At 40.0% G+C, this 72,089-nt stretch overlaps 1 pseudogene; it reads left to right on the top strand.

Annotated features, from left to right (window-relative positions):
- Positions 1 to 22,288: 22,288 nt before the first annotated feature.
- LOC132206017 (Ig heavy chain C region, membrane-bound form-like) lies at positions 22,289 to 44,738 on the top strand (annotated as a pseudogene).
- The last annotated feature ends 27,351 nt before the right edge of the window (positions 44,739 to 72,089 follow it).

Raw genomic sequence — 72,089 nt, 5'->3', positions numbered from 1 at the left:
GTTCTCTGATGGTGTAGAGTGAAAACATGGTGTCACATATTTTAAAAAAATACACACACGTACATGAAAGCGAGGGACTCGGAGGGGAAGAGAGGACGAGAGAAACAGACAGAAAAAGAAATATTGGCTGTATCAATGTATCTGACAATTATGGATGCATTTGTTGGCTGTACGTCAGAGTTTGCATCACGCTGATTCTATAAACTTTTAAATTAAAGTTTACGAAGTCCTCACATCAATTACTGTTGGAATTTGTTGAATTATTTGCATTTTAGCCAACAATTTTGTGCTGTGTTTATGGGGAAAGATAAAGCACTTTTGTTGATCTATGATCTATTCTGACAGTTCTATTTCTGCTTATTTACGTACATGCTTCATTGATTTCAAAGAAGAGTTGATGGTGACAAACCAGATGATCAGCGTTATTTATTGACTTGCTTTAAATGAAAACAAACCTATTTTAAGCTTGTTGGCAGTTAGCAGAAATGAATACAATTGTTCTGAAAATCAATTGTAACAGATTTTATTTATTTCCAAATGATAAGCACAAATTTAAAATTTAATTTCTGTCATGAATTAAGTCATGGAAATTTTACAGTCACTTTAAATGACAAATTTCTCTATGACAAGATTAAGTCTAAACGTTCAATTGTTTATTACATTAATCCATTTTGATGGGAACATCTCGAAGAGCTCAATATAGCTCAAGTCGTGTTTTAGAATTTTCAAAAACATTGTAAATTACTTGAAAGAGACATCAGGAAGTGCCACAAAATTGAAATTAATTGATATAGTTTAGTGAGTTTTAGTCACACTTTTATTTTATTCATTCATTCATTGAATACCGATGTTGCTGCTTCAGCCAGCAATGAGTCATTATCCCAAATCGCACATTCAGTCGGTTCCCACAGCCACTCCATGAGGCACTCAATCATATTTCTGTGTGTCTGGAGTCACATGAAGCCCAGGCCAAGTCAAACCTGAAGATTTCTATCAAATAGGTATGAATGAACAATTGCTTTTGTATTTTCGACTGATTCTGGTTATACTTTTGCCATTGGACTTTTTTTTTCATTCCAGGTTTTCTTTGAGTTCAAATTTCAAAAACAGAAAAACGTGCGATTTCACATCCTGTCAGCTAAACATCCAACTGGAGTTCAGAAATCCTGGACCAGTGATATTACCACAGCAATCTTGATTCTCGAAATGTAGTCGGTATGTACAGAAAGCTGTAACAAACAGAAGAGCAATAAATCTCACATTTCACGTCAGAAATAAATGTTGGAGTGGAATATGGTGAGAATTATTTCGCATTTGTAACAAATTCATAGGAGACTTTGCATCGAATAATCGATCTCAAAACTGGAACAGATTGTCCCTCTGCTGAACCTGAATCACCTACTGCCTGTTACCAGTATTCCTCATCTGAATTTGTTTCAGCCTTCTATTCTCCAGCACCCTTCGCACTTTCGAAACGCTTGGTTGAAATTTGAACAAGTTAGTTATGTATCCCAAGAAAGTGATCATCGCTGACCATTTGTAACGACACTGTCTTACTGGATTCATTTGGCTTTTTTTTCAGAAGTAGCTTTAAAACGCATTGCTGGCTTCATATTCAGATTCAGGACTGTGCAGGAACAGGTGCCTTATCGTGGAACAAGTTGGACAGACCAGGCAGAAAGAACAGACCGCTTCCACCGAGGAACAATACTGAGCCATGTGGTCTCATCAAAAAAATTAGGAAGTGCGTGATTATCGCTGATTCAGCTGGCCTTTTCGTTTCAATTCCTTTAATTAATTGTAGCTACCATAACAGAAATTGAAATCGTCCCCCTGCAAAGTGACTGCAAGCTTTTAAAAGTTTTTCAAATACTCACAATGCTTCGTTAAACGCCTTATCAATCTATCGAGTTTGCTTCAAGGATCTTTTGTTAGGTTGATTGGTGGAATACAGGTGGACTTTATTTCCTGTCATTCGTTCTCTGAATTAAATGGTGTTGAGCTGCCTTTCTGAAATGTAGGGTCGAAAATCCCTTCAGGAAAGGAATTCCAGGATTTTGAGTCAGTTACTCTGATGAATGGCTGATGTACTTCTAAGTCATAATGGTAAGTATCAAGGAGGGGAGCTTACTGGTGCTGCAGTTCCTGTGTATCTGATCCTCTTATCCTTTGAGATAAAAGTGGTCATGGGTTAGGAAGATGCTGTCTAAGGATATTGTTATATTTCAGCAGTATATCCTGTCTATACTACATACTCAAGCAGCTCATTGTCAGATTTGGAGACACTGGTTGCACTTGGATGTGCTGCAATTCAAATGGGCTGCTTTGTTTCTGATTATGTCAAGCTTCTTGAGTGAAATTGACGCGACACCCATGCAGGCAGACGGGGAGGCATGCCATTACACATTCTTAGATAATGGGTGGCTATGGCGACTCAGCAGGATGGGCTACTTGTCACAGTATTTCTGGCTATTGAGCTGCTCTTATCACTGTTGTGTGGACATGTTGCTTCCATTTCGGTTTCAATTCAATATGAAATCACAGACTTTTGAGATTGGAGGATTCAGTGAATGTCAGGTGGCTGTGGTTAGAATGTCTCTAATTATAATATTTATTATCTCGCAGTTCTGTGGTGTGAATGCTACTTGCCTGTTGTCTGCGCACATCTGGATATTAGACAGCACTTGAATTTCAAAATATATTGCCCCTATATCTGAGCAGTTACCGAAGATGCTGAGCATTGTGACATAATCAGTGCCTATTTCACATCTGTGATAGACTGGAGATCACCAATGAAATAACTGAAGATAACAGGACCAGTGAAGATTCTCTCCATAATTGGGCCAAGGGCACGAGCCACGAACTCTTACAGAGACGTCCTGGAGCTGAGACGAATGAACTCAAAAAGCCAGAACTGTCTTCATGTTTACAAACGATATCTCCAGGCAGTGAAGAGTTTATCATCTGATGTGCATTGATTGCAGTGTTGGAAAAGCTCACTCGATGCCACACTCAGTCGAATGAGCCCTTCATGTCAAGTTTTATCACTCTCCCCTCACCTGTGGAACTCAGTTTTTGTTCATCTTTGAACCAAACTGACATTCATCTGGGAGCTAAGTGGCCCTTGTATAAAATTCACAATGTGTCACTGAACAGGCGATTACTGAGCTAGTACTGCTTGGTCACACTGTTAATGACAGCTTTGCTAACCTTACTTATCAGTGAGGGAAATATACTGAGGCAGTAATTCGCTGGACTGGATTATTGTAGTGCCTGAACAATTTTCAAAATTATCTGGTTTGAGCCAATGTTGTAGGTGTTTTGGAAGTGCTTGGCTCATGGAGTGGCATGTCAGAGCACATTTCGTCAGTCCTGTTGATAGAATCTTGTCAGGTCCAATAAAATTTGCACATCCACCACCCCCAACCAAATGTTAATATCCTTGGAGAGAACCGAATTTGTTGAAGACTGGTATCTGTAAAACTAGCGACACTTGGAGGAGGCCAAGATGGATCATCGACTTGGCACGTCTGGTTGATGATTGCTGTTAATTCTTCAACCTTAACGTTTGTGCTGATCTTTCGGCACCGTCTTTGAAGATGGCAATATCTATGGAGTTTCCTCTTCGAATGAGTTGTTGAATTGTTCACCTCAATTCATGACTTGATGTGAAAGCACAGAATTGTTTATATATGATCCGTTAATTGCAAGTTCATTGAGCTCTGTCCATCACGTGCTGTTTCTGCTGTTTCGAATGATAGTAGTCCCTGTGTTGTAGCTTCACAAGGTTGAAATCTCTCCTCTGGTACTTTTCCTGGGCTGGCATCCTTCACTTTCCATAAAACCAGGGCTGATTACCTCTCTTGGTCAAAATGTGCGAGTGGGGAATATGCAGAACCATCAGGTTACATATTCTGGTGGCGTTATGCCAATGGCCAAATCACCTCATTAATGCCAGGTGTTGAGAGTGCCAAACAACAGAACGAAAGGTATTCTCAATGTGAAGTTGATACTTCATCTCCACCATGGCGATCTGGTGATTGGCCTTATTAATATTGTCATGGACAGATGCATCTGCAGCCAGACTTTTGAGAAGAATGAGTTCAATCATACATTTTCCCTCTTGTCGGATTCCTCCTCAGCTGCTGCAGACCCACACTAACACTAAGTCCTTCAAGGCCCGAGAAACTCGGTCAGTAGTTTTGCCGTGTCCCCTCACAGAATATAAATCTATCCTTACCACCTTTAGTGCTTTCCCCAGATGTTGTTAACATTGAGGAATGCATTTTCGTAAGCTGAGGGAAGACAACACATAGGAATCAGAAGGTGTTTTCTCTTTGCCCATGTTTAACCTGAATCCATGAGAATTACTGGGTCCAGAAGGAACGTTGACGGCTATGAAAGAAACTCCTTTCCGTCTGTATATAACTGTGTTGCCACCTGTGATGGTGATGCCCTGCTGAAGGACCATGGAATATACAGGGGTAGTGATGTATGGATTATTGCAGTTAAACTATGAATGCATGATCAGGCTGTTGCTTTACCAGTCTTCCATAGCTTTCTGACCTAATTCATAATTCTATATCGCTCTTTGTTGGAAATAGATATGTAAAATACAATTTCAAATATATCAAAGTCATCCAGCACTACAAGAGTTCTGCAGTTAGTTTCTGCATCAGTTCTAATCTCTTTCTCATTATGATCTTCCTCCCTGTGTACTCCTAAAATTTGGCACGAGTCACCAGATGTTTGACACACAAAGCCATTGGTGCCAATATCTCTTCCAATGCCTAGGTCAATGTCGGGACGCCCATTTACTTTCATTACATTGTTGCAATTCTGCAGCAACTGGTAAAATTGAGTGGCTTGCTGAACCATTTGACAGCGAACCACTTTGCTTTGTGGCTGGAGTTGCATGTACAACAGACCACGTGAGTATGACAATTTTCCTTTCCTGATTGGCATTACTGATTTTTTTTCTGACAATTAGTAATGATTTCATGACCTTCACTAGAATCTTACCTCCAAATATGTTCTTAAATTTAAATTCCAGCATTTAATGATGTTCAAAATTGGACCAACGAATGTTAGTTGAATTTGCTGTATTAGTAACAATATAACTAACAACAATAGCTCCAAACCATCTCCTTGACGGCAAAATGGATATGTACAGCAAGTGACCGCTTAAGATTTGTATTTTGTCGGGAACAAACACGCATCATTGTTTCTCTTCAATTGATAGTCCTGGAACATGCATTCATTCACATGTTTCGGCGCAATATTTTTTCTTTCTTTGTTCTGCAATCTAGAGCATACCTTGGCCTGAGGGTTTCCGCCTGGCTAATTGCAATACCGCACGCTTTTCACCTCACCTGTAAACTTTGTCATCAAAATTCCTACATTCATGAATCGATCATTGATGAACACTACAAACAGCACAGGATGCGGCACCAAAAAACTTGCAATGCATCACTGAACACAGGGTTTCGTCTCAAAGACTACCTTCGGCCATGACCTTCTGCTTTTGACTGATGACGCAAAGTAAATTTTGGAAACAACTTCCCAAATTGCATTTGGTTCTGGTATTTCTTAAATAATTTAGGATGCAAGATCTTGTCAAAAACCTTGTTAATGTCAAAGCAGATTGCATTTTTTCACCCTGGATCATGCATCTGATTGCCTCCTTGGAAGGTAGTATCAACTGTGCAAGGTGTGACATCACTGCCATCAAAGCCAGGCCGAATTTTCCTACTTAAATGTTACATTTATAGCTTTGAATCAAGGTTATCTCTCCGATTTCTTTTCCAAATTCTTTTCCTGGCACTGATACTAGACTCGATCACCGGTATAAAGAAACCTGAATATTTATTGATTCATCATACTCTATGAGCATTCTTGCTCTGGCATTTTCTGATTGTGCAAAGACGATTTTAATATTCCGACCTGGGTCCTTACAATCCAATCCCTTGCCCAGGATACTGGGACACACAGCTGAGTCAATTGTATTCCCGCTAAAATGCCAAATACTTATTCCAGTTCAATAGAAATTTCTGAAAATTCCACAGCTTTCTGACCTAATTCATTACTCGATATCGTCCTTCGTCAGAAATGGAGATGTAAAATACAATAGCAAAATGTATCAAAGCCATCGAGTACGACAAGATTTCTCCAGTTAGTTTCTGCATCGGCCCTAATCTCGTTCGCATTATTCTCTTCCTCCGTGTATTCCTAAAATGCCTTTTGGTATTCATCTTTTTTAAATTAAAATTACCTCTCTTTAGAATTAAAAAAAATGGAAAAAAAAAACTTCCGACAGGTTCTAAAGTCTTCTCGAGCTTCTGATATGCTGAGCTTTGCTGGAGACTTCTTTTGTCTACTCCTTTACGTTTCGCCACCTATAGTAATGTTTTGAATTCTTACTTCCAGTCTTCACCTTTCAGGAATATTTTTGGCCTGCAAATTCGTTATTTTTCACTGCAAACCCCCCCCACTGCTCTGGTGTAAGTTTTTCTGTAGGTCATTGCTCTCATGACCACATTGGCGAGATTGAGTTTGATCAGAACAAAATCGACCTTGATCCAATTCAAAACCTTTACTTCTCGCTGATCATTGTCACTTTCCGCCGATATGTAATATCCAACAGAGTTGCATTCACTATCACCAAAATTCTCTCCAAATGACTGCCCAACATTTTGCCTAGCCTCTTCCCGTAAAATGAGGCACTGCATGGCAGGACTTTGTGGCAATTTGTTGTTTCAAGTCTGATTTCTTTTTTTTAAAAAAGCCTCTCATGGACACGTTTTAAGAATTCAGACCCCTCTGCGCAATTCACATTGGTGTTATCCCATTTAATATTTGGGAAGTTCAAATCCATTATTCATGTTGGATTGTAGTGTGTACACTTCCTGAAATGTGCCAGAGAGACTCCCTTCCATCTCTCCATGCATGTTTGATAGACTAGTGAACACTCCTAGAAATAATATGTCACGTTATTTACTCTCAGTTACCTTCTGGAATTACACAGCTGGCCACTCAACTGATTGAGAGTTTGAGATGGTTCACAAATTCTAGCTGTGTCAGCGATATTCATTTGGGAGGAAATTCAAATACACAGGCTATTCCACTGGTAATTGGAGAAGTGGGAATTTTTGTTTTGTTGATTTGCTGCAGAAGTATTACATGGAGCTTCATCTAAGGATTTGCTGCATTACTTCAGACTCATTCATGAGTTAACTTATCTGTATCTGACCTGAAATCATAATTTAACTTGAAGATTCTTTTTCAGTTATTAATGGAATTAACATTAATACAGTTCACTGCAATGTAGAATACATAGACAGATATAGATAACGGAAGTGTGAGATGTACAACTGAGTAATAATGCAAACAATTCCGTATAAATACAAGAAAGCCCAACTAGTAGACCCCGTTCAGCCATTTAGTTTGCATACCCGTCTACGTCTAATAATCGTTCATTCCCTTGTTAAGCAAGAATGCATCTGCTACTGCCTTACAAAAAGGTATGAACATATTATGCTTCAAAGGTTTTTCATCAAGAGAGCTTCAAAGACTACAATCGAGCAGATATTCTTAACGTATTTTAGTGCTCAATGAAAAAGTCCTGATTTATCAACTTTTACCAGCAGTTGCAAAAGAGGAAAAAAGGTTTTCCCCATTTACCATATCCAGATGATTTATGTTTTCGTAGGTTTGAACGAAGCACTCGGCACTTGTTCAAACTTAAGTAGTTCTGAACCTATCCCGCCCAAACGTTGCCCATTAATAGTCTCATAATTTTTCACTGAACTTCTACCATAGTAATTTCATGTGGCCTCATTCAATGTATCATTTTCATGCATCATGATCTTTATGTTTTTGTTTTCAACTCCACTTGGAATAAACCGTCATAGTCTGTTAGTTTTCGGACGGAATTGCATTTCCTGTATTCTCACCTTTTATGATTCATGCACAAGGAAATTCTGCTGCCTCTGCATCACAGTTTCCACTTTGCAATTCCTGAAATCATAGACATACTGTGTTTGGACATGATTCTCCAATTGGTTCAACTTTTCCATTCACTTAATCGGTATCTATCTGTTTGTAACTTCCTCATGTCCTGCTCGCAGTGAACAATCCTGTTTATCAATGTGTTTTCAGCATATTATCAACCACTCTTTTCGCCAATTCAGCCAAGTCATTTAAAGCTGTACAGCCTTGAAGCTGCATTACTGATCACTTCCCATCTGGCTCATTAAAATCTTGCCAATCAGAAAAACACCAAGTTATGTTTGTTCTTTAGAGGGGGTAAGCTAGCCATAGTCAATCCGTTCCAATGTAGAACCACTTGACTCTGACCTTTTGTGTTCTGCAACAAAATTTCATGTGACACTTTATTCATGGACTTTTGGAATACCGATGGAACATTAGCCATGTTTGCATGGTGTTTCTAATACAGGCGGAGTGAGCCTTCTGAAAAAATAAATTGTACAAGGTCTTGCTGATAATGTAACTGACATACGGATTGCAGTCACGGTCACATTATCTCAGTAAAGCCATGCCTACTGAGCTGAGGGATTACCTCAAAAGTTTTCCAGATTATGATCTGCTATGATCATATTGAATCACACAACAAACTCAGTATTATGAATATAAACATCTGTTTTTCTCTCTTTTCCTGGTTATCCATATTTTCTGGTTGTCTGAATGCTGATGCTGCTTTATCAACTGTATAGGTTTACTTGTCAAAATTCTACGATGAACTCTAGGCATGCTTTTCCCTTTACAAAGTACTATGGATTCCACCTGATAGTTTTGAAGTTCTCTGTTAGTAGTTCCTTAATAATAGGTCCTGGCATATTCCTTGTGCCAGAAGTCAAGTTCACTGACAAGCAGTTTTCTGCTTTCTGTATCGTCCCCTTGTAATAAATAACTTCAATTCACAACTGTACAATCCACTGGAACATTTCCAGAATCTCGGGAAATCGAGAGAGTAAAAACTAGTACATGAAATATTTCTCGACTCATTTCTATTAATATCTCAGCAGAGACCTCACACAACAAAGAACTCCAGCTATTTTGTCAGTAACATGTCACTATCAGTTGTAATTTTATTGCTGGCTTAACCATATTTTCGTTTTCTTGATTTACCAGTTACTTCTGGTGTCTTACTGATATCGTCTATTGAAAGAGTTGTCGTAAAGTACCTTCAATTAATTGCCCATTTTCTCATAGTTGCCAGTTTCAATCACTATAGCTTTGAAGTAAATTAATATTATCTCTGTCTGTTTAATCTTCTTAGATAAGTTTCTTTTTCGCTCTGATATGTTCTTCATTGTTTAACTTTTAAACTATACATTTCCCGTATTCTGTCCTGTCAACGCGACAATAGTGAGTTCGGTGTTGTTGCATTATTTCTAATCATCGATTGTGACACTTTCTGTTGTTTTTTTTTGTTTTCTCACTTTACAGAATTTATCTGTGCGTTATATTCTGAAATATCTCCTTAAATTTCTGTTTTTGTACAAATGTTCATTATTCCCTTAAATGTTTTGCAGGCTCAATATAATTCATTTTGCTTTTGTATGTTCACAGTTGTCTTTATTCATTTGATAACACTCGACTTCAGCTCATTTTTTTCGACCTGAGAACACATGCAGATATCTTGAGGTCTTTGCTGCTAACTTAGGTGGCAAGTAGATGCTTCGGTCGCAATTGATTATAATTTAGTAGCATGGAACCAGATCCAGGAAAAGCTTCCTTCTTGTCTCAATCATTTGCTAATTCTCTTGTTCAAATAAACACGGTCTATTGCTGACAACCCAAAAGAGAAAAAGTGCCTTGCTTCTTCGTGAAAACTTATATGAATTAAAAGAGGCAAACGCCAAAATATTATCAGACGAAATTTCAATGGCAGAAAGACCTGTTCACTGTTGCAAACTCGCCATTCTTTTTGTCCCTGAGATAGCGCTGAATTTCCCGTAAATGTCTATTTTTTAATCAGAAGGTTGAAAACGAATCGATTTATTGTCTTTTAGCCCCCTATTTCCGTGATTACACTCAGCATTTTTTTCTTTCACAGTTAACATAGAGTAGTTAAAATACTCTTCTGTGTTATATGTTGTATTCGAAAAACAAAAAGGGAATGGAGTTGAACACAGTGTTAAGACCAAAAGCAATCTGCAAACTTGTTCCGGAGGCTGTTAGTGTGTTTTCACCCTCACACGCAGGAAGTTTGTTTGTGCTGATAACATGAAACGGACTCGTGTTGTATCATTCTCATCTGATACACAGCTTCCTGTTTCTCTGTGCTGCTTGCAAGGCACACGTGTCACTTTTGATCAGAAAATAAATCTCTTGAACAATCTGGAGGAAACATCTGCCAATGTGGCCTATATTTGGACAGAGAGTACGTGAGCAGTGATCGATCACATTGAACTGACATGTATTAGTCACTTATTGTGGTCTGATTAAAGGCTGGTTCCAGGACGTTGTTGGACAAGTCTCTGGACATTGTAATAAACTTATACGTTTCTCTCAATACTGGAACAATTAGATTGCACCTTTAATGTTTTGATCCTTTTTATATTTTGTCACTTACTTTTCTTTCGATTTAATGTCTCTTTGATCAGTTTTAGATTCTGTATCCATCATGTCCCCATCCCGATACTTCTAGTTGATTTAATTATTATTTTATTACACTAGACAAGGGCAAAAAAAAATATTTTGCACAGAAAGTTGTGTCGTTGCAGAAGACAACAGAAATAATATATAGAGGGAACCCCTTTTCTGCCGTGACTCTGAAGATTATCAGCTTCATCAGAAGCCACAGGTGAGGTACAGTGGCTCAGTGATTAGCACAGCCAGTCGCGTCAAGGCCCTGCTTTTGATTCCATCTTCAAGCCACTGACTGTGTGCAGTCTGCACCTTCTTGTATTTCTGCCAGCTGCTCCAGTTTCATCCAGAACCCAAAAATATGCAAGTTGGGTCGATCAGCAATTCTAACTTACCCAGAGTACCTCGGGATGTGTAGGTTTTCTGTCTGAGCTACGGGAAGAGTGAGGATGGGGCGCCCTTTGGAGAGTCGCTGAGGACTCGGTGGGACAAAATGCCCGATTCCACTCTCTAAGGATTCCACTGTATTCTAATTTCATAATTTGGAAATTCTCTCTCTTTGAAAGAGCTTGTTGAAAAGGTTGATTACAGTCTGCTATCTGTCAGAAACCATGACTACTTAAAAAGCCCACCTTGGCCAAAGTTTCAAACGTTATTACAATTATGATACTGACATTTCCTTCTGTCAGCGTCTCGTGTTTAATGTTTTTACTTATAATTTGCTTCTAGCAGAATATTCAAACACTGATTTTTCCAAACTTCCTGCTGTGGCTCTTGCTTGTTGAGAAAAATTGGCAATCTGTTGATAAGAATCAGAATACATAGAATGTTTTTGGATCCTGTAACTTATGTTCATTGTTTTAAAATTCATTTTATATGTGTGTATATATGTATATATATATATATATACGGGCTTCTCTGTCTAGCCAGCATTACTGCCAGTCCTGAGTTTCACTTGAGAAACTGATGGTGATATGCCTTTTTATGAACCATTGCAGTCCAATATACCATTAACGGGAGTATTCCAGGATTTTGACCCATTTGTCGCAAAGGAACGGTGATATATTTCCAACTCAAGATTGTGAGTGGGTTGGAGAGGAAATTGACCATGATGGCATTCCTGTATGTTTGTTGGCCTTCTCCTTTTTGATGGAATTGGTCGAGCATTTGGGAGATAGTGTCTGAGGATCTTTGATGAATTTCTGCAGATTACCTTGTCGTTCGTACAGACTGCTGCTACTGAGCATCAGTGGTGAAAGGACTGTATGTTTGTGAATGTAATGCCAATCAAGTGGGCTGCCTTGTCCTGGATTGTGTCGAGCTTCTTGAGTGTTGTTGAGGCTGCACTCATCCATACAATGTGGAGTAATCCATCACACATCTCACTTGTGCCTTGCAGATGTTGGACAAACTTTGAGGAGTATGGAAGTGAGTTATTCGCCGCAGTATTCCGAGCTTCTCACTTGCTTCTGCCGCCACTGTGTTTCTATTGTAAGTTCAGTTGGAATTTCTTGCCAATGAATAGCCCCAGGATGTTGATAGTAAGTTTTGCAATGATGATAACACTGTTGAATGCCGGGGTTGCTGGTTATATTGCTTCTTTTTGCATGATAGTTACAACTTGATATTCCTGTGGCGCAAATGTTACCTGCTGCTTGTCAACACACAACTGGATATCGTCCAAATCTTGTTGCATTTGAATATGGTGTGCTTCAGCCACTGAAGAGTCGTGAATAGTGCTGAATATTGTGCATTCATCGTTAAACATCCCCACTTCTGACCTTATGATGGAGGGAAGTCATTGATGAAACAGTTGCAGATGTTTGGGCTTCGGATAGTAGCCTGGTGAATTCCTGCAGAGATGTCATGGAGTTGAGATGACAGTCCTCCAACAACCACGACTATCTTCCGTATGTCAGGTGAGAATCCAAACACCAGAAATTTAGCCTATTCATATACATTGACTCCAATTTTATGCGGGGTCTTTGATGCCACATTCATTCGAATGCAGCCTTGATGATAAGAGCGGCCATTAAAACCTCACTTTTGGAATTCAGTTCTTTTGCCCATGTTTGGTCCAAGGCTGCCATGATATCAGAAGCTGAGTGGCCTGGCGGACTCCAAACTGGGCATCACTAATCAGTTTATTGCCGAAAAGGTTCTGCTTGATAGCATCATTGACGTCACCTCACACCAATGTACTGATGATCGACTTCAGACTGATTGGGCAGTAATTGCTAAATAGTCAACGTTAAAACAAAACGTGGAATAAGTTTAGAGTTAATGTGAACGGCAGATGCTGAAGAATCTAAAATAACAAAGTGTGAAGCTGGATGAACACAGCAGGCCAAGCAGCATCTCAGGAGCACAAAATTTCCGTAAGTTTAGTTGACATTCCGAATGCTTAGATCATAATAATATAAATCGTATACAATAAAAGTTGCTGATAACGGGCTTTCAGAACAGCAACAGAAGTGAAGGCTTTTGTAACAGTACGTGCTGGATGTTGCATAGAAAAAGCACAGTGCGATTTTGATTTACATCTCAGAAAGTCATAGTTTAATATTATCCATGACATGATTGAGCATAGTCTTACATAAGAATACCAAATCAAATTTAAAGAGGATTTTGGTTCAATGATGTATGTACTAATTATGAGCTTATCACAGAAACAACGAAGAAATGATTTGCTTTGACATGGTCAACGACAAGATTAATTGAAATGCATTGTTGTGTCAACGCTGTGGAAAAAAAAAACATCTATTCCAGTTGTGCCTTGTGGCATTTGCACTGGATGAACAGAATTATGGAGTTTCTGCGATTCTTGTCTGCTTTCAACCTCAGAAAAGTCAATCACTTTGATTGTTTCTATTTTAGATAATGAGACAATGCCTTCTCGAAGTATGCAATTCCTGCTGCCTGCACTATATTCTGAAGAAGTGCTTTCCACAACCTAGCTACGTATTGTGTCATGAAATTTAGTTTCTTCAAGTCACCGTTGGTCCACTTGTTTATCCGGTCAAGCCCCTTATTATTTTTAACATATCTATCAATCACCTCTCATACATTTATGTAACAAAAAAGCTGCTCAACTTCTACAACATGCCTCCAAACTGACTGCATTCTGTGCACTCAAATCTTACCCTAACTTTGTCATCAACCCTGCCAATAAGGGGCGTGCTGTTGTTGTCTAGCATACTGAACTCTACGTTACAGAGGATGACGACCAGCTCGCAGATACCACCTCCTACCTTCCCCTTGACCATGACTCCACCATAGCACATCCAGCCATTGTATCCACGATGCATATTGATCTCATTTCATCCAGTGATCTCCCCTCATCCGCTTCCAAGTTAGTAGCCCCTCAACCCACACAAGTCGTTTCTACCTCCTTCAAAAAATCCAAAAACGGGGCTGTCCGGGCAGGCACATTGTTTCAGCCTTTTCATGCCCCACAGATCTCATCTCTTCCTACCTTGACTCAAGCTTGTCCACCCATTCCATCCCTACCCACATACATCCATGATTCATCTGATGTCTTATGATGGATTCAAAAATTTCTCTTTCAACTCCTCTCATTTTTTTTTCAGATAAGAGGGATTGCCATGGGCACCCACATGGGCACGAGGTAAGCCTGTCTCTTTGTCGGGTACGTGGTACATTATTTGTCCCAGTTCGATTCCAGCCGCCACCCACGGCTCTTTCACAGACATATCGATGATATCATCAGTGCTGCTTCCCTTTCTCGTCAAGAAATGGAAAACTTCATCACTTTCACCCGCAATTTCCACCCTGTCCTGACTTTCACCTGGCCTATCTCTGACTCCTTCCTTCTCTTCCTCGACATTTCTCTTTCCATTTCTGGGGATAGACTGGCCACTAATATCCTCCATAAACCCACCGACTCCCACAGCTAACTGGACTATACATCCTCACACCCCACTTCCAGTAAAGATTCCATCCTTCTCTCAGTTTCTCCGCCTCCATAGCATATGTTAGGCTGAAGCCAACTTCGACCAAGGAGCCACTGTAATGTCCACATTCTTCCTCAACTGAGGATTCCCCAGCTCTGTCCCCAATCATGTCCAACCTACCTCATGCACCTAACCCAACCCTAACCCTAACCATAACCTTATCGCCCTCATGCCTTCTCATCCATCCCACAACAGCAATAGCCTTCCCCTCCTCCTCACCTACCATCCCACCAGCATCCACATCCAGAAAATCACCGGACGCCATTTCTACCACCTCCAGCAGGATGCCACCACCAGGGACATATTCGTTTCCATTCCCTTGTCTGAATTCCGCAGGGACTGTTCCCTCTGGGAAAAATTGGTCCATACTTCCTTCACCCGCAGCACCCCTCCACAGCCCTAGGGCACATGCCCCTGTAACTGGCAAAGATGCAACACTTGCACATTTACCTCCTCCCTCCCCGGTGTCCAAGGGCCCAAATATACCTTCCAGGTGAAGCAACACATCACTTGCACTTCCAGGAATCTAGTCTACTGCATTCCCTGCTCACACTGTGGTCCCTTTTACATTGGGGAAGCGAAGAATAGACTTGGTGACTGCTTTGCAGAACATCTACGTTCTGCTCACAAAATGGACACTGAACTATCTGTTCCCTGCCACTTCAATGCACCACCTTGCTCCCTGGCCAATATCTCTGTCTCCGTCTTTCTGCAGACTACCAGTGAAGCCCAGCGCAAGCTGGCTGAAATCAACATTTCATTTTCCACTTGGGGACCCTCCAGCCCTCTGGACTCAATATTGAGTTCAATAATTTGATGGCTGAAACTCTCCCATGTCCCAGCTCACCAGCCCACACACCATGACTTGTTAACAAAAGCCTGCTACTCCACACCCCACGTTTGTTAGTCACTAACAGTTCCCATTCACAACTCTTCACCCTCCCAGCCTGATCATTCGCAAATCGTTTTTCTGTCCAACTGTCTTTCTCTCTCTTTGGGCTCTCTCCTATCCATAAGTCCCGACCCCAGCCACATCACAATTTGTGCACGTAAACTGACGTTTTGTCCAGCCGGCATCAGTTCTGAGGAAGGGTCCCAGATGTTAACTCTGTTTTCTCCTCCACAGATGCTGCCAGGCCTGCTGAACTTTTCCAGCAACTTTGTTTTTGTTCTACAACATACCATATAATGAAAGCCCCTTGACTGGATGCACATTCTTGAATCTTGAAGACATGTTTTATGTCAGGCCTTGAATTGCGACCCAAAGATGAAGATGCACTCCAACTGAGGTCTAACCTGTAGGTTTCAAATATCCTTCTTGTTTTTATGCGATATTACATATTGTACTCAATCTTCTGTGTTCTCGCTCCACACTTTCCCGCCCTTAGTAAATCATGCCAAAAGCTTCTGTACTAAATTTCATGGATCTCTCTGAGACCCAATCCACAACCCTCACGAGATCCTTCTGAAATTCTGAACCACGTTCCTCCGGTTCAGAATAGTTGCCAGTTTCTTGTTGTAGCAAATTGTGAAATACGTCAATGTCTTTGTCAAAAGCATAAAAGCAAACAATCAGAAGTCGAAGCATTGACACCTACAGAATACCGCAGTGGACTTTCCTTGAGTCCAAAGAACAACTGCCGATTTTGGTCCATGATTTCTTGAATTCGCTCTACTCTCTGTTATGAAGGATATGTCCAATTAATCGGATTGGAGCAACATTCAGTGTGTTAAACCACAAGGAGGACCAAACAAATTTGTTCACACTCGTTGCTGCAAGGAATCCACCTAAAATGATTCGAACAAAACCATTGCTTATGCCATGAGGGCTCATCTATCTGCGGTGCAATGTTTTGAAACTTAAGTTATGTCTACTGCAGATGGACCTGGCTTATTTGTATCAAAGTAAGTTTAATATCTTTAACTTAGTTCATTCATTTTGCTGACCCTAGCTGAATCAAGGGACGTTGACCTGGGCATCGTCTGGGGAACATTAGATCGTTAATTCCCTAAACAGGCAGAGTTTAAGTTTAATAAAATTTGATATGATCGAAGTGGAAGTTTGGGACATTCCTTTTATAAAGCAATTGAATTAGAGCCTCTGAATTGCACATGCATGGATTTCGAGTTATTGAAGATTTTCACCACAGAAACAATGAATTCTCCTATTGGAACTGTGCCAAAAGAAAACAGAACCTTCCAGCCTATGCCTACTGTCCGGCGTATTAACTGTAAGACTGAAGGTTATAGCACTTCAAGTATATCACCAAACACATTTTAAATGTTTTGACTGTTCCTACCTTCACCATCTTTTTTCTGAACTGAGCTTCCTGAACCTTCCCTGTCGATCACTTATATCTCAGCATTTTATTGACAGAGCATGCTCCGACGTTAAAGAGGTTTTTCTCTCGTCTTTTGTACAGCATGACATTTGTGTAAATCTCAAGAAAAAAAAGTCCTCTCAAATTCCAATGTTCCAACATGAATAAATCCACCCAATCTAAAATTTCCTGACTGGTGCTTTTGTTTCCCAATCTGAACTGATCCTACTAAACATACTACAACATGTTTACGTTCTGTCTATAATGAGTTGTGTGTGTGTTTGAGTGTGTGTGCATATGATTTTTTTTGTATTCAATGTGTTTGTGTGTACGTGTGTGCGCGTGTTCACAAGTATGTCTGTGTTGGTATGTTAATTTGTTTCAATTGCCATGGTTTTCCTTGTTCTGGTGAAAACTGATTGGTAGCTCATTGACGAATGCTTCATCAGGAACTGTGGAAATCATTCGTTGTTCTCGAGAATTTGCAACAAAATTTGATTAAAACAGGGTGCAGATAATGAGCAAACATTGCAGTCAGAAAACGTGTGTAAGATATACTCCAGTTTTGAAGACAGATATGATCTCCCATGCTGTAAATACTAGCTTCTGGACGAAATGTGAGTGCTACCTTTGCTTGTGATGAACTCAACAGTTGTTGTAAACAGTTGGCTCAGATCTGAGAAGCTGAATGCCCCGGTTCTATCTTTTTATTTCTAGAGTCATTCGAACTATTCTAGGCTTACTGATCAAAGTGAGCTGACATGGCAATAAAAACTTACATATTCCATGTACATTTCACAGTCAACTTGCCTTTAATCAGACAAGAGCAGCAACATAAATTAGCGAAAGTAAAGACACATGCCTTTCATTGATTTACGCAACTTAGTTTTCACGAAGACCAAAGCAAATTGGTTATTTGAGGGTTGGTTCACTATTCCCTCGAGTCGCCTTGCGCTTATGAGCAAGAGATGCATCTGCAAATTATACTCAGGATGGTATTGTAGACATTTCAGCAGGCAATGTGTTCACAAGGACAACCAAAAAAAAATGTTGTCATGATGTAGTCATCTATTTTTGTGACTGTGGCTGAAACAATATAAAATTGACCAATAACACAGGGACAATTCCCTTTCAGTTCTTTGAAATAGCACTGCGCAATCCTGTGTGTGAAACTGGGATGGCAGAAGAATCTTAGTTTTAACACTGTCGGGGAACTTCAGGGAATGGAGCCACAATTGGCATTTCAGATAATTACTGCCAGTGCAGAAGACATTAATAAAATGAAACCCACACATTCAATGGCTGAACAGCAACTTGTGGATGCATTTGTAACTCAGACTGACTGTGCACCTCCCAATGACGACCCTTGTGCAACTTTCCTGATACTACTAGGAGGAGTTCCCGATGTTGAATGTTTCAAGAACCAGGGGTCACAAACCAATAATTCGGGTGGAACATCGAGGACTGAGATTAGAAGTCTTTTTGTGCTCTCGAAGAGTGGTGAGCCCTTGGAATTCATTACAACACGAAGGATTTGATTGCAAAACATTGGATGCATTCAGGAGGTGATTACATATAGCAATGGGGCGACTGGGATCAAAGGTAATTGGCGAAAGCATGGTTGGACGACAAACCATGATTGTGATGAATAAAAAGGCAGGCTCAATTAGTAGAATGGTTTTCTCTTGCCCCATTCTTCTGTTTTACTCTGTTTCTCCAGGCACTGACTGTGATTGTGGCCTTGAAGCCAAATCCACATTTGCTCAATTATTCTGGGAATTCCACTACAAGAAGCAAAACATATCATAGACCCGACCTCGAACTATAAAGTAATTCAACGGAATTGTGCACAACCTGGCTTATCTTCTTTGAATCAAAAATGCATTTTATCAGTCTGCTGATTGGAGATCAAAAATAGATTGCATTCAACAATTAATTTAAAGTGATTGCAATGTTCGTAATCATTAATAAAATGGGAGACATCAATCAGTTACCAGGAACCAATGGTTTTAGAAAATAAAAATTATGGAACTCTGAATGTATTGAAATGGTACATGATGAAGGAAAAACTAATTTCGTATTGATACTTCTGAATTGTGAAAATTTTAAGGAACGTCAATTGCTTTCTAATATGGTGGCCTGTGAAATAATCATGGACTGGAATTGTGATTTTACTCATATTTCCCTGCTTCTGTTCGTTGAAGCTGAAACAGTTATTGCTATTCGTTGCTTTTTGAAGGCAAATTGAAACTGCACACAAATTGATTTGACAATCTTAGTTTATGGGAGAAAGCCTCTGAAAGTGAGGAGGACCGCATAGTATTGATCAATTTTTCAGCTATTTCTGAAATCACTTCAGAAATTACCGATCAATAATAATTGTTTATTTTTCTTTACTATGAAACACTTTAAAAAGATCTTCTGTTTTCAATGAAAACAAAACAGAAGCCTGCCCAGCAGATTATTCGCCAATATTCTCATGTTGATGCATTGTTGGAGGCTTTCCCCATCAAAAAATCAGTTTCAAAACAGAGGGGCAACTGTATGAAAAGGGGCAATTGAATTGCTCGCATATCACAGTAACAAAACACAAGTGTAATAAGCATCTACTTTTGATGTGATTGAAGTAAATTTGGTGAAGATATGTTGATTGTACTGTAACAGAGCCACATATTTGAAATAGTGATAGGATTCCTCTGAATCTCGGCGGGTGCCCTTTTTGTATCTTTGAGATGGAGATTTACAATCAGCAGAGAACAATCATGATCACTGTAGGTGGATATTCAAGCTGCTATTGCTGAAATTCATTTTGTCATTTCAGGACACTTGTGGTATTTTAATTTTAATGGGACTGGGGAAGGACAGAAGGTAATAGGCTGACACTTTTTAAAAGTAATTGTCCTCTCTCGAGTAAAGAAGCAGGCAAACAAAATTTAGAATTTCGAAGGCCATGTCATTTTCAGATAAAACAAGAAATTCATAAGTCATTCCATCTAGCCGTTCATGCGTCCATTCATTTTTTTGTCTGTCTCTATTTCTATTCTTCCATCTAGATCACATGGTATTCATGGTGAACTTACCATTTGGATGCACAATTGGCTAAACGGCAAGTGACAGAGAGTGATGGTGGAGGGTTCCTTTTGGACTGGTCAAAATTGCTGATTTCATGGACCATGAAATACGTTATTTAAGATTTCAAAGAGACCTTGATCAATAAGACCAATGAGCCGAAGAGTGCAGATGGAGTTCAATCAAACAGAGAGAATAGTGGTTAAGGATCATAGTTCATTGACGTTTGTATCAGAGAATGATTAATAAGCCGTGTAGCAGGCTTGCGTTCATTGTTCAGTCGTTTTGAGCATAGGAGCTGGGAAGTCATGTGGAGGTTGTACAGGACATTCTCGAGGCCTCTTCTGGGCTAATGTCTCCAGTTATAGTCTCCTTGTTATAGAAAATATATCATTTAGTGGAGAGTGTTGAGAAAATAATTTCCAGGAATTTGCTTGGATTCGAGGGCTTTAGTTGTAAAGAGAGTCTGGATGAACTGAGACTTCTTCTGTGAAAGCTTAGGAGGTGAAATGGTGTCTTTATAAATGTTCGTAAAATCGTGAGGGGTATAGATAAGATTAATGACAGGTGTCCTTCCCCTGGGATAGGCAAATTACATAGTTAAGGATTATTTTAAAGGTTGGAGGAAAAGGTATTTTTTTCAAAATTCTTCCGATCCAGGAGCCTATCTTAAAATCATGATGCACTGAAGCGATCCTCCACGGGATAGTGCATCTTGCCATAGTGTCTGAAAATGTGCAAATATTTCCTGACACAAGAAAGTGACACAATTGAAAAATAAACTTTTCTCCTGCGCTGGTGCTTGGTTTGTTTGTTTATGCCGAGTTGCTGGGCGTGTTTTGAAACTGGTTTTTAACCAAGCAGTCAACAGTAACGAAAAGAAAAATCTCAGATTTTCTCCAGAAACTGCAGATTCTTCTATTAAATGATGCTTTGAAATCCAGGATCTTTTTCTGCAGTCGGCCCAATTTCTGCCAGATATTGTGCTTTGCAAATTAAAGCCATATGAATCAACTCAGATAAAACATCACTAAACACGTTATAATTTGCCATTTGCACAAAACGATCTTTGTCACTCAGCATGTCTTCTTTGAAAAAGGTCATTGAATACAACATTCACTGGGTGGCTATGAGAAAACTGGAAATTTACTGTACGCCAGTAATTTTTTTTATTCCATCCAAACAAAGGTAGTTCGAGGTTCTTAAGCTGTTTATTAACTATTTGAAAGCTCTCTAATGTGAAGTCAATGGATCTAAACTTGATTTGCAGTGATATTCGTTATCATCTCAAAGTACATTTTGAAAATATGGTTGGTTTTAGCTCGGATGCCTTGTTGTACCATTCTCTGAACTTTTCAGTTGAGTGGGCCCTTTACAAATGTCTGAAGCTGGTATAATGTAATACTTACTTTTTACTGATGACTATTATTTAACAGGACCCCTCATAGCTTCCAATGACCTGTTTGTGGCCTGCATCAGTTTCAATGATTGTATACTCTCTCACTGACTATACGGTCCAGATGTGCACACATGGTTGCCAGCAGTTATTTGGATGCTGCAGCGATTTTTTCTTAATTTATCGACTGGTCTGTTTTGATTCATTGGATTACCTTTCAAAAATCAATCTGAGTGTAATGTTTGACTGAAAACTCACTGTTTATTTATCAGTAATGCAGCTTTCCTTGACTGTGCATTTTCAAATGATTATGTTCGACTGGACCAATTTGAAGAAGATTAAAGGAGGGATGTTCTGCAAGAAAAGGAAATTTATCTCATCTCTGAGTGTAAACTTTTTCATGACATACAAAATATTCTAAACATAATCATTGTGGACATGATCCACATTAAGTTGTCAAACTTGAATTTAGAAACACCTCTTCTGAATTATATGGTGTTTTGTTGTGTGACAGTGATCTGGAGTGTATACGAAAAGAGTCAGCAATTTTATTAGCTGGTAATATTTTTAATATTTATAACAGAATTATCTGCTTGTCAATGAATTTCAAGATATAAAGGGTTTTATTTTCCAATTGGAAATTTTACTGCCTGAAATAAAATAAGAAAAGATGTCATCTGAACCAGAACTGTAGCTGTTTAATATTACTTTCATCGCCAGAAATATGTCCAAACAAGATGTCCAGCAAAACAAATATCCCAAGATGGAAAGATGTCCATGCTTAACAATAAACTCATGTAAATATATCAGCACCATCTGTGAGGGCTGTGATCGGTAGTACGAAGATCTGGTCACAGCCTCCAGCCAACAGGCGGAGCCTCAAAACCTGCCACCTCTGATAAGCATATAAATTCTGGTCACTGCACCTTCATTCAACACTCCTTGATTTGGGGTGTGGTTAAAAAATTCTTGACAGAACCTTTTCTCCCAAGTTACCAGAATGACAACGTCGACGATTTTTCTCAGTTTGTTTCTGACTTTCTTATCCTGTGAGTATTTTTTTTTCTCCAAGTTTCTGTGTGTTATCTTTCACGTGTTCACCTAGTCCTGGAATGTAAAAGATGTAGGAATCATTTCATCAGTAAAACTGGTCATATTTTATTTTCTTTTTGAAGGTGTCCAGTCGGAGGTTACTTTGACTCAGCCAGAGGCAGGGAACAGCCAACCTGGAGGCTCCCTGACACTGACCTGTAAAACCAGCGGGTTCAATCTTGGCAACAACTATATGGCTTGGGTCCGGCAGGTTCCTGGACAGGGTCTGGAGTGGTTGGTTAGCTACTATAGTTCATCGTACAGTTACTATGCGCCAGCGATTAAAGATCGATTTAGTGCGTCCAAAGACACTTCAAACAACATCTTCGCGTTGGACATGAAGAGCCTGAAGTTCGAAGACACCGCCGTCTACTACTGTGCAAGAGACCACAGAGCGAGGAACAACGGCTGGACATGTACACAAACAGCACGAGGAGACACTTTGCAGATACAACTGTAAACTAATCGTGAGTACTTGTCTTCAATGTGACATTCACAACTATAATGCGACGTAGACCTCAAAATCCTTCTGACAAAACTATTACAGCGGAAATGAACAATTAAAACTTACAAAACAAGCAATAAAATAAAGTATGAAGTATTAGGCATGGCGTACGTACTGCTAATAGTTCCATAAATGAAAGACTTGAACATTATGCTGATTTGATTTCATCTGTATCCTCATGAAATCTCTGCTATTTGCATTATGCAAGTTATGGCATTCATTCCACAATGATCAGTACTAAATCTCTATTCCACATTAAAATTGAGGCAGAATATGGAACAAACAATGAGGGCAGCTTCTGTGCAGGTTTACATCACTGTGATACTACAGTGGGTCACAGTGATGTGAACAATGGCATCGTCATTCAGAAACCACTGGCAAGTGTTTCATTCAAATTGGCGACTACGACCATAGCAGGAGGGACAAATAATATCAGACTTAATTAAAATGCAGACCAGTAAAGCTCATTTGTATGAATGAACAGAATTATTCTACTTTCTTCCGATAGACCAACACGTTAAACGTACACCAAACATGAAATTATATTGCAAGCACCTTTAAAAATACAATGGGAAGTAAAATCTAAACTTTTGCACTGCATCATTTTTAGAGGAGCCTGAACCAGTTCTTTTTATTTAGGATTCAGTGAACATGGGTATCTGCATTTTATGGTATACAGCCCACCATAGTATTTGATATCATGCATCTCACAGTGACCTACTGGGGTAGCACAGCCAATACGATCAATACATAAACACGTTCATCTCTCATTGTTATGGAACTGGGTCAGTAATTACTTTTTACAAACTATCTGAATGTTAAGTTCAGTATCAGTTCTGTTGGGATATTACCGAATACCACGGTTGAATTTGTAAAAACGGCGATAATTATTGATAATTAGTTGGTGATATTGACAATCACTTCATGTGTTATTCTTAGGAGTGTACAATATTAGAATCTGTTATCAAAAATGAGCAGACTCCATTTGCACAATTATAACGTAATGAAGATTTGTTGTTATTTTATTTTGCCTCTAGTTATGATGATTTAAAATAATGACAGTTTTTGCTTGTTTTGTGCAGAGACAGTTACTGTGTGACCCAGTCCATGGAATGTAACATTGTGACTACTTCGATTACTGGGGACAAGGAACCATGCTGACTGTGACTTCAGGTAAGAAACCTGAATGTTCCAATCAACCGTTATGTTTGTTAACTGTCTATTCATTTGATTAATTCATGATTCAAATGATACACGGATTCTGTCCTGAGTTTAGTTTTGTTCCAATTGTATTTTCTCCATAGTAATTATAAAATTCATTTAAGTCCAGGCAAATAAACAAAGTGCTGGTGAGTGATTCAGTTCTTCGGCGGTTCTCTCATTTTTATCTGATGGCAATAGTGTTTAGCTGGGGTAATTGAAAAAAAAGTGCCTTAAACAATACAACGTTTAAACAATGATTAATGCCAGTGAGAACAAGCTTTACGAATTTAAAAATGTTCAAAAACAAACATTGACAAGATATGCTGAAACATTCTTGTCAATTTCTTCAATATATTTCTCCTACATGTGATATTTGTGTTGTGCTTGTACTTTGTGGTTTAGAATGTTAATTTTCTTGATGATAAACACGTTAGATTCTCTCTTGACATTTCATTCTGTTGATTTGAGTTGATAGGTTTGAACAACTAAAATGATTGTCAATAATTTCAGTCAGTTGATTTCAGCTGATTGTATTCTGAGTTTGTTTTACTTTATTCAGTTGACTTGAGTTGTTCAGATTCTGAATTTGTTTTATTCGATTTTGTTGAATTAATTTGATTGCATTCTGTTTCTCTTTCAGTTGAATTTGTTGTTTTGAGTATGTTGAATTCTGATTCTGTTTTACTTGACTCTGTTGAATTGTTTAGTTGGGATTTTCATTAACTTTGTGGAATAGAGCTGGGTTTTTAATGGGTTTCATGATTTTCTGTAATTGGTGCTTTCTTTATTTCCCTGTTGATAATGTTGTCCACTTGGATTACATTTAATTACTAATATTTGCGAAGTTCTTTGCTTTTCCTGCATCTTTTCTGCTTTTGTTGAACTTATTTGGCGCCATTGGTTGATTGAAATCATTATATCCATTTGCAACTGTCTGAAAACAGACTTAACATAGACAAACGGAAGGTTCAAGGCATTAAAAAACAACATTTAGTGCAGTCAGAGATAGTAGGACCTGCAGATACTGGGCAATCTGAGATAACAAGGTGCAGAGCTGGATAAACACAGTAGGCCAAGCAGCATCATAGGAGCAGGAAAGCGGATGTTTCTGGCCTGAACCCTTCTTCAAATTTCTGAAGAAGGGTCTTGGCCCGTAACATCAGCGGTACTGCTCCTATGATGCTTCTTCGCCTGCTGTGTTCATCCTGCTCGACACCTCGATATTTTAGCGTATTGATTATTTTAAATCAGTCTAAATGTAAAATAAGTAAAATCTGTTCTTACTAGCCTCAGATAAATGCAATCTGGAACTTACATCTTAAAATGTCGAATTGATCAACTTTCACAACTGAGAATAACGTTAATATAATGCACAATGAAAATGTGCTAATATGCGTTCATTAAACTAATCTTGTTTTGACATTCAAGTCATGAATCGATAGATGAATCTAGCTGCTCTGCTGCGCAGTGCTCACAATTTACATGACAGACTTGATAAACAGGTTTAAATAAATTGAAATACAACTCAAATTTTATTTTAAATATGTGTTTTGCTTTATGTATTGTTACACAAGTCACCTTGCAATCAAGGCTGCTGCTCTGGCTTCTTATTTGTATATAAATTAATGATTAGCTGGTTAATGGTGAGCAGCTTTTATGGATCCCAATTTGAGATTTCTTCTGTGATGTTACAGTTCTGCTGAAAATGCCTGCGGAGCTATTTCTGCTGCAAACACACGCCTCTCCCTTAATGTTGTGATTTGGCTATTTTTCTTCTATTGAAAAGAGAAAATTCTAGAGGGCATCAAAGTCGTAATATTTGTGAAGCGATTTCTGATTTCTACATCAAATTCACATTGTTTACATGGTTGTCGAAATGGAACTCTCCAGTTTCCCAATCTAATGCAACCGCATTTGAGTTCAAATTTCCTGAAGCCAAATATTAGGTGAAAGGCAGATGGCAAAGGTTTGGAAATTGAGGAAAAACAGATAACCTGTGGAACACTTTTTACTGATATGTTATAGTTGCAGTATAACCTATTCCATGCTTTGCAATCAGCTGTTTAAATCGTAAGATCTTTCCTTGCATAGTTTACAAGTCACAGAGAAAGACGAACAGAATTTCAATAATATACTGTTCTATTTATTATTGATGTTGAGCAAAAATGCCATAAAGTTGATCAACAATCATCTTTCAATTCCGCCATATATTACAAACAAGATTTTATGGCTGGGAAAGTTAATTGGCAAAGGTTAATCATTAATTCTTCCAAACCCTTGGATGAAGAACAGATCTAATTCACAGTTTTGATCATTTCACAAACAACTAGTTTTAATTAATTGTTATATCCCTGATTAAGCTATGTTTGTGGGAATAAAAACAAATTTTAACTGAGCGAAATAATTAGCACGGTGTTCTATGTTTTCCCAATTCAGGTTGTGTAAATATGTAGAGTTTCGTTTTACAACGTCACATCAACTCAAAAGTCACTCGTTTGGACATAACTGATGTCAGGGATTATGTGGCCAAGGTTAGAGTTCGTATGAATTAAAATTGTCCAAGCATGAACTCTTCTTGTGAACACTTGCTGCAAATGCAGAGAATGTGTTATATATCAATGCGTTGGGGCATCTGAAGAGTTTACCATTTTGCAGAAGAATTAACTGCAGTGGATTAGAACACATTGTATATTTCAAGCAATAAAATTGAGTAATATTTACTTTAATGAATATACTTGACCAACTGATGCAACTTAGCCATCTGAAGAATATTGTTCATATTAGTTAAGTGTGATGATCATTTATTTAGACATCAGGTAAAGTAGGCAACTCCCGGCAGAAACATATTCTAAATTCATACATGTTAAAGACTTATCATTCATTGCAAATCAGTTCACAAGAAAACGAAATATCCGTTGCAAAGCAACCTTGACAGGAAATATTTACCTTAAGTTATTCAACAGAAATTGTTTTCCACAATATTGTGCAAATTGATTTTGTACAGTGCGTGCAAAATCTCCAAATTTAAAGAAATCTTTTAAGAATACTTAAAATTAATTTCGAACATTATCTATTTCCGCTTGAGCTTTGCTTAAATTAGTGAAATTTCTCACCTCAAAATTTGGTTTATCATGATGATTTATGAAGTTTATTAAAGGAGAATGTATTCTCTGGTCTATTTGAATGTATTCCCATTGACATTTTTGCTTACCTCTGACTAGTTTGTTTTATGAAAGTTAAATTACAGTGAATCTGTGGTCTTGAACGTTCTAAATTGTCTGGTTCAGTCTGCTGTATTTGAAGCAGTTGAATTTCATCTATTGCTTCAAAAATGCTTTGATCTGCCGGTAAAATAACATTTGATTGGCGCCTCAGAAATGAAAACCCTGACCAAATCGCTAAAATCAGAGCAAATAATTCAGAAATTACTGCAGGATTTTTGAAATCGATTTTTAGCAATAATGTGTCTGCCTTGGGAGCTTTTTGATTGAGTGAAATGATTGATTGAGTGAGGCAGTGGAAATAGCGTGTTGTAAATTTTATTCCTCACTCAGCGTTCCGTGACAAGCTAGGTGGCACAACGGAGAATCAGAATTTATTTTGCATCTTCTTCTTGGAGTAGCTATCGTGGGCTGTTCGTGCGACTGTTAACGACAAAAGTACACTTCAAAATATTTTTCTTTATTAAGTTATAGCGGATAGTCTGGTACAGTAACACCCATGATTCTGTTGGAAAGGGACTTCCCCAAGGTTAAAATCTAGTGACACTGTATTTATCGAAATGCAATTCCAGTTTATTTCAGTTTTATTCCAGTAGTTCTTGTCGAAATTGTCTAATTCAGAATGACTATCAAAGAGCGTTAGAATAATTTTTGAAATTCGTGAAAAGACTCTATATCTACGCCTGGTTGCTGAAAGGAGTTAATAGATAACATTGTTTATGTACTGTCAAACAAGTGGGCTCTATTGTCCGAGATAGTGTCGAGCTTTTATATTCTGGTCTCTTGCAGTGCAGTGGTGGTGACCCTGAATTTGAGATATGTGGCCCGTGTTCAATTCCAATCTGTTACTGAGGTACATAATGCCACCGCTAAATGGGTTAAATCGGAGAATAAAAAACACTGTAACTTCTGTCGGTGTTTTCAGAATTTCAGAAATAGAGTCCTGATTCAAAACCTGTCTAAACAGCAGCTGGGATTGGGTGGGGCGTTGGGGGAGATCGATTTAATTTAAATAAAAGCAATATTTGATCTTGGGATTTGGGTGATGCGAGTGGGGTTATTTCAGTTACTCCCAACAGAAATTCCAGTTGTTGACTTAATCATCTATCAATAATATTAATTTAAAAATCCTCGTATGAATAGACCCCAAAGAATACTTGAGGTGACAATGTTGAGCCTGTTTTATTTTTTATTAAACCAACAAAGTACCTAATCAGAATAGTTTGACTGTTCAGGAGGATGAATTTTCCGCTGAATCCAACACTGAGAGCAAATGGTGGCAGATTTTCAGACAACCTTTCGCTTATACCTCAGTTTGTCCATTACGTCTCGGAAGCATCCGTTTTCCAGCAGAAGCCAAACAAACTTACTCAAAGCCGAACTGAATTGATGTTTGTTCCCACACTAGAAAACATGAACATAATTTGCTAAAGAGTGCTCGAAAAATTATCTTTGCGTTTTTTCTCCTCTGAATTTGTCAGACCAGCTGAGATTCTTCAGTAATTTGTGGTTTTATTTCAGGCTTCTCACATTCAGTTTGTTTTGATTTTTCGGTAAAAACATGCTCGAGGTCAGTGGAACAACTTCAGATGTTCATCGAGAAAATGTGTTATAGTAAATTAAGAATGTTCAGTGATATTTAGTATCAGATAATCATTGAAAGTGAGTAACCCAATCTGCAGCCGTGGTTTCAGGACAAATAGTATGATGAGAATCAACTTTAAATCTCTGACAATTTCCAGTTCTAACAGGACAATCAAGTTCGTCAGACCATTTTAATGAAACACTATATTTCGTTATTCCAGGCAATATTAACATATGGTTACAATGTTTAAAATGAGGAAACCTTCATTTCCATTAAATAATGTAGAGACAGTTCTGTTAATTCAGTGAAAACATAGCGGATTAACACAGAAGGATGCTGTTTGGCACGTGGTCCCTGAATGGGCACTCAACAAGTCCCTCAAATATATTTCAATCCGTCGAATAGTTATTTGTGTCTCTAGACTTACCTGGAAGTGTCAGAACTCTTACATCTCCTTGCGAACTTTGTAAGCACCAGCCGACTTGAATTGCTACGATTCAAGTGGCATTTGTAGGTCTACAGTGCTGTTAGAAAGTGATTTTATTAATTGTGGTCCTGAAATAGGAAAGGGACAGAGAAATATTTGCAAGTGAAACCAACTGTGATTTGGAGGTGAAGTTTCAAGTGAAGCACTTGCTTTCCTGACCGTCCGGTGTCCTCAACGTCAACAGTTTTGGGACGTGCAGCCGAGAGAAAATGTGAGGATACTGATTAGAGGCCGATGAAGGTCTCTTGGCACATTAAGAATGTTTGTCCATTCATGAGATCATGATATTTCTTGAGTGCAACAGTCTTCCTAACACCCCATAAAATTTTACTCATTTGTTTACTGTTCACCTGGAGCGTGGGGAACCTCTTGAATATTCTGCCAAAGGAAGTGATTGAGGCTAAAACATGATTTTTTTTCAAAAAATTGTTAAAGGAAAGCGTGGTTATGAGGGAAAATATGAACAAGACACAATATTCGGCATTGAAACTTTAAAACAATGAATCTTTAGCAAGTTTGTGATGTCAACAAAATGGGTCATAACGTGGTCGATGAAGAGCTTTTTTTAAATGTTCAAAGGGATCTTGATCAGCAGGATCAATTGGCTGAGGAGTGACAGATAGAGTCCAACTGAGATGAATGAGTGGTATTGTATTTTGATCAGACAAACCAGCGTATGAATTACACAGTTCCTTGTCGGGCACTGGGGATTGTTGTCAAACAGAGGGACGTTCGGGATCAGGTACATCGTTCCTTGCAAGAGGTATCACGGAGAGAGTAGTGATGAAGGCTTTTGGCATGCTTTTGTTCATTGGTTCGAGCGTTGAGTATAAGAATCAACAGTCAATTGGCTGTACCCGACATTAATGAGTGATAATGGGAACTGCAGATGCTGGAGAATCCAAGATAATAAAATGTGAGGCTGGATGAACACAGCAGAGATGAAAGGTCGAGGCCCGAAACGTCAGCTTTTGTGCTCCTGAGATGCTGCTGGGCCTGCTGTGTTCATCCAGGTCACATTTTATTATCCCGACATTAATGAGGCCACTTTTGGAGTACAGTGTTTAGATTTTGTTGCCCTGCTGCATGAATAATCTTGGGAATTGAGAAAGAGTACAGAAAATATTTGCCGGATGTAACTGAGACTTGAGGTTTTGAGAGATGGAAAGTGGTTGTTTGCTTTGGATGTTTCTTTGAATTCCGTGACTTTAGAAGATTTATAAAAGGGTATATGTGGCTTTATAAAGGTTTGTATAATCATGAGGGAAATAGAAAACGGGAATAGCAAAGGTTACTCTTTCTTTCCATTGCAGAGGAGATCAAAACTAAATGCCGTAGTTTTAAGTTAACAGAGATAGCTTTAAACGGGACCCGTGGGGAACTTTTTCAAACAGAGGGTGGTTGGTGTGTGGAATGAACTGGCAGAGGAAGTAGTAGATGCAGGTACAGCTATCACATTGAAAAGACATTTCGGCAAGTACACGAACAGCTTTGGAGACACTTGCACCAAATGTAGGCAAATGGGTTTACTTTAATTTGTGAATGCTGTCGGCCTTGGTGATTTGGACTGAAGGGGCGTTTTCTACACTGCATGACTCTATAACTCTGTGGCCACATTATGGAGCATGCCTGATGTTCTCAGGTGGTGAGACAGTGAGGGGAAAGAGTGTGAGCTGGTCGGCTTTGATGTGTTGGGTGGTTGCTGCATGAGTTGGCATGCATGTAGCTGGGCAGTTTAGAATCCAGGCAGATGACTATGATTCCGAGGAACCAGCTTGACTGAGTGGTACTTGTAAAGTGAGGGGTCGTTTTAGTGGAAATATTGTCGGTGCCTCAAGTGCCAGACTGGCTAGTTGACAGGTCAGCAGTATGCGGGACTGTTTTGGGTGGGAGGTGATCACAGCAATGAATTGGCAGGAGGGCATCATACACAATGTAAACCTCACAGTTTAGCAAAGTGGCAGGTAGTAAACAACGGATGAGAAGAGAGGTGGGATGCAATGTTCGCAGCCTGATTCGGTAAGATGAGTGTTCAATGATCAAGGCCTTAAACTCATGTGTTGGGGAGTTGGATCCCATGATAGTGACAGGTACTGTCAGGGCCAGATATAAATGGGCCATCTGCAGATTGGCAGAAGGGGAATGGATTGTAAGGAATCGAGAGTACATATCCAGCTGAGTAAATGATTATCTTGGAATGTGTATTATTGTGTGAATGCGCTCATGCATTCCAGAGTGAATGGCTATGTGACAGTGTGGGGGTGATCAACATCAGTGGAGGTTCTAGGACAGAATGAGAGGGAGTGGATGTCAGACTGAGAAATTAGAGCTTTGCAGTGAATTCGGTGTCAATTTGTTAGTTAAAGCGCACATGTTAATTTTTTGAATCGTTCCTGCGGAATTTGCAGCTGACTATAGTTCACCAAAGTCTCTGATTGTCAATGGAGGACCGCTTATTTGCAGAGGCCTCCAGCATTCGGATAATTGCCCGTTATCAATTTAAGCTTCCAGATAATTGGCATGAGGTCAAATATGACAGAGATACTCACAGCTCGTGTCCTCTGATCCTTTGGGCACTGCTGCAATGAACTTCTTCTGAGAATAAATATTCTGACTTGCATTCACAATGGAAAATAAGTTTCACAACGCATTTGTGCCCAATATATTCCATCTCTCAGAAGACTGACTTTAAATACTTATCTTGGTAATGTTATTATCATTGATGAATCCCACATCATCAACGTGCTGTGGGCTGTCATTTAAAATAAAAATGAATATGATTTACGATGCAAATGATATGGTACCAAGAAAAGGTCTGAGGCCAGACATTTTCGGCAAGGAATTTACCTGCTATCCCCAAACGCCTACTCACCAAGAAGGCACGAGACAGAAGTGTGATGGGATACTATTCACTTTTCTGGACGAGTGAAGCTTCAGTCGCGCTGAAGAAGCTTTGCATCATTCAGCACGATGGAATGCACTTGTTTGGCATCCCATTTATCAAATGCAATATTGACTCCTTTACTTCAAATGCAGTGGGACCGTTGTTGGTTCTCTGCTGGTTCCACTCTCGAAACACGGCCAGACTCCATCCCCAGCAAATTTCGAGCCCAGGACCTCTCCCACTAAGAAGGACGGGGCAGCAAATGAAAGACAACGCAACCAACTGAAATTGATCTCTATGCTTAACGATATCGCCGCTTTTTCACGTTATTTCTGGGCCTACCACTCCCGTCCAAGCATAACTGTAAATATGTGCTTTGTAAGGTCAATAAAGTTGGAAGAAAGCAACGGTACACACATCCCCATCGATAATTAGCAAAGGGTAAAGATAGCTTCTGTTGACAGCAATTTCGAATCACAGGTACAAAGATAATCAACGAATGTGTGGGCCAATTTTTGTTTCACACTGGGCAGCAATTTGTCTTCTCATTACTTGTATTGTGATGCACATTGAAGTCTCTCCCATGAGGGCAGCCACTGCAAACATTATATTATCTATGTCTTCCAACTGGTTTTCAAATAGGAAGAACATTGAATTATCAGTCAAGATTCTGTGGCATGGCAGCATCAGACGATAAGAAGGGCCCTGCCTCACCCATTTCGTTTCTCAATTCAAGGCAATTCATGGACTCAGAAGTCAGTGTTGACATCTGTCCTGGAAACGTTACTCTAATGTTGGCCACTGCCCTGGAAACTTTACTTTAATGTTGAAATAATTGAAATTTATTGGCTTGCAAAGAACAAATATCCTTTCAGACACATCAAATTTGTATCATGTCAGGGAGGGATCAGTCAGAAAGGGTTCACTCCAAGTCTCGCAACCCAGCACGTCATAAAAGGCTCTTCATATTCCTCCATCATCTTTTTATTCTGATTGTTTTATTGTAATCCTGTAAGTACAACTTATACAGTCACTTCTGAGGCTCAGTCACTTTAAAATTCTTTGGGCACATGGCGAATCTGAGGTAGTATGAGATGATCAATTGCAGTGTACTTCCTTCCACAAGAGCAATCATAGAAAGGACAAAGCAATTGATCATTCACACAACTTTCATGATTGAGAAATGTAGACCTGGTAAATGAACAATGAAAATCTGTCTGTCTCTCTGACCCTCTCACTATGTCTCTCTCTCTCTCTCACTCACACACACACACACAGTGCTTTGGTTTTAATTCGTTTCACGTCTCCTCTATTCACTTGTAATCCAAATGAATGTCAATCTTCTTAATGGTAAAATCTTTCAAAACTGAATTGTGATGAGCTTGGAGTGTTCTTATTCCTTAGTGATAACATAATGGTGAAGGTATAAGGCGTGTTTCTGGAGATCGAAATAACAGAACAACAAATAACATGAACCAAAAATAAGCTGATTGTACGTTGCTATCAGCACCGCGATCGCTTTCAACCTCGAATAATTGTCTGTGCTGGATTTGCACATTCTGAGCGTATCTGCATATGTTTCTAAAGGGTTTTCCCATTCCCTCCCACAGTCCAAGGATGTCCAGGTGAGCTGGAATGACCATTCAAAATTGCACACAGTGCCCAGAGGGATGCACACTTGGTGGATTAGCCATGTGAAATTCAGGATTTTCGGGGATGGAAATGGTGCTGGATAGGATGCTGTGCCGACTGGCAGTGTAGACGTGTTGGATTGAATGGTCTGTTTGCACTCTGTAAGGATTCTATGAATTAACAGAGTCTAACTTGCTTAATCTGGCATTCTTTCCCAGTGACACCGTCTTCCCCGATACTTTATGGACTAGCCTCCTGTGAGCACCACAGCATTGACGGCTCTCTGATTTTTGGTTGTTTGGCGATGGACTATTCTCCTGACACCACCAAAGTGACCTGGAAGAAAGGTGGGGAGCGGATTCCGAATGGAGTTATGACATATCCATCGGTGAGAAACAAGAAGGGAACTTACACCCTGAGCAGTCAGTTAGTGCTCACCGAATCAGAGGCAGAATGCGAAAAAATTATCTGTGAGGTTCGACACAGCGGATCCGACACAAGCACTGAAATGCCATGTAAGTGTTGTGGGAACCAGGTAAACCGATGTGTGTGCTTTATGTGAATAGGGCATGATTCTTTGCACTTTTCACAGAATCATAAATGCACAAGAGAGAATGACCTTTGTCCCATCTATTAAATGCCAATCTAAGAAAACTACAAAACTATTCTGATACAATTTACTAACACAGGATCAATTGCCTTGTTGATTTGACAATGCAAGTATTTGCCTCAAAGCTTCTGATATCGTTAGGGTTGCAGCTTCAACATGACTCTCAAGCACTCAGCTTCAATTCCAACCTTGTCTGAATGATTCATTCCACTCGAAACGAGAGGATGATTTAAATTACAGAGAAAGGCTGAATAAGATGGGGTTAATTTCCCCGGAGAGTCGAAGACTAGAGACCTGATAGAAGTTCATAAAACTCTGAGGAATATGAACATAGTGCACAGCCAATGTGTTTTCGTTGGGATATGGGAGTCCAAAGCTTAGAGGGCAAAGGTTTAAGTTGAGAAGGCCAAGATTTAACAGGGGCCATCCAAAGGGAGACATGTGAACCACGTGAGATGGCAGAGGAACTGGTGGAGTAAAATTACAACATTTAAAAGTTATCTGGATGTGTACAAGAACTGGAAGGCTTGAGAGGGAAATGTGGCAAATGCTGGCAAAAGTTGTCAGATTATTTGGGATATCTGTTTACAACGGACGTGTTAAACCGAAGTGTCTGTTCCCACACTGTACATATCTACGACTCTGTGACTTTTTGGCAAGTCTCTGAGCGATAAGCAAGAGGTAGGCATGCAGAAATCTCGTGCATCTCAGGATTCCACGACTTGCAATGCCAAATCTTACTTTTTTTTCAGCATGCATGCATCACCTCACACTTTCCGAGAAGGATTTCTATTTGTCATGATCAGACCATCGAGTCACCTTTTTCTTTTTCAAATCTCCTATGCTGCACAATTTTTGAGGTCAATGCTTCCGGCTCAACAATTTTCATTCCATCTGTGAGACTTCTGGTCAAATCTTCCAAATTAAAGCCTAAATTGTTGGCAGACATCACAAACAGCAACAATATTTATGCTGAAACCCACAGGCCACCACGAGGCAACGACCTCCAGTCACAAAAACACACCACGACCAGCACTCTCCAATTCCTGACACTCAGCCAGTTCTGGATGCAATCAAATTTCCTCAGATCCCATTGCCTCTTAGTTTTGCTATCATCTACCCATATTGTCAGTCTTTGAAAAATTCCTACATGTTCGTTCGATATGACTACACCTCAATAAAATTTGACAAGTTTTTTTTAATTAAACTCTTCCAAATGAAGATTAATTGTGTTTGTTGGAATTGCTTCCAACATTTTTCCTGCGCCTGCGCCGAGTTTGACTGCCCCCGATTCTGTGGTTTATATTTTGCCCCCTTTTCATCCGTGATACCACTTTGACTGACCCACAGCCATTTGGGCTATCCCCTGAGGCCAAAAATGGCTTCAAAATTATTGCCATCAGCTCAACCATTTCCTCCTTTTCCTCTGTCAACAGCCCTGGGTACATTTCATCCAAACCGTAATACAACACAGAACATCCATTCATCTAATGCAGATTTCCTAAAACACATCACAATTATTCTCCATGATTTCTACACCCGCAACTTCACTTTAATCGTGAACTCCGACACAATGTATTCATTTATAATAGAACCGACGGGCTGTTAATCCAGACAAATAATAATTCTCTTGCACTTAATGAGCCCTATTGTTTCCATTGTTATCCTTCTGTCATTAATCAACTTGTACCTCAGCTCTTTTTTTATTTAACATATTTTACAATATTGTGCCAATAGAATTTTATGTTTTGTGTTTCTCTCTGAATTTCTCTTCTCAAACTTGCTCTTGCATATTCTGTACGTCTTGAGAGCTTCCACTGTTTTGAACATTCGATGCATGCCACAAGCTTTTTTTGAATGTCTTCCGATAATCCAGTATGGCTTTGGATGTCCAGGGCTCACTTCATTTTTCATCACATGTCCTTTCTTTGTTGATACATGTTAGCCTTTTAGTCTTTGCACTTCCTCCTTGAATGCACCCTCCTGCTCCAACTCACATTTACTATTAAATGTCCGTTCTCAGTTCACTCTGGTCAAATCGTACCCGATCATTACAAGTTTGACCTTTTTATGTTTCATAATTTGGGTTCAGGCCTATTACTCTCACTTTGCAGAACAATATTGAATCCAATGAATTTGTGATCAATCTCTGCAAAATGCTTCTCCATTGATATATAAAGCACTTTTTCATTCTCATTACCTAAAGTTAAGTCCACGTTCAGACTCGCTTGCAAAGCCTCCAACGCACTATTTTCAAAAGCTCAATTTCACAAATCTGTTCCTTCTGGACACTTGAAACGATGCATGACCAGCCTACATTGGGGAAATCGCAATCCTTACAATCATTACCCTATTTATGGATACTTGTCTGACAATTTGCTGATGTATCTGCACTAGAATCTCTCGGGCCTGTCAAGGAGCCTTTCTTGCGCTCCTTGCAGGTTTTTTGCTTTATTTTGGTTTTTTGGTCCTTTTCATGTGCCTTCATTTGAGGAGGTATCGACGATTTCGTTCCTCATTACTACGGAAGGCATACTGCTCGATATTACGACAAAAACCATCACCTCCTCCACCTCCCACCTCTGTTTCATAACTTTCTGTGACTCACCTGAAGGCTGTATCTCCAGTCATAATGTGCCGTTCCCCTCTCTCAACATATCTCTGTGATGTCAACTGCTTAATTTCCTCATTTATCTCTTCAACTCGTTGGAATTCTTTCCTTGATTTGATTGATGTATAATTTCTGTTCCACATTGAGTACTTGTTGTTTCTTCCAATTTTAGGCCTTGATATCAACCTGCTGATCTTTCTGCCTGAATGACACCTTTTGTTCTATTCTGCATAAATAGTATCCTTGTAATGTTTCATCAAGTATCTACTAGCCGCAATGAGCATTGAAAGAGAAGAACTGACAATATTTGTTCTAAAATCAGATAACTTACACGATCTGTTTTCGAAAGGTAACGGTAGTGCCCATCCAACTATTCTCGTAACTGTGAGTTCCAGTGAAGAAATCGAGCACAGAAAAGTTGCAACCATCGTCTGTTCAGTCTTTGACTTCAATCCAAAGAAAATTTCTGTGACTTGGTTGAAGAATGGAGGAGAGGTAAAATCTGGTATCTTCACTTCTGCCGTGTGTGAAACAAACGGAAACTTCTCAACGACCAGTCAGCTGAGAGTCCCTTATAGTGAATGGTTCAACAGAGCAGTCTATACATGTCAGGTCGACCATGAAGGGCTTATTCAACGTCAAAACATCACTGGGCCACAGGGTAAGAGATGCATTACTACAGAAAGAATCCTAATTCTGATCACTGATGCAAATCCAATACACTTACTATATCAAGCTCAGTAAACAGCATGGGACAGTTCATAATCTGAGATCATGCAGGGTGTATCTCATTTCATTGTAAGTTTTCCATCACCATTGCTCATAATTCAAATCAGAGAATCATGCTTTCCACTATTTTGATGACACATGATCGTTAATTGGATTCATTTGTCGTTTGACAATACTTGGAGAGGTAGTGTGAATACAGAATCCACTGCTGGTTATGGATTCAAGGATAAAGGAATTGTGGGGTTTGAAGCCCTCGAGAACAGACCTCGGTTAAACTTAGAAAGCACTGAGAAACTGGGATAGGTTTGGTGTGGAGAAAATGTTTTCACTAAAAATTTGACAAGGGTCTGATGACACAGCCTCAAAGTCAAAGGGATGACCATATAGAACTGGACCAAGGAGGAATATCTTTTGCCAGGGAGTGACTATTCTGTGGATCTCACTGCCCCAGAGGGCTGTGGAGGGAATATTCATTGGGAATATTTAACATAGAGTTCGATTGGCTGGTGCTTAGTACTGGGAGAAGGCGGGAGAATGCATTTGAGAAACATATCAGCCATGATCGAATGGCAGAGGAGACTTGACTGACTGAATCTTCTGGTTATGCTCTTTTGGTTTGAAGTCAGAAGATGACATGGTAAGGTATTAAGTGACTATTATTTGAAAATAAAGCAAATTGTGTTCAATATTTCGTTCCAAGATTAGGAATTGCCTGTTGACCTGGAGCATTTTCTTGATTTTTTTAACATGTTACAGTGCTCATTAACTTTAATCATGGCACTAAAACAGTGACCAATTGAGGATACAATTTGATTAACAGTTATAAACTTGATCTTATCGAGCATGTTTTAGGCGTTTCCTGTAAATAGTGGCAATGACAGGACAATTAGTCCTGTTGGGAATGCCGCAATTGGAATGAATGGACTCAGCATGAGAGCCAATGTATTTTAGCCTTGTTTCAGGATGGATATGTTGAGGCAGTGAGTAGTGGAAGGTTGAAATTTTTCACTGCAAATATCAGGTGAGTTTACACATCAATGTTAAACTCTCCCGACTTGAATTTTTTTTTTCTGTGAAGAAATTTAAGATTGTAGTTCCCTAAATAAAGTGGAAGTAGAGCCCAATCAATGTCTCACTGAAGAGGGCGTAGTGGAGGGAAGTCTTGAGTGGACGAGTGTCCTACTCTATTTCGAAGGCTGTATTCTTTGTCTCTTTTTAAGGTCTACTGCAAATTCGGCACACGAGGAATAATATTTCACGAGCTACTTTTGAGAACGATCTCACACCAATAATGCAACTTAATTTCCATTACGTTAAATTACATTGAATAGAATTTCCGTGAAAGCTCCATACTCCTGTAACATCGGAAAATATCCATAATTACACGAGGAATAAGAAACTAACTAGTTAGATTACAGGTTTGCTAAAATTGTTAATTGATTTGGCACCCACCATGACAAGCAGCATTTCCACACATGCCTTGTGAAAGGAAAAGAATAAATTCATTATTTTGATTGGAGATTAGTTTTGCCAAAAGTATCAGTAGTTGGCCTGAAGTGAGACAAGAAATCTGAAAGGAAATTAGTCCATGGGTTAAATCGTGGTACCAGTGATGATTTTGTTTATTTACACAGGATTCATTTGTTGCAAAGCTAGTTTTCTTTGGTAGTAATTACACAGGGCATTTCATAGGTAATCAACAATGTTTTCACAAATCAAAATATATGAACAAAAGGAAATATCATTGCAGGAACAGTTCGAAGTTGCCCTCTCGAAAGTGATTTCTTCAAAGTGTGAGTCAATTGACTGAATACTGGTGTTTTCTTTCTCAAGAGGCATTTTTTCATTGATTCTGACTTCTGTTCCAATGTAGTTTCAGAGTGCCATGATTACACAGCTAAAATACTGCCGCCACCAGTCGAACAGGTCTTACTGGAGGCGACGGTGACGTTAACCTGCATTGTGTACAACCTTCATTTTGAAGCCAACTTCACCTGGATGCACGACAAGAAGACTCTGAAATCAGAGATTGTTGACCAGTCCGGAGAGCATTCGGAAGGTGTGATCAGCAAGTTAGATATTTCTACTGAAGCCTGGCTGAGTGGGGATACATTTGAATGCGTGGTGAACAATCAGTATCTACCAACTCCACTGAGACACTCTATACACAAGGAGAAATGTGAGTGAAGAAATGAATGCACAAAATATGCCATCTGTAGTTTTGACAGCTTAAATTGTTAGAATGATTTGATTGGTGATGAAGTAACACCACTGGGAGGATTAAAGATCATTTCCTGCCAAGAAAGCTAAGTTACTGATAAAAACAAATTGAACTCAAGGATGTTCTGTTGTGACAAGTCAAACAAATTGGGAGGAGACCTCGAGTTTTGTTATGTAAACACCAGTGACGACAAATGGACGAAATTTCCTATTTCTGGGCTGATAACATGGAGACCACTATTGAACGAAACGTTTTTATTTAATGAATAGAATGAATACCATTCTGTTTCTTTAAAAAATGAAAATGAATAAATCCCAACGTAAACATGGAATATTTGAATATTGGGTGAAATTCCAATATTGCTTCTTGAACTTTTAAAAGTAATTAATATTTGTTTCAAATATTCTGCAGTGATAAATCCGTTGGAGCCATCGGTGTCTGTCCTCCTGCCAACGACAGAAGACGTCTCCGCACAGAAGTTTGTTTCACTCACCTGTTTAGTGAGAGGTTTCAGGCCCCGAGAGATCTTTGTCAAGTGGACAACCAACGACAAGCCAGTTAATCCCACTAACTATAAGAACACCGAGGTGACGGCAGAGAGCGATAACACCTCCTTCTTCTTGTACAGCCTATTATCCATTGCTGCGGAGGAGTGGGCCAGCGGTGCTTCTTACTCCTGTGTGGTGGGGCATGAAGCGATTCCATTGAAGATCATCAACAGAACAGTTGATAAATCCAGCGGTAAACCGAGTTTTGTGAATATTTCGCTTGCACTCATGGACACCATAAATTCATGCCAATGAAAGTCTCAAGGTTACACTTACGAATTCAATAAAATTAATAAACCATTTTCTTTCCTCCAATTGTGATGTAAATTGACAACAGTTCAATTGATTGTGTTTCCCACTTTTAAAAATATTTTGTCCTGCCAGTCGATGTCGGCAGTTAACACGTCCATAACCTTTGCTTGCACAGTTAATGGTCCTTGCTCAGATCGGCCCTGTTCAGTGACAGAATGAAGTTCACTCATCGCAGGATTCTGCAAAGTACCGAATCCAACCTAAATCACACTTTGACAAAATTTGGCAATGCCCACTTCATCGCAAATGAACATCACGAATTATGATTTTTATTTCCCCGATTCCTCAATGGCCCATGTCTATAAATTTCATGCCAGCTTTAAACTGCTCCATTGCACTAACTGAGAATAGAAACGTTAGAGATATTTAAAATTATTCTCTATTGGAACAGTCCAACAAGATAGTACTGCTTTGGGCAAAAAGCATGTAGTGTTCAGAATGATTTGAATTTATCCTATTTTTATCTGGAGACTGCCAGGGATCTCGCAACAGTGCATCAGTCGACACAATTTATCTTCACTTTCATGTGAAATATGACAGGGAGAATGGTTTTATTTCTTGTCGAGCTGAGGGAGAAGAGAGTATAACAATTAACAGACTATCTGCTCAATCCCCTTGCCGAGTTTTCACGTTGTACGCCCGCTGCAATGTGATTTTGCAGCTTACAGGAACAATCAGCTTCTTCCTTACAACCAATGATTTAAATTTTCCACACAACATACTTCCTTTGAAGCCTGTTGGACACGCTTGGTCCATTAATCATTTGTTAAAATTGGTTCTGCATAATTCAAAGCTGAACTGGCATTATTCCAAATATTTTCCACACTTTTGAATCAAAATCCTGTAACCCGTGGACTCAGTTCTGGGATACAAACACCGAATGTCACTTTCTTTCACATGCCTTGTACATATTTTATATCCAACATTCCTGCATCAATCACAAAGTGCTTATGGATGTAAGTTTGCTCGCTGAGCTAGAAGGTTCGTTTTCAGACGTTTCATCACCATTCTAGGTAACATCAACCGTGATCCTCCGCTGAAGCGCTGGTGTTATGTCCCGCTTTCTACTTATGTGTTTAGGTTTCCTTGGGTTGGTGATGTCCAAGGAAACCTAACACATACACAGATAGCAGGGCATAACACCTGCGCTTCAGTGAAGGCTCACCGATTATGTTACCTAGAATGGTGAAGAAACATGTGAAAACGAATCTTCCAGCTCAGCGAGCAAACTTCCACCCAAAACCTGAGCTATAAATCTTCTCAAAACTCCCTTACAAAGTGTTTATCTCCCCATAACGGCGAGAAATGTTCCCCACACCATCTGGATCAGATGTAATCAATGGTAATCGATGAGAATAGCTCAACAATGAAACAATAACAGTCTGTTTTCAGACCTTAAACAAACACAGATACAAACAAACACTCACAAGCGCTCTAAAGACACACATACACAAGCTCTCACTTGAAGGGACAAACATATGTGCTAACAGAAATGCACATACAGATAAGCTGTCACGGATGGATACACACAGGCAGGCATACTTACATATGATATATGAGCTGTCGTGTACATTCTCACAAAAAAAGACCAAAGGCCAGTGCATAGAAGGAACACACCCAAATAAACAGTGGTAACTGCACATAATCATGAAAAACGGAGACACACCTCAGCACACAAATGCTCATGAATGCATGTCCATTCACACACCATAATACGAACGGACATGCATTTATAAACACACATACAATATCCCAGATGTACCCTACCACAGGTGCACTCAAATAGACATCTTTGAGAGCAACATAAATTTTAAACTCATTATTACCTCACTTGCGGAAAGAATAGCCATATGAAGAAAGATGCAGCTCAGTTACGTAATTTTAAACTATTTGATCAGCACATAAACACGGTCACACAGACACACAATTTATGAGTCTCAAATGCCGACTTAGAAGTGCAAAGATCAAAACACAGTGGGATATTGGCAACAATACGGGAATGGCACAACACCAGTGAATATTCACATGCATTCGCACAAGAAATCGTATCAGGGAGATGGTTGAGGAAGCATTGCCAAAGAAATCACGTTATCACATAAATATACATTTCAATCAAAACATGAAGGTTCATACTAACAGAACACATTTATGGAGTACAATCATGAAAATAATCTAAGTCTGGTAGATTCTGAAATCGATACTTTAACACACATTTTCATCAGCACGACTCAACATAAAAATCACAAAGTCAATAAAAAGTAAAGATAGGTATCAAAGAATGAAGTGGCATCTTAAGATATTGTGGCTTACACTTCTGAACTGAACACAATTTACCTACACATGCACAAAGATGTGAATGAACACATTGGCACCAAAGTGACATGAACATGTTCAGTTATGCACAAGCTTCAACGTGAAAAACTGTGAAGGAAGAGACACTCATAACCACATACCCAAACAATAAAGCAAAAACATAGGAAAAGTTCACAAAAATAAAAAATACAACAGATCTTACTCTGAATCCAAATTTTGGTCATGATTTTTCAAGCAATTGAATGCATATAAATAAAGAAGATGAGTAATCACATTTGCACTCTTCTCCAATGATGACCACAATATTCAACTTTAACAGCTGCCACAGCCTGTTTTGAAAATATAATGAGCGAATTACTACAGTCATTCCCAATCAATACACCTGGAATGATAACAATGATCCTACTCTCCAAGAACATTTTAAATGATGAACTGCTTCGAAATGTTCAGACATGGATAACAAAGGAAGAACATGTGAAATTAGTATTAGCAATTTATTCCTGAGAGTAATTAACTCAAGAGACAAAAATCAAGAAACAAATTTGAGAACAACCTGACAGCTTGAAAAAATTGTAATGGTGCCTGATGACATTATTTAGACAAAGATTTGTCATTTGGACCAATGGACAATCTAAATCCATTGTCTCGGCTTTATATTCATAGATTCGATAGATCGTAAGTGGATTGAAGATAATGAGGATGATAACGGCAACATCTGGGCAACAGCTTCTGCGTTCATCACCTTGTTCTTCCTGAGCATTTTCTATAGTGCTGCTGTCACGCTGGTGAAGGTGAGAATAATGAAATCATTCACGCTTCAAACAGACCACTGTGGCTTGTGAAATCTCCAAGTGTGTCATTGAATTAAAATTAACACCTGAATGCCCTGACCATCGATATCTAAATCATTCCCCAATCACTCTTTTTCAGGTCAAGTGAATGAATTTTCCACGTCAGAGAACTTCGTGGAAGAAATTTTATATGTGTCGAGGCCACTGGGATCCAAATATACCATCTGTCCTTTTTTTGACACGAGCAGTGAGATCTATTCAGTTTAAGAGTGTGTAACTCAGAAACTATTCAATGAGTTTTCCAAATTACCTTGTTTGATGTCGTCAAGATAATTATTGTTGCAAAATTTTGTTGCTTCCCAATTGTTTGAAGACAATTTGTGCTTTTGTTCTTGTCATTCCTAATTCAGAATTGTTCTCTGTCCTTTAAGTTGAGCCCATTTCTTTTTTTTCCCCTCTGGTTACTGTTACCGATGAGCGTAAAATTCAGAGCTCCGAGCTCAGGCATTATCATCTCCATGTGGCATCGAGTCGTTATGTTCATTTTTGGTGATTTTGACATGAACGTTTCAGTACAAAAGCTGTCTGAAACGGTAAATAAACCTTGAATGAATATGCACAAACCTTGAATTTGCTTAATTCTTTCTTCAAGGGTCATCAGTAATGATATATCTTCCCAAGTTTGTACAACTTTATACTGATACCTGATTTTGTTTCATGCAGTCATTTAGGTTAATGCTTCAATAACTTGCCACCCATTAATGTAAGCCCACCTTTCACTCAATATGTCTGAAGGCTTAATCCACAGGCTGAATGATGAGTGCGCAAAAAGTCAGCTTTTGTGCTCCTAAGATGCTGCTTGGCCTGCTGTGTTCGTCCAGCTCCACATTTTGTGATCTCGGACTTTCCAGCATCTGCAGTTCCCGTTATCTCTGTTTCTGTAGACGTATCATTCTCCAAGTGCCATTCAGCAGCTGCTATATCAGCCCAAACTAACAATGCCATTCCTCTGCCTCTCTTACCAGCCTCCCTATTTATTTTTTCGCATCTGAATCCCAGGACTTCCAAAAACTATTCCTGCCCCTGAGTGACCCAACTTTCTCTATTGGCCACAACATCGTACTTTCAAGTACTGACTCATGCTCTAAGTTCATCCGCCTTATTTCTGAAACTTCAAACATTGAAGTATGCACACCATAAACCATACCTGTGTCCGCACCTTTGCTCCATCCAGTGTATATCTTTATGAACAAACTCACTCCCTGTTGTGTCTGTTGGAAAGCTGAATACCATGTCCACTGAATTCCATATCCCATTCCCCATCCCCGCCAATCTAGGTTAAATCATCCCGTACAACTTGAGCAAATCTCCCTCCCAGGTTATTTGTGCCCTTCCAGTTCAGGTCCAGCCCGTCGTTTCTGTACAGGCCCCACCTTCCCCAGAATATGATCCACTTATTCAGATAATAGAAATCCTCCTTCCTACATGAACACTGTAACCACTTATTTAGATGCATACCCTTCCTATTCCTTACCTCGTTATCACGTGGCACTGGTAGTAATCCAGAGATAGGTCCACGAATTTTTTGCGGTCTTCAACTTCCAACCTTACTCCCAGCACACATTTTTCACATTCTCAGTCCTTTTTTCTACCTTTGTCATTGGCAACGATGTGCACCACGACTGCTGGTTGCTCACCCTCCCACTTGAGAAACTTGAGTGACGCAATCCAAGATGTCACAGACCTTGGCACCTAAGAGGCAACATACTTTCTATTCATCTCGTTCGCGTTCACAGAGCTGCCTCTCTGTGCCTCTTACTATTGAATTCCGCACAACAATTGCTATCCGATTCTACCCCATTCACTTCTGTCTTGCAGGTCCAGGCTCACTGCCAGAGACCTGTCTACTGTGGCGATATGTGGGACAGATTCCTCAAACAATATGTAGTGCATCCAACCTGATAACTTGACACGTTGGATCCAGTAATGCAGAAAGAGGCAAATTTGGTAAATAATGACAGACTCTAAGATTAGATTGGAACAATAAAATTTCACATTCAGTTGGAGAGACAGTAACTTGTTTTGGAAACAAGCTTACAGAAGTGTAATTACAAAGAAATGAGGGCCAAGCTTGCTGGAATGGACTTCAAACAAGTTTAGCAGCAAAGACGTATGAAGAGCAATGGCATACTTTTAAGATTTTAATATTTCCTGGTTCCGAGCAAAGATATATCTCAGTGAGAAGAAATGATTATCGGAAGGAAACAAGTTATTATGGTTAAGGCGGGAAGTTAAAGAGATCAAAAAAAGAATAAAGAGGCATTACTTAAATGTCATCATTATGTTAGCTCAGGAGAGTACTCAGATTGTTTGAAGAAATATCAAAAGGCAAACAAAAAATTAATGAGGCGTGAGGAGGAAAATATTGAAATTAAAATTGCAGATAATATTAAAACAGACAGCAAACGCTTCCTAAAATATATAGAACGGATAAGAAGGGCCAAAGTGAACATAGCGCCCTCATGATTGGAGCTGCAGAATGCATATTTAGGAACAATAATGAAATAGACATTTTGAAAAAATACTGTGCATCTGCCTTCACAGTAGAATTCCAAAATGACTGAATATGCAAGGGCCAAATAAGGGTGAGGAATACAACAAAGAAAGTTTCACTGGGGGAAAAGAAGCACTTATATCATTGAACTAAATATGACTGAGTGCATTGCAAATAATGAGATCTAATCAAGGATTTAAAAAATGACAGAAGCATTTGTTATGCTGGGTTTAATTTTACACCAGTAATAAAATTTCGGAAAAGACTCTGATAATTGGATAACACATTTATTTAAAAAGAAGAAGATAACATGAAGGGTGAGGAACGCCATTTTGTTTAACCTCATTGACTGAAAAAATTAACAACAGTGCATTTCAATATTACATAGCATAATCAAGAGGACAGAAAATAGTTTTATGAAAGTGAAATTTTGCCTGATAAATAACGTAGAAAGATTTGATAACGTAGAATACAAAAGAAGGAGGGATCAGGAGTTGCAAGATGCTGAGATTCTCTGAAGACATTAGATACGGTGCCACACGTATGATAACTTAACCAGCTCGGAGCCCGTGACTTTGGAGGCAGTACATTAATGTGGACAGAGGATTGCCAAAATCAAAGTAGAAAGATAGTTAGATGAAGAATTTTACTTCACAGGATGTCAACTTCTGACGAAGGTAGCATCACAGGAATCAGTGTTTGGTGCACAAATAATTGTAAGACACAATAATGATTTACATGAGGAAAATCAATGTGTTGTCGGTAAGTTTGCAAATGACACAAGAATATCAGAAAAGGGAAATGGTGAATATGACACAAAAAAAAATGTTGAGGGATATTGGCTGTACCCCTGAGTCAGCAAAATATGAAAATAAAAACTTGGCATATTCATGCCAAACAGATGAAATAACTGAGAATAGATGGAAAAAGTGAGATTATGCAGTTTGAGAGCTAAAACAGAGTGGCTAAATATTATTGAAATATGAAATGAATTCAGAAATCAACACAACACAACACATTTGCGTGTGCTGGTCCTTAAATCACAAGAAAATCTAACTTTTTAAATTAACAGCCATTCATAAGGATGGCGAAATTAGTGTTGGCCTTTATTTCGTATCGAATGTAACTTTGACAGCAGGAATAGAAGGACAGGGCACATGATTATGTCTTGCAGGGGACAAGATTCGCCTTTTTGGACCATTGGGATCTCTTCAGTGGTACAAGTGACCTGTGTGAGAGGGAAGGGTTAAGCAGAATTGGAAGAGGACCAATATACTTGAGGGGGAATGTGCTTTCGCTACTTGTGAGGCTTTAAGTTAGTCAGGGGAATGTATGACACTGGTGGGAGCCATGGCATTACTAAGATTAAAGTTAGGCTGAGACCAGTGCAGGAGGTGATATGAGCAATTTAAGAGTCAAAAACAACAAGAGTATGACAGAGACGAAGTAAGACTGATAAATTTAACCAGAGTTATTTGAAAGCAGCAGGACTGACAGAGAATTCAGATGGGCTGAAGGTATGAATGGGAAGATCTCAATTAGAACAAAATGCCTCAGAGAAGGACAGGACTGGCAGTTGATGTTCCAGAGGTATGTCTTTCGTCAGGACAAAATGGGAAGCAAGACAGGAGCGGGAGTGGCGCTTTTAATTTCGGAGACCTTTACAGCTATACAAAGTGGAGATATTGCTGTGAAACCGGCCAATAAAGTCATTTGGTTCAATTTCAAAATGAGAGAAAAATGATCATTTTGTTGTCTTTCTATCAGAGGCCTCCAAACAGTGTGTGGGAAAATCAGAAGCAAATATGTAAGTGGATCGCAGGTATCTGTGAGAAAAGTAGCAGAATGGTACAGGGTTTTAACTTTTCACACACAGAATGAGACTGTCACCGAGTTGAGAGTTTGGATGTTGAGGAAATTGACACTGTGTACAAGAAGACGTTCTTATTCAATATGTGGTTGTACCAAGTGGAGAAGAAATTTAGTTTGACGTTCAGTCTGGATGGAACAGTGGTCAATTAATGGAAGTCTTTGTGGAGAACTTAGGGGCAAGTGATCACAATTCTATCAGTTTTGAAACAGTCAAGGAAAACGAGAGAACTGCTCAAAAAATAAAGTTCTACATTAGAGTGTGGCTAATTTTGATAGCTTGAGGCAGGAGTTTTGCGAAATTGATTGGGAGACGACATTCAAAAGGAATGATTGGGAAGCCGGAGGAATTTAAGGTTGAGATAACGAGAGCTCAGATCCAGCCCTTACCTGTTTGTGAAAAGGGTAAGGCTGCACAGTGTAGGGAATCCTAGATGAGGAGGGAATTTGAGTCTCCAGCCAAATAAAGGAGGGCAATTATGAGATATGGACTGTTTGGATCGAGCGTATATTGACAAGAATATAATTATAGTAAAAGTTTACTTGAGAGGCATCTTGGGAGGACAAATGCGGACATGCGGCAGAATGGTAAATGGAAGTAATGAGTATCTCAATGTTTGTGTAATTACATTAAGGACAATTCTGTGACTAGGTAAAAATAGAAACCCTTAAAGAACAACGTGGCCGTCTATGCGAGAAACAAGAGGAGATTGGTGAGGTTCGACAAAATATTTTGTGTTGCAATTTACTGTGGAGAGGGGAATGGACATTTGGGAACTAGGAAACTAGGCAAATGATGAGGTGTTCCCTACAGCTTTATGGGAACCTGGGGAAGAGATTTCTGGGCCCCTTACTGAGATGTACGTACCATAGATAGACACAGGTGAGATGCAGGATGCCTGGAGTGTTGCTCATGTGGTACTACTATTTAAATAGGAAAGGCAGGATGGAAAATCTAGAGAACCACAGACTGGTGAGCTGTAAGACAGTAATGGGTGAGTTGTTGGATTCTGAGGGACAGGATTTGCATGCATCTGGAAGAGCAAGAACAGATGAGAGAGAGTCATCATGACATTTGCGTTGAAAGTCTTGCCTCAAAATATTGATTCAGTTTATTGTAGAAGTGACCAAACGCATTGACGGGGCAGAGATGTAGATTGTGTTGACTTGGACTTTAATAAATCCTTTGACAAGTTTCCGTTTGGTCGACCTATTAGCTATGTTATGATTCAGGGTGAGGATGCCATTTGATGTTAAATTCGCTTAATGGCAGTAGAAAAAGATGGTGGTGGAGAAAACAAGGTGTCGAGCGGGAATAACACAGCAGGCCAAGCAGCATAAGTAGAGCTGAAAGGCCGACTTTTCCAGTCTAGACCCTTCAGTGGAGCGTTGTTTTTTTCAGAATGGAAGTCTGTCACCAGTAGTGTGCAATAAGGTTCAGTGCTAGATCCGCTTTTGTTCATCATTTTTGTGAAAGACTTCGATGAAAATATAGAAGGCATGATTCGTATGTTTGTGGATGGCACCAAAATAGGTCTTATCGTTGACAGTGAAAACAAAACCCAAGATTATTAAAATATCTTGATTGATTGAGATGGTGGACTGAGGAGTGGCAAATCGACTTTAAGCAGATAAATTACTTATGGGTTAGGAAGCAAGAGTCGGGTCGTGCTCTTGACGTCTACAAGGTAACCAAAAAGGATATGAAGAATGCACATATGAGAGCTTCAAGCATGTGCAAGAGAACCTTCACGATTAGGATCAAGGCAAAAAAAAACAAGGCTCTCTACGATTATATGACAAACAAGACAATAGCCAGAATGAGGGGAGGACCATTCAGGGATAGTGGCGTGTACCTGTCCATAGAATCACCTGGAAGTGGCGGAGGTTCTTAATGAGTACTTTGCTTCAGTATTCACCACGGAGTGGATCGTTGAGGTTTGTGAGTATCACATGAAACAGGCAGATATGGTCGAATAGGTTGATGTTAGGAAGGACGATATGCTGGACTTTTCGAAAATCATGAGTGCAGATAAGTCTCCTGGGGCATAAGGGATAGAACCAAGATTATAACAGCAAGCGGGGGAAGCGATTTCTGCCCTTTTGACAATGGTATTCGCATCATAACTGTCCACTGGAGCAGTACCAGATTATTGGAGGGTCGCAGACGCCATCCCATTGTTCAACAAAGGTAATAGGGATAATCCTGGAAATTACAGACCTGTCAGCCTTCCTTCTGTGGTAGACAGTTTATTGGAGAAGAGTCTGAGAGACAGCATTTATGGCTATTTTTAAAATCGCAGTTTGATATCAAATGGTCAACCTGACTATGTGAGGGGCACGCCATGCCTCAAAAGCTTTCCTGAATTCTTCGAGGATGTGAAAAGAACACATTGATGAAGGTAGAATATTGGATGTGGTATATATAGATTTTAGCAAGGCATGTGGCAATGATCCAAATGGTCGGCTCATTCAGAAAGGAAGGAGGCAGGGGAATCAGCAGCACCTGGCTGTTTGGATGCAAAACTAGTTGTCCAACAGAAGACAGAGGATTTTAGTAGATGGAAAGTATTCAGCCTGGAGCTCGGTGACCAGTGGTATACCCCAAGGATCTGTTCTTGGAGACCTGCTCTTTGTGATCTTTACAAATGGCTTGGATGATGAAGTGGAAGGATGGGTCAATAGGTGTGCTGATGACACGAAGGTTGGTGGGTTGTGGACAGTATGGAGGGCTTTTGTTGTATGTTGCAACAGGACATTGACAGAATACAGAGCTGGGCAAAGAAATAGTAGAGGGAATTCAACGCAGTAAAATATGAAGTGATTCATTTTGAAAGGTAGAATTTAAATGCAGAATGCAGGCATAATGACAGGGTTCTCAACAGTGTGGAGGAACAGAGGGATCTTGGGGTCGATGTCCATTGTTCCCTATAAGTTGTTGTAAATTTGATCCGGTTGTAAAGAAGGTGTGTGATGTGTTGGCTTTCATTTTGCAGGGGCCTAGAGTTTAACATCTGTTCAATTATGCAGCAGCACTTTAAAACACCGTTGGGACCATAATTGGAGTATTGTGTTCAGTCCTGGTCAACCTCATCACAGGAAAGATGTGGAATCTTCAGAGAGTGTACAGAGGAGGTTGACCAGGATTCTGCCAGGACTGAAGGGCATATCTTATGACGAAAGCTTGAGGAGCTAGGGCTTTTTCCAGGGAAGCAAAGAAGTTTGAGAGGTGACTAATTACAGGTGTGCAAGATGATGGGATGCATAGATAGAGTGGATAGTCAGAGACATTTTTTTTCCCAACGTGGTAATGATTATTATGAGGGCGCATAATTTTAAGGTGATTGGAGGAAGATAGAGAAGACATCAGAAGTAGTTTCTCACATAGAGAGTGGTGAGCACGTAGAATATGCCTCCAACAGTGGCAGTGGAGTCAGACACTCTGGAAACTTCTGAGCGAATCTAGGATAGGTGCATATACAGGAGAGTAAAATGTAGGCTGTGCAGAGGAGATTGATCTCAATGGTAAAACGGGTCGCCACAACATCATTGCCTGAAGGGTCTGTACTGTGCTGTACTGTTCTATGTTCTGTGTTCTTTTAATTTCAATTCAAGGTATAGTGTTTTGATAAAACAACTAGGCCATTTTGTTTTACCGTGAAACTGGTGTTTTATGTGGTATTTTAGTGCAGAAAGACATATTCTTTGATGTTTATTTCACATGATGTCAGAATGGTTAAGAAGGCGTTAAGCATGCATGCCTTCATTTCTCAGACTTTTGAATATTGGAGGCGCAAATCGATATTGACTTTCTGCGGGAGGCTGATTAGTCCTCTGCTGCTGGACAGTATCCTGTTCTAGTCACCCGATTATAGGGGATATGTTATCAGGCTGGAGAGTTTGGAGAAATGATTTATCAGGATATTGTGGGAATGGAAGTTCTGAATTATAAGGAGAGACTGTATTAAGTCATAGATTGATAGAAATGAACAACACAGAAGCAGACACTTCACTCCAGTTTGTCTGTGCTGATCAAATATTCTAAATTAATCGGGTTTCTTTGCCAGCATTTCGCGTACATCCGTACAAAATCTTCTCATTATCTACCCATTCAGATGCATTTTCAATGTTTCAATGACACCAGCTTCAATCACTTCCTTCGGCAGATCATTCCGTCCGTGCACCACTTCTGGGGGTAAGAGTTGCTGTTTCGGTCTCTTCCAAATCTTTGTGCTCCCAATTTAAAATTACGTCATTTGGTTTTGTGACACTCCTATAGCGGGGAAACGACTTTGTCTGTTCACTATATCCATGCCCGTCATGATTTAATAAGCCTTTATCAGTTCACCCCTCAGCCTATGACACTCCATGGAAGATAGTCTCAGCCGATCAGACTCTCCCTTTAGTTGAAACAGTCCAAATTTGACAACCTTCTTCTGACCTATCACCTTGCTCATCTTCTGGGGGTCCTCATATCTCACCAGCTAATCTGTTGTCCGAAGTGCATTTATAAAATTACTCTGTTTTCTCCTGAAAAATGTTTGACAAAGTTATCCCATGTTCTGGAACTGGAGATTTTAACAAAGGAAGGGGCTGAGTAGACTGTGGCTTTTATCTCTCGACTGCAGATTTTTGACGGGTGAGCTGATAGTTTATATATATATATATGTACATATATATATAAATTTGGCGTGTGCGAGTACGAAAATCGAGATCATTCTAATAAGGTGAGAGGGGAAATGTTTATAAAGGTTCGACTGGTTAATTTTTTTTTCATGCCAAGTGTGCTCCGTCTGTGGAAGGGGCTGCCAGAGGAAGTAATGTAGATGTATAGAATTACAACATTTACAACAAACCTGGACGGCAAAATGAAAGCGAATAATTTAGAGGAATCTGGACCAAATGCTTATCAGTGGTATTCAATTAGATTGGGATCTCTCATCGGTGCAATAAGTTATCCTGAAAGGTTTTCTTCTCATAATACGTTTCTGTGAAACTATACACCTTGTTAAAACTATACAAGCAGTCGTCACACAACAGATGTAAAATTGGGACCTGCTTTGGGCCTTACATCAAAGAGAAGGTCCAGTCGAAAGCGAAATCATCGACATGCGATTCAGTAGAATGACCCCGAGGATGTGGGGAGTGTCCTGTGAGTGAACGTTGAGTATTTCAGGGCCTGTTCTCAACAGAATGTAGAATATTGAATGTTGACATACTGAAAGATGTATTTCGTTATGTTCAGGAGCTTTATTGTTTTAGAAATGCTATTTCCTTTTGTGAAAGAGTTTAGGAGCAAAGGGTATGGTTTTTGAAATAGAGGTCACAAATTTCATGCAGTTGACAATTTCTTCTCCCAAAATATCGTGATTCTGCGGGATTCTTTACCGTAGAAGAAATTTGTGGTTGGTTTGTTATGTATTTTCAAGGGCGAAAAGGACAGATTTTGAATCGGTAATGGAATCAATGCACGTGAGGTCGAGGCTGAAGTGTGGAGGTGAGGATTAAATTTTCAACCATGATGTCATTGAATGGAAGAAAAATCTCCACCGGAAGAATACTTACTTCTGGTTCCAATTCTTCTGGCATTAAAAATGACATTTGCTCTAAGTTGGCCAGTGAGAATTATGATAATCCTTTTTCATATTTACCCTGAGTTTCATGTTTTACAAGAACAAACGAGGCTCTTCACGTTCACTTCCTCTTGAAAAATAAACTCCTCCTAACATCATCCATTGGTCTTCCCTCTCCCACTTTGGTGAGATTGCATCCTTTCTCGAATGTAACAACTAAACCTATATACCTTTACTGTTGTTGAATATTCGTCAAACAAAGCAAAACTAAGAGATAAGGTTAAAGGCAGATCAAAATCGCATAAACTAACCTATGTCACACACTATTGGCCTTTAGGCATGAAATGTACACATGTTACACATATCATATATCATGTGGCTCTACAAACACAAGACAGAACTCTGCAATGTAAACGTTTGATGCGGGAATTTGTCCCTGTTGTTTCCGGTATGAAACATGGCGAAACCAGGAAACAATGGCAGGAGTTAAAGAAGTCTTTACATTGTTGCATCAGATGCTGGTAGTGATTGCACGGTCACAGTATGTTGAGAAGAAATATTCCTCTATTTTATTCATATTAACACAATCAAGTCAAATATAATCTGACTTAGATGCAGAGTCGAATTGCTTTCAACATTCCCTTTAACGCAAACACTCCTCGGGCATGTACACCACATTCTCGACAAGGAGTAAATACCCAATTCACTTTAATTTTCAACATTCCATGAGATATGCAGGAAAGATTAATAATAGATTAACCGTGCATTGCACTGAGCCATCAAGCATTCTTCAGCTATTAGAAATACTGATGAGACACAATGAAAAGCCATTTCAACACTATCACCGTAAAGCCTCACCTTCTCACCACATGACAGATTAGATCCTGTTTAAAGGCCACTCCATCCGTTCCTGTTAAGCAATTCAAGATTGCTGGATACACAAAGACAGATTTTCGAGAAAACCTTCCTCAAGAGACTCGAATATCGACGCATTACTTGGACTGAGAGGATATGTTAGTTGTACATCAACTTCATGTTATGGAGGAAAATATTTTCCGATGGTGGATCAGCAAAACACGTCGTTACACAACAAAGAATGGAGGCGAGAAAATCGGATGAGAAGTGCGAAAGAGAGAGATACAAAGGCAGAGACAGAAGTATTGGCTGTGCCAATGTATCTTGCAATTCGAGATGCATGTTTTGGTTGACGGTGAAAACTGATATTACTTTGATTGTATACTCATAAAACAATGTGTGCTCAAGCACATTCACGTCAATTCATATTCAAAGAGTGTGCTGTGTTTGTGGGAAAGGATAAATTGTGTTTTTGTTGCTGTATAATCTATTCTGAGAGTTCTATTTCTGCATTTATTTACATAAACGCTTCAGCAGCTACAAAGAACTGCTGATGGAGACAAATGCAGTTGATCGAAGTTATTTATCGGCAAGTTTCAAATCGAAACAAGTTCATTTTAAGAATGTTGACAGTGAGCAGAAATGAATGCAATTTTCTTGACAATGAAATGCATCAAATGCCATTTATTTCCAAACAGTCGGCTCGAATTGTATCAGTTTAATTTAAGTTAGGAATTCAGTCATGAATATTTTGAAGCCACACTTAAGTAAACGCTTCTTGTGCAATTGGATTTACTTTGAACATTCAGTTCATTACAGTTTAATCCGTTTTGACCAAAACATATCCAAGAACTCAACATAGCTCAAAGTTCGTGTCAGAGTTTCCATTAAAAATGCTTGAAAGGACATTAGGACCTTCCACAGCAATTTAAATTAATTGATATTTTTATAGAGTTTTAGTCACGTTCATATTTTATTTTATTAAATTATGGAATGTCGACATTGCTGTCTCGGCAATAATGCGTCATTATCCCAAGTCACCCATTCTGGAGTTTGCCACTGCCCCTCCAGAAAGCAGGCAATCACTTTACTGTGCGTCTGGAGTGACATGAAGGCCAGACCAAGTAATGCCTACAGATTTCCTTGGTAATGGACATGGTCAAAGAGGCTATTTTTGTATTTTCGAATGACACTGGTTACATTGTTTCCATTAGACTTAAATTTTTTTCTCATTTCAGGCTTTCCTTTCATTCACGTTACACGTATAATTGTACTTCTACTCCGAAAAATAAACCAGAAAGAGCTGTGAAAGCAATAAATCAGTTGGAAAAGCCCACAGGTCTGGAAGCATCTGTGATAAAAGAAAAGTAGACTTAACATTTTCAGACGGGTGGCCCTTGTGCAGAACTGACAACTGGTTGCTGACACAGAACATGGAACAATACAGCACAGAAGAGGCCATTCGAACAGAAGAAGTGTCCGCACAGACACTCAACTGTTTAGTGAGAGGTTTCAGGCCCCGAGAGAGCTTCGTCAAGTGGACAACCAATGACAAGCCCGTTAATCCGACTAACAATATGAACACCGAGGTGACGACAGAGAGCGATAACACCTCCTTCTTCTTCTACATCCTATTATCCATTGCTGCGGAGGAGTGTGCCAGCGGTGCTTCTAACTCCTGTGTGGTGGGACATGAAGTGATCCCATTGAAGATCATCAACAGAACAGTTGATAAATCAAGCGGGAAACCGAGTTTTGTGAATATTTCGCTTGCACTGATGGACACCATAAATTCATGCCAATGAAAGTCTCAAGGATCCACATAAGAATTCAATAAAAATAACAAACTGTTTTCTTTCCTCCAATTGTTCTGTAAATAGACAACCGTTTAATTGATTGATTGATTTCCCACGTTTTATAATATTCTGTCCCTCTAGCTAATGTCGACAATTAGCAGTTCCAGTACTTTAGCCTGCGCAGTTCATGCTCCCTGCTTAAATTGGTCCTTTTCAGTGACAGACTGATGCTCATTCATTGCAGGATTCTAGAAATTACCTTCTGCAACTTAAATCACACTGCGACGAAATTTTGCAATGCCCATTTCATCACAAATGAACAGCACCAATTATGATCTTTGTTTTGATGAGTCCTCAATGAGACATATCTGTAAATTTCATGCCAGCGTTAAACTGCCACACTGCATTAACTGGCAATATCAACTTCAGAGACTTTTAACATTATTTTTTATTGGAACACACTGACAAGTTAGCATTGACTTGGACACTTATTTTATAGGATTCAGAATGACTTGAATTTTTCTGTTTTATCTTGGGGCGTCCAGTGATCTTGCAGCAGCGCACCACTTGACAGAATGTATCTTCAATTCCACACCAATGATAACAAAAAGAAATTTTGTTCTTGTCAAGCAGACGGAGAAATGAATACAATTAACGAGCTCTCAGCTAACTCCACTCTCCAAGTTTTCACGTTGTACACCCTCTGTTATGTGATTTTGTTCCGAACAGGAACAGTCAGTTTCTTCCTGACTGAACAATGAGTTAATTTTTCCATGCCACATACTTCCTTTGAAGTATGTTGGACATGCTTGTTCCATTAATCATCTGTTAACATTGATTCCGCATCATACAAAACCAAATAAGCATTAGTGTAGCTATTTTACACAGACTTGACTAAAATTCCTTGAACCCGTGGTATCAGTTCTGCTGTACAAACACCGGATGTCATCTTCTTTCACTTACCTTGGACATATTTTATATCCAACATACACAGAAATGTTGCTTCACATCTCTGGAGTCGTGGAAATTTGATCTCAGGTCTTCCATCACAGAGACAGAAATTCTGCCTTTGCATCAAGCGTCAATCACAAAGTGCTTATCTTTAATTCAGACGAGAAATGTTTCCGATACCATCAGGATCAGAAATAGTCATTGCAAATCAATTAAAATTGCAAAATAATGAAAAATAAAACACAGCCTGTGTTAGAGCAGAAAGAAACACAGATACAGACAGTCACAACTGCTCTAAAGACACACATCCACAAGCTTTCGCCTAAAGGGACATACATATGTGCAAATATAAATGCACATACAGATAAGCTGTCACATATGCATACATGCAGAGAGGAATATTTGCATATGATCTATGAGCTGTCACATAGACTCTCACAAAAACATCCAGTGCATGGAAAGAAACACACCCAAACAAAAAATGGTAACTCCACATGAACTTGAAATCATAGACACATTTCAGCACACAAATGTTCATGAATCCATATCCTTTCATATATTCATACGTACAGACATGCAATTATAAACAGATATAAATATCCGAGCCATATCCTCCCACAGGTTCACTCACACGCACATATATAAGATCACAGAGATAAATTTAATCTCATTATTACCTCACTTGAAGAAATATAGTCATATGAACAAAGAGGCAGCTTAGTGGCATCTTTTAAACCATAAATGATCAGCGCATAAACACGGACACTTTTAAACACAATTAATGAGTCTCACGTGCAGACACAGAAGTGCATATTTCAACACACAGTCGGGTATTTGCAACAAAAGGGGAATGGCTCAACATCAGTAAACATTCAGATGCAACAGCACAAGAAATCCTATCAGAAGATGGTTTAGGATGCATTCCCAAGGAAACCATATCATCACTTAAATATACTCATCAAGCAAAACATGAAGGTACATAAAAAACTAACATATTGATGGAGTGCAAACATGAAAATAATTTCAGTCTGGTAGAATCTGAAATCGATACATTAACACACATTTTCCGGAGCACGACGTAAAAGAAAAAAACACAAAGTCATGAAAAAATAAAGATAGGTATCACCAAATGAAGTGACGTGTCAAAAAAAATGATTTTGACACATTGTGAAATGAACACAATTTACCTCCACAAGCACAAAGATGTGAATGATCATACCAGCAACAAGGCAACAGGAATATGTTCAGTCATGCATAAGCTTCAATGTGGATAAGTGCGAAGCAAGAGAACCTGATAACCGTATAACCAAACAATAAAGAAAAAAAAATGCACAGTAAGTGACAGACTGAAATAAAATTAGGGAAAGTTCACAGTGAAAAAAAATCTTGCTCTGGATCTAAGTTTTGCTTCTGATTTTTCAAGCAATTGAACGCATATAAATAAAGAAGATGAATAATCACATTTGAAATCATCTTCAGTGATGGCCACAATTTTCAACGTAACAGCTGTAAAAGCCTGTATTGAAAATATAATGAGAGAATTAATATCATCTTTCCCAATCAGTATGTCCGGAATGATAACAATAATTATGTTCTCCCAGAACAGTTTAAATGAAGAAATGTGTCAAAATGTTGAGACATGGAAAACAAAGGAAGAACGTGTGCAATTAGTGTTAACAAGTTATTGCTGAGAGTAACTAACACAATAATAGATAGAGATCAAGTAACACATTTGAGAACAACCTGACGGTTTGAAGAATGTGTTATGGTCCCTGATTACATTATTTAGATAAAGATACATCGGATTGGATAAATGAACATTCTAATTCCGTTATCTTGGCTTTAATTTCATAGATTTGAAAGATCATAATTGGATTGAAGACTTTGAGGATGATAACATCTTCTGCTTCTACATTCATCACCTTTTTCTTCCTGACCATTTTCTCTCGTGCTGCTGTCACGCTGGTGCAGGTGAGAAGAATGAAATCTTTCACACATCACCAGGCCATTGTGGCTCGTGAAATCTTGATGTGTGTCATTGAATTAAAATTAAAACCTGTATGTTCTGATCATAAACATCTAAATCATTACGTAAACATTCTTTTTTCAGGTCAAGTGAATGAATTTGTGACCCCAAGGAAATTCCTTGAATAAATTTTACGTTTATCGAGGCCATTGAATTCAAAATGTACAATCGCTCCTGCTGTCGACACTAGCAGTGAGGAAAAAAAAAATAGTTTATGTGAGTAACTGAGAAAATATTCCATGGGTTTTCCAAATAACCTTGTTTCATATTGTCGAAATAGCTATTTTTTTCAAGAATTTGTAGGTTTCCAGTTGTTTGAAGTCAACTTGTGCTTTTTTTTCTTGTTATTCTTGTTCCGAATTGATGTCTGTCCTTTATGTTGACCCCGTGTTTTCTTCTTCTGGTTACTGAGCTCAGAGGTCATGCATTATCAACTCAATGTGGCATCGGGTAATTATGTTATTCTTTGGTGATTTTAACAGCAACGTTTCGATAAAAATGCTGTCTGAAACGGTAAAGAAATGTGGAATGAATATGTATGAAACTTGAAATTGTTTAATTCTTACTTCAAGGGCCAACAGTAATGATATATTTTCCCAAGTTTGTCCGCCTAGATCCGATTCAGGTCAAATGCTACACACTTATGTCAGATTTCGTTTCATGAATTCATTTCAGTTAATGCTTCTCTAACTTGTGGCCCATTAATGTAAACTCATCTTTCACTCGATATGTCTGATAGGATAATCTGCAGGCAGAATGAAAGTGCAAGGAGGCCATCAATGTTTCCTCTGATACACAAAAGGTCACAGCCTTTATAAAAACATCACGACCATTGTTTGACAAGAAAGCTGCTAAGGACACACAATGGAGTTACAAGTTCGCTCGATTCTGTCTTAAACCACAATGCATCCAACGTCGGTAGACCATGAGTTCCCAATGAATAAATTTCGACCAAACATGTCCAATTAAATGTTAATCAGCCACAAGTATCACATTCACTCAAGAATACAGATACATTGAGACACATGGGGCACAAGATATAATTCAGCGTCAAAAAAAGGAAGCGTTCTCAGATTCTGGAAACTGCCTGTTCTATATGCACTGAACCTTTCTACACTCGATATATTTTACTTACGCAGCAGCTACGCATGTAATACAAATTTCTTATGAAACCGGCTGTTTCAAAACACCAAACAATGAAGATTTTCTTCTGCTAGATCTGATGTCATGGTCTGGCTGGAGCACTAAAAGCTAGATAATTATTTCCGGTATTTTCGTAATTTTCTCAAATTACCATTTAATCCTTAAAATTGAACCTTATATCATGACAAGAGATTAATGATCAACTTTAATACATACAACCATTACACACATGCAAATTCAAAAAAGAGAAATTGCTCTTTGAATTAAATTGGGTACACAGAGAGACTCTTCCAAACTAATCGAGCAAAAGTCACATACTTCCACCACCGCTGGAATTTTTAAACGTGCGAAGTGTAGAAAAGATGTACACAAGCAGGTTTACAGTGAGGAAACCGAAACGACAAAGGCATTGATCGGAAACAAAGCATTAAGTAGAAACTGACAATAGAAGCTGTGCTGCTAAATGTGGGAGATGCTCGAACAGATTTGTTTGGTTACTTTTTTTCACAGACACCTACATCGTTGCTGATAAATCACAAATATTGTTTTAAACCATCTCACCAGGCTACAATACCTTTGAGTGCTGCGCATAATCCCGAGTTCACAGCGGAGTTTGCAGTAGGTTTAACTCTCTGAAACAGTCACTGCATTAAAATAAGCTTCACTTTATCTAATTTTGAGTTGTTCTAATTGCCAGTTATATTTGACAATCGTCTGAATGTTTACAATCCTTCTTCAATAGAAGCAGCTTCTCCCTGTACAACTCTACTAAAACGCAGTGGCATTTTATGGAATTCAACCAAATTGAAAATTGTTGTTAAACAGTGGAGGATCGGCCAGCCTTCGCAAAGCTCATCATCCCGGAAACAGCGCTTTAGCACGGTGATTTTGTATTGCCTCTGTTTCATGACTTTCCTTTCTTTCAAAAAAAAAGGTCTGAAAGTGGACGCGGTTTTCCAGGTGAGATCAGAGACTTCATTCTAAATTTCATTTTAACATATTTCGGTGTTTGTGTTGCCTCCAGCAGTAATTTTAAAAAATCACATTTTTTGTTGTTTACATGCCATGGTACATTGTCTGATTTTTGAGCATACTCAGGGAGGACCCTCAGCAGATTGGATGACTGAGCGAATCTCTTTCACATGCTGAGCAGGTGAATGGCCTCTCTCCAGTGCCAATTCGCTGCTAAGTAATGAATTCACATGACCGCCTGGACCTCCTTCCACAGACAGTGCAGCAGAATGGCTAATCTTGAATGTGAGAACACACATATGACAGCAGGATGCTGGCTTTAATAAATTCCTTCCCACACACAGAGCAAGTAAATGACTTCATCTTCATTTCACTGTGTGAATATCCCAGAAAAGAATGACAATCGAATTCTTGACTGTGCCCACAGATCCATGGATATGGTGTGGTGCTGGTCTCCTTATGTCTGTGGTCAACCTTTAGTAACCTGGATGGATAATTAAATACTCTCCCATAATCATTACATTACCACAGTTTCTTCATTTTGCTGGTTTCCAGGTGTCCCTGCAGTTTGGATGATCAGATGAAGCCTCATTTACCATCAGAACACTTAGTTTCTTGTGAATGTGAACAGCATAAGTTTTTTTTTAAAATATTGCCAATTAAAACTGTTTCCACATACAGTGAGGTCGAAACCTCACATTCAATTGTGTGTGTACGTCACAGAATTTGCTGATTTTTGAACAGTTTTCGCACAGACAGAACGAACAAATATTAGTTGTATCATATATAAAGAGCAATGACATTCAGGCCCAGATAACTCAGGAGACGGTCAAAGTTTGATGCATTCTTTGGTTTGCGTTTCCATCTAAAGCTTGCACCACTCGATGAAAGGATTTTACAAAAGACGACAATATAATGACAGGATCAAAAAAGACGACTAATGAGACAATGCTAGTTTTTATGGGTTGAGATACAAATCCATTCCCATTATTTCCTTCCTCAAATCTCAGTGTTCTCCAATCCTATTCCATGTTTGGGTTCATTTCTCCAGCTTGTCGACGATCTGAAAAGTAAACCAATGAGCAAAGGATTTTCACACCAGGTGACTGACATCTTGCATGCTTCATCTCCATCCCCAACAATTGACAGATTCGTTTGGGTTAATTTATATACGATGATTGGTTTTGTTTTTGTTAATCCTGGATGCCACTCTCACTCCCTTTTCATGTTTTTAGGGATCATAGTCTAAACTCAGAGTCAGCTGTCTCAGAGTGAATTTAGCAAACTCTCAATGACGCAAAAGACTGACACAAAATAGGAATTCTGCCACAGAAATGGCATTTGATGGTGTTCTCACTACGATAGCCGCCAGTAAGGCCGGCGGGGTACAGTCGCAACGTGAGACGCTCTTATTCGAGGCCTCAGACCTCACCCAGGAAATTCCGGCCCTGCTCTCTTTGACAAACTCTACCCCAGGAGGAAGTAGCATATTGACAATCAGGCCTGGCCACCTCCCCGAGGTGTTACTGAAACTTCTCATTCAACTGATAGCCTCAATCCTCCCTCACATTTGGAGGCTTTACTACCATTCTGCTGCGCATGCTCCTCGTCAGTGTGGACCTTGGGTGATTGATATCATCCCTGTGCCAAGAGAAAGACCTGAGTGGGATGAGTGCTAAGAGCCAGAAGCTGTTTTTCCAACTATTGGGGTGCATGAGCCCATGTATCCCTCATTGATTGAAATTCCCCTTCATTTGGAAACCGAATTTGCCTGACAGTCTCGGAGAAAATTGGATCTTTCTATTGGTGACCTTAAAAAGATGAATGCCTGTGGGGATGAAGCAAGTATTTCAACATCTGGTCCTGAAATGCGGTAACATCGTGAAAGAATTGACAACGAATTGGAGTACTGGCTGTTAGAAATAAGCACATAGACGGCAGTGTTATCATTCCAACAAAATTCAAAAAAAGGCCGAAATAGAAATTGATTCGGATCTCAGGGGGCCTGACAGCATCTTTGGAAATTCAACAGCCTCAATATTTCCGGTACAGTGATGCTTCTTCAGAGCCAAATGCACCTGGAAGCAGAGATCTGTAAGCAAAGGAAACGGGAATGTCGGGTAGCCATGGATGGTTGCATTTAGTAAGATGGAGACAGATTGAGATGGATCTACATAAAACGCTAGTGCGGCCTCATTTGGAATATTGCACGCAGTTCTGGTCGCCCCATTACAGGAAGGATGTGGAAGCATTGGAAAAGGTGCAGAGGAGATTTACCAGGATGTTGCCTGGTCTGGAGTGAGAGAACTATGAAGAAAGACTGAGGGATTTGGGTCTGTTCTCATTGGAGAGAAGAAGTCTAAGGGGGATTTAATTGAGACATATAAGATGAACAGAGGATCAGATAGGGTGGACAGTGAGAGTCTTTTTTCGACGATGATGACGTCAGCTTGTACGAGGGGGCATAGCTACAAATTCAGGGGTGATAGATATCAGACAGATGTCAGAGGCAGATTATTTACTCTGAGCATGGTAAGGGCTTGGAACGTCCTGCCTGCAATTGTAGTTAACTCAGCCACATTAGGGGCATTTAAACAGTCCTTGGATAAGCAAATGGATGATGATGGGATAGTTTAAGTAGGATGTGCTTCGATTAATTTGCCGGTCAGCGCAATATCGAGGGCCGAAGGGCCTGTTCTGTGCTGTATTGTTCTGTGTTCGATGTTCTATGTTCTGTGAACTCAAAGAGAACAGCAGCTGGGTAGACAAACATTGTGCGTATTGGTGAGCTGGGGAGCAAGAAAAACTGATAATAGGGACCATTTATTGATAGGTTTGTTTTCGGAGACCTTGACGTACTTGATGCAATAACAAGACACTGACCTGTTTAGAAAAAAACACAAATCCAGTATTAGGAAGCAAGTACAATCTGTGGAGGATCACTGCACTCAACCTGGCACAGAGTGCAGAGTCTCAGAAGCGATTGTCCCTGAGTAGTGGACAGTCCCCATTTTTTATACCTTATCGAGTGCATACCAGACAAAGCAAATTTACATCTCACAATGGCATGTTGCATGAAACAATCTCTACATCGGGCAATGACATGATACACAAACAATTACAACATGAAAAACATGCAGACAGCAGGATGCAGTATCGATCATTCGTGAAGTGACTGCGAGGAGCAGGAGACGATTTCAAGTAGCTGAAGTGAAAGAATGTAACTTCAAGACGCCAAAGTGTCTGGCTTGAAAAAAAAGTATTCAGTGCCCTGGCCCATTTAGCAGAAACAGAAATTACATTCTTTACAGGATTTCAGAAGTCTCACACGTTTACAAACACTACACACCTCACCTTATTTGAGACAGTTTCCACATACCCCTGCGCAGGAAGATAAAGTCTGGCAAAGTTTTTACATAATTCTATTTAGGCGGGAAGCTTAAGGTAGTGTCTTTCCACCTATGTGTAGGAAGATTGGAATTTACAAAGTTTTACACCTAATTCTAGTTCGGCAGGAGGTTTGAAGGCATTGTCCACATACTTCTGGGTAAGCAGGTAAAGAGCATTTACTTCTCTAGAATGTGGAAATCAATGGGATGTTGTCCCAACAACATCTCATTCCCTCCGTTTATTATTTCATGTTAACTTATGTCAGGGACAAGAAGGGAGCTGCTGATCTGGCAAACGCATGCCTGAATCAAGATTTCAGGCACACAATAAACACACAGCAAACGCTATGACAACTTGTAGAATAACTAGCTCATGTAGCAGGTATGAGACCCAAGAACCGCCCATAAACCATGCTAAAGAGCCACCCTGCCCCGGTCAGGGCCCCTCTCTGTACTGTTCCAAGTGCCATTGTATGGCTTGCATATCCTGGGTAATAATATAGGACTCATCTGTAACTTGATCATGGACTTGTTCTCTATGATAATACATTCTCCACCTTGCTGAGCCAGTTGATGGTCCATTGCATACCGGGTTGACTGAGCATAGAGATGAAGTTTGGCAAATTCTCGGTTGACTGCCTCCAATGCTTTCATTGTGCAGTTTCCCAGGGTGGTGAGTCTACATATAAGGTAATTTCGGTTTACTTACGGACTCCACCGCGGGGATCCTCCCAAGCTAACAGTTCCAAGGAAGCCATAACACAAGGAAGAGCCCAAGGCAATTGGATCCTGCCATGCATCGCAAAACTACTGGCTCAGGAAGCGTGTGGCAATTCGCCATTGAATCCACGCTCATTGGGGACAAGAGACCATGATGCGCCCAATGGCCCCAACAGCAAACAGCACCAGCAAAATTTTAGTGGCAATCGTGAAGGTCTCATTAAGAAGGAAAACGAATCCCTTCTTAGCCTGGTAGCAGGTAACATGTTGTCTGATTCCCGTGCAGTTGGACGTGTGTTCTGTGAAACAGATTGTTTGCTGGACATGCACTGTCAGAATAATCCTCATTCAAATGGTTAATTGCAAGGGGAAGAGGGAATCTGTCGTTTGCAGTTACTGAGGTGGATCCAGTGATTCTGTCTTTTAACTTTCGAGCTGTTGGAGTTTAAAGAATGGCCCGTTCCACCTCCGCCCAAGATTTGGGTGATCCCAATCTCGGACAAGTACGAAATCTCCAATCTGTCGTCATGAAGAGCGATTCTAGTGCTTCAGGTCTTGGTCTAGTGCCTGCAACGGTGTTCCAAAGGTACACTTCACCAGTGAATGGAGAAACTTTGGAGGCGATGTTGGCTGCAGGAAATACCTTTGCATTTCTTCTCCCACAACATTCAAGTCAATTTGGGTGGGTGGGCTGGTATTGGCATCCCAGGGTGTTTTGCTGGGTCAGCCATAGGCGATTTCTGTTGCTGCGAGTCCAGTCGTAGAATAGGGTGTTATTCGCGTGTGGTACAAAGCTAGCGGCAAAACCTTTAACTAGCTAAGGCCAGTCTCGAATATCAACTTGGTCAATTTCGCTTTGATCGTTCCATTCTCTTTTTCCACTATCCCTGACACTGAGGGGTGGTATGAACGTTGAAATTGCTGCTGGATGCATAAAGTATCACACAGCTCCTTATTAATCTTTCCTACAAAGTGATGCCATTGACAGAAATAATTTGTCGAGTCACTCCTAACCTTGGCATTATTTCAATTAATAATAACTTCACTACTGTTGAGGCTTTGTTATGCGTCAGTGTGAAAGCCTCTCTCCACCTACTGAATGAATCTGCAATGACAAGACAATACTTACAACTAATTACACGAGGTAATTCAATCAAATCCAGTTAAATGCATTCAAACGGTCCACCTGATTTTTTTTCCTGGTGAGCACGTCTCCACCAGGCCAAAATTGTTTTACTTGCATGTGAGAAATGATGCTCTTTGAGACTGGGGCGGGAGGGCGGGTGCCTCAGCCAGTCGGATGTGCCACAAGGTACGGAGCATAATACCACTCATTGCCTCTTTGCCAACGTAGGTGTCAGAATGCAGACAGTCAACAAGCATTGGTAACAAAGCAACAGGTATACACACTTGGCCGACGAGGGTAATCCAAAGGCCTGACGATGCAGAATACGAACATCCATGCACCGTCCGAATGTCCTTTTCAGAAGCAGGGGCATCGCCCTGTAGGTGCTGAACAGTGACTATTTCTGGTATGCCCATCTAGTCCGAATGAGGCATTGGATTTCCCACCTGCTTGTTCGTACATGGCACAATAAAGGTTTGATCTGCAGTTGCCTGTTTGGCCGCCTGATCAGCCCGAGATTTGCCCTGAGTAACTATGGATTCGTCGGAGGCATGGACAGCACATTTGATAATAACCACTTGGTTAGTGAAGAGGATTGTCTGGAGAGGGTTTTTAACAAACGAGGAATGTTGGAAGGGTGAACCTGAAGATGTTAAAAACCCATACTGACACCATAACTGGCCAAAGTTGTAGGTGACTCTGAAGGTATACGGAGAGTTGGTGTAAATATTCGCTGACTTCCCTGTTGCTAGAATGCAAGCACAGTCAGGATAAAATGTTCTGCTTTCTGAGTGGAAACTGGGGGCTCAAACACCATTGATTCTAATCTGAGGCAACATCGACAATTGGATATCGAGAGTGTTACCCAAAGGGAACTTGGAGGAACTGCCATCAACAAACAGGATAACATCCGGAGAAGGGACCGTGACATCAATCAGGTACAGGCGCAGAAATGTTAGAAATTGGTTCCTTCGTAAGCAGTCATGCAGGTGTGCTAAAAACTCGTCGGAGTTTGGTGCTCAAAAACGTGGTTGGGTTATTTATGAAGCAGAAAGAGAATGTCAAGAGCGGATTGTTAAGGAGTGCGACTTCGTAGCATCTAAAATGTGCCTGGGTAAGGTGTTGAGTCTGGTGGGAGGAGAGGATGACGTCAATGGCATGTGAGTTTTCGGCAGTAAGTGTCTTGTGGACAGTAACTTTAGAGGCTGCAGTGACTGAAGAATAAATTGCAAGAAGAATCTTGGAACAAAGGTGTAAGCCCATGTGCGACAGAGTCCAGGCAGGTAGAGTCGTCGTTGGCCGGTTGTTTGCTCATGCCACGAGTCTGTGTCAATAGCCCAGTGGTGCACCCAGACACAACATTAACATATAGCCGGAAAGGTCTGTCATGTAAAGGTCTTCCCAAAGCCGGGGAAGCTGCAAGGTCTGCTTTTAAGTCTGCAAAGGCTGACTGTTGTTTGTCAGAGAGGTGAAGGTTTTTTGGGTTTTTACAAGAAGCTAAAGGGGTCGGTAGTTTTTTTTTAAAGCAAAGGGACATTAGGGAGCCACTGTCAACAATAATTTACCAAGCCGAAAAAGGCCCTTACTTGTTTTGGGGTTATGGGCGTGGTTCATCTGAATAAGAGCAATGCGCTGAGGGGTCAGCGTTTGTTCCCAGGCGCTGAGCAGAATTCCTGGGAACGGCCCCTGCTGTTCATTACACGTAACCTTCACAGTGGTCATAAGATATGCCCAAGATTGAAGAGCGTTCAAAAGGCTGTTTGTATCCAAAACATTATTGGATTATGATGGGCTTGCTAAGAGCAAATCGTGAGCATATTGGATAACAGTGGAGCCATCCAAGAGTCGGAGATCTTGGAGCTGGCGACGCCAGACCTGGGAAACTAGGGCAGGCGAGTGAATGAACATTTGGGAGAGACAAGTCCAGGTCTCCTGCTGTCCTTTAAAGGAAAAGACAAACCGATATTGAGACCCCTGATGCAAGGGAATCATGAAAAATGCATGTTGCAAGTCCAAAACGGTGATGACACACGCATCTAAGCGGATGTTGCTAAGCATAGTGGCAGGATTCGGGGCAAACGGATGTCAGGGTCGCACTAACTTATTTATTTGTCTAAGGTCCTGGACCAGTCGCCATTCCTGGCGACCGGGTTTAGGGAGGGGCAGAATAGGAGTATTGCAAGGCAATTGACAAGGGAACAATATACCTGGTTGGAGGAACGACTTGATCAGGGAGGTTATTCCTTCCACTGTCTCAGGTTTGACGGGGTACTGATGTATTGAGGGTAAGCGCACTCCCACGATGGTGACCGGAGAGTTTCCTACCTCAGGTGTGGAAGTTGACCACCGGTCTGGAGAAGACTCCTTCGAGGCACTATGATGAGCATGGTGGAGACGTAATGGCCCAAAGACAACAAAATGATCACTATAATATGTAATGAGACCATCAGCCACCTGCACTGAATAACCCTTCACTTCCACGTATGATTGTGGGATCAAGAGGTGCACTAGAAATCCCAAGGACTTGACATTGTAGCTGGTGCTCACAGCCATTGTGAAGTAAGGGAATACCAGGAACGATTCATGGCATAGATGGTGTGGCACCTCCGCCAGAAACGCTGATTCTTCCTTTCCCTCTATATACCCGACAATAGTGACAGATAAACTTGATCCGAGATAGGGGGTAAATACCAGCCAATTAACAGGAAGTGCCTGTAGGGCCATAACACAAGTCAACTTGAGGACGAGGGATTTGAAGGAAAAGGGTGATATCTCACAACGATAAGTCAATTGTCCATCATTGTGGCGATCGACGAACCCAAAAATGTCGCTTAATCGGGTCACTTTTGACACTAATGCCCTTCTTGAGACACAGAATTTAAGTTTGAAGAAGGCACAACAAATCTGTCCCGGCTAAATTAACTCCCAAAGTGAGGGCCTGGGCAAAATAAATAATACAGTTTTCAGGGCCCAATTTAACTGCCAATGGTTCTGTTAAAGAGTATGCGTTTGCCTGTCCAGTCTGTCCATTAAGGCTTACTGAGACGGGTGAGAGTGTAAACCCATATTGCTGTACACATGATGCATCCAACATAGATGTCTTGGCCCCAGTAACAATCACAAAAGAACTTGCTACCCTTTGTGCAGTTAGATTAACAATAGGTTGATCCTCCGGATCTCTCTTTAAAATGTGCAGATTATGGGGTGAAGATCATTAGGCTGAAAAAGGATTATTAGTGGAAAAGGGTTGCCTTCTTCCTTGTGTTCTCCCTTGACCTTGATTCTGAGCACAAGTCCTCATCCACTGATCCCAACTGCCACAGTTAAAACATCCCTCAGTAGAGTGTGGTGTTGCGCCTCGCGGCGAAGCGGCACTGGGTCTCCGGAATGGTGGAGCGGGTGCAAATGGTGCTCCATAGTGAAGAGCAGTAGGACCGTGTGGATGGGTGACAAAACCGTTACCATTATTGTCGACGCAGCCAGGAAAATAGTATTGGGATTCTGTGTGAAATGCCCTCACTAATTGGAAGTCCAACGCTGGATGAGCTGGGTTTCTGGACCTGGCTTGGCACAGGTGATGCCACACCATGCCATATGTAACTCTGGTCAGTAAGGATTCCTTCCGGTAATAAGTTAAGGCCCTTCCCACTTGAGGACGGTTATTATCTGGCCAATCCATGTTATTGGTACGAATAGCCACCGCCACAGCCTCAGGTATACACTGCAGCAAAAGAGCATTGAACTGTGGTGAGGGATTCCGTGCAAAGTAGGCAGTATTACCAGAGTAGGTGGCATATGTGGAACAGAAACATTCCCAGAACTCACGCCCCGCGTTTGGATTTGCACTCTGGCATTCTGGGAACATCTACTGGTTGCTGCAATGTTCGCTTGAGGGGATCTTTAATGGTTAGTAGCTTAAGACCTTTAGCTACAAGACCTATAAAAGCATTCCAGTCTTGGGGAGCTGGGTCTCCCAGGGGGATATTCCACAGAGAAAATTCACTGAGGGTAAGAGCCATACAGCGCAGTCGAAAGAGGGCTTGCAAGGTGGCTTGGTGCATCAGAATAGTGCTCAGGACATAGCCTATGAAGTCGTCAGGATTAGTCTTTCTATTGGTGGCTCTTTGCATAATTAAACACATCTCCTGCAGCTTCCAAGGGGTGTCGGCCTGCATGGTATTTTGGTCCCCCTGTGTTGGGCTCAGGTGAGGGATCGTACGATTCAGAGATTGTGGATTTCTTTTATGGGGGTATTTCTTTCGGGGAGGGGTGTCCGAGGGTCTCTCCCAAGCACTGTCCTCAGGTTCATTATCATCAGCCCGTGAATCGGAACTAACATACTTCTCACCACTCGCAGCATCGCGAGGTGACACAAGACAGGAACTCGTGGGCTGAGGAAACTGCATGCGGGGCTGACATTTTTTTCAGGCATCCCCTGTGGGTTTTAAAAGAGTGATGCACCCCACTCCTTTTGTCCACTTGTGGTCTGTTCCGTATTTTGTTTCCTGATTGTCTGTTTTGGGCTCAGATGTACAATGACAGGAAATAGAGCCTGTCCAAGCCATGGGTTTGTCAGAAGATTCACGTGGACTGATCTCTGAAGGTCTTGGGAATTCTGTAGGAGGAGGTTTGTTGTGGTCAGCGTACAATGGCAGTAATAGGGCTCCGGACGATTCCTGAGACTGATGGCAGTATTGGGGCGCCTGCAGATGTAGGTTGATTAAGGATGGTTCGAGTAGTGGAGGGGTTAGTAGTCCCGATGGGACAAGGGGTGCCTTCCCCAGTTCTCCTCATCTTGCTTACTTGTGTCATTATTTTTTGATCAACATTGGCATGCCAGGTATGTCAGGAGTTACCTCCGATTTTTTTATCTTCTGTCAGCAGCTCTCATCCCCGTTTTTTGACCCAACGTTCCCTTTCCAGCCTTTCTTGTTCAACTCTTCCATGTTCATTCATTTCATGATCCTCAAACCGCGGCGTTAAAATCTCCCAAGGTTTAG

The sequence above is a fragment of the Stegostoma tigrinum genome, chromosome 43 (assembly GCF_030684315.1).
Source record: "Stegostoma tigrinum isolate sSteTig4 chromosome 43, sSteTig4.hap1, whole genome shotgun sequence".
Classification (NCBI taxonomy): Eukaryota; Metazoa; Chordata; class Chondrichthyes; order Orectolobiformes; family Stegostomatidae; genus Stegostoma; species Stegostoma tigrinum.
The sequence above is the reverse complement of the archived record's forward strand: the minus strand, read 5'-3'. Positions and strand labels throughout refer to the sequence as shown.